At 40.1% G+C, this 72,089-nt stretch overlaps 4 protein-coding genes and 1 pseudogene across 4 annotated transcripts in view; 2 read left to right on the top strand and 3 right to left on the bottom strand.

The window, feature by feature from the left end:
* LOC109948077 overlaps positions 1-239 on the bottom strand; it is a 627-nt gene extending 388 nt beyond the window's left edge. The window contains exon 1 of the mRNA XM_020559985.1: positions 1-239. This exon is cut by the window's left edge and continues 388 nt beyond it. Within this exon, the coding sequence (XP_020415574.1) occupies positions 1-239 (239 nt within the window).
* Positions 12,683-13,312, top strand: LOC109948076. The gene has a single exon (XM_020559984.1). The coding sequence runs from the start codon at positions 12,683-12,685 to the stop codon at positions 13,310-13,312; it is 630 nt and encodes a 209-aa protein (XP_020415573.1).
* On the top strand, positions 15,093-17,483 carry LOC109948075. Its single transcript, XM_020559983.1, has 3 exons — positions 15,093-15,332; positions 15,600-16,569; positions 16,768-17,483. Exons 1-3 carry the CDS (start codon positions 15,093-15,095, stop codon positions 17,481-17,483), a joined length of 1,926 nt encoding a protein of 641 aa, XP_020415572.1.
* Positions 24,493-26,047, bottom strand: LOC109948074 (annotated as a pseudogene).
* LOC18766044 (UPF0481 protein At3g47200) lies at positions 48,289-51,391 on the bottom strand. The gene is made up of 2 exons (XM_007198747.2): positions 51,320-51,391; positions 48,289-49,952 (listed from the first exon to the last, which is right to left on the bottom strand). The coding sequence occupies exon 2, from the start codon at positions 49,938-49,940 to the stop codon at positions 48,528-48,530; it is 1,413 nt and encodes a 470-aa protein (XP_007198809.2). The 5' UTR covers positions 49,941-49,952; positions 51,320-51,391; the 3' UTR covers positions 48,289-48,527.

Raw genomic sequence — 72,089 nt, 5'->3', positions numbered from 1 at the left:
AGTGAATAGCGCTCTGCTGTCGCGAAGAGTTCTACTAGTGTTTGGCAGGGAGAGAGGGTCAGCTCGCGATACAGCTCACACTCAATTGGCAAGCCCCTCTTGAAGGTCGATGACGCAATTCGATCGTCACATCCAATGATGTTTGCTCTTTCTACTTTGAACCTCTTGATGTAATCTCGGATGGATTCATCGTCCTTCTTTTGCAGGTTGAACAGGTGGTCAGGGTTCTTCTTGATCATCCGGTAAGAAGTCTATTCTTTGGTGAAGACGTAAGCTAGCTCCTTGAAGCTGCTGATCGACCCAGATGGCAAGGTGTGGAACCAGTCTTGGGCTGCTCCTTGCAAGGTCATTGCAAACACCTTGCACATCAGCGCGTCGTTAGACTTGTAGAAGATCATGATACTTGTGAAGTGCTTTAGATGGCTCTCGAAATCGGAATATCCTTTGAAATTCTTGACTGAAGGCGTTGAGAATCTTTTCGTGTGAGCAGCCTGCTCGATATCGAGGGTGAAAGGCGTAGAGTTCACTTGGTCCATCTCCTTACGTAGCGAATCCTCGAAGTTTCATTCGGTCTTCAAGTCTCGAAGTCAGTCATTCACGAGCTTCTTGACGTCTTCTACACACATTGCTAATCGGCTACGTTGGCGACCTCCACGATATTGACTGACTTCCTCATTGTCCTCCGAGGGTCGACCTTCTCTCTTGCGCTGCCAAGGTGGCGCATTGGTGGACTATGCTTGTCAAGGATTCTCTGTAGCTTGTTGGTGAGAGTCGACTCTTCGTGGGTGAGCAACAAAGCGCCTTTCTTCATGATCCTCATTGTGAGGGTTATCCAGCTGTCCTCTCTAGGGGCCTTGCCTTTTGTGAATGCTCCTCTGCGAGCGGATAGCTGAGCGTCTTTCTTCATGATCCTCGTTGCGATGGTTGTTCGGCTGACCTCCCTAGGGACCTAGCCTTTGATGTACATTTCCTTGCGGTCCCAGGCAGGCGTGGATGTCAGGTTGTGGGCTCGGCCTCTCGAGCACGTCGTTCCTTAGGCTCAACCTGGATAGGTGACTTCGTCTGCTCTGAGTGTGGCTCACGGATGCTTGCGACATGTCGGCAAGCCGATCATGTTGTTGTCCCTCACCTTGTCTGCTTACTCTTGCTTGACCTGCTTAGTACCCTTCGTGCTGCCTGCCATCGCGTTCGTCTATCCTTCTCTCTTCGCCCGGTTGTCCAATGCCAAGGTTTTGAACCAAGCTTATTTGGTTGAGGAGCTGCCTCATCAGACTACTTTGGTCGTCCATTCTCTGAGCTAGCTGGCCAACTCTCAGACTAAGGTCTGCTTGACTTCGTGGATCGGGAGGAGAGAAGTGTGTGGAGCGTGGAAGCAATGGAGGGAATGCTTGAAGTTGCTCCAAGACCGGGGCCTAAGTCGGAGGTGGTAACGAGCCCGCCTTGATGGGAGGTTCCACCATATTCGGCGGCGATGGCCGGTGTGGTGGTCTCAGCTGGAGGTCTGGTAGGTGGCACGGTGTGAGAGGTGGTGGCGCCACCATGTCGATCGCGGGATCGTGCTTGGAATGGCTTTAGTTGATTGGAAATAGGATGCATGAATTCCTTGAGCATGCGTTGAGTATAACTCGTGCTCTCAATGAAAGCACCAATTTGTGGGAGCAAATTTCCCCACGAGAATATTCGATTGGAAAGATTCCCATTTCTTCTTCGCCGCCTTTTTCTCCCTGCAAAATAGAACAAATAAGAGGACCACACTCGGGGGGTGTTGGCCAAAGGCCCTCCGATGCCTAAATTAGTTCAATTGAATCGTATAGAAAACAATAGCTAATAGGGTACGGAGATATATTTATAATATAAACCGGGCAGCCGGAGCCTTATGTAAAAGAGAGAGAGAGAGAGAGAGAGAGAGAGAGAGAGAGAGAGAGATGAGGTAGCTAGGCTCTGTGAGGGAAGATCTCTATAGAGGTTTTAGCAATAGTTCTGACGTATCTCATCCTTGTGCGTAACCAAGTATTTATAGTGGCCTTGGAGAGGTTGGTGTGGTTGGTGTAGTTGGTGAGATTGGTGTGGTTGGTGAGGTTGGTATATTTAGGGATTAGGATTTAACTGAATTCCTAATTAAGGCGAGGATCAAGTAACCCCCAATTTAATTAGGTAATTTCCAATTAGGTTAGGTAACTCCCAATTAGGTTAGGTAACTCCGAATTAGGTTAAATAATTCCCAAATTGATTGGCCTAATTATTTGACTTAGGGTTCATGTTTAATTTGGTTCCCACACAGGTCACTCGCTTAAAAATCTCTAAGCATTGGGTACTTTTGGCCTACCATGACACACGACTCCATAGAGTACGTCATTGACAACAAGTCACTCTGTATATCTAGAAGAACATTATCTGTCGGTTCGGCTACCCATAGTCGTTGGTCACTGATAATGGGTCACAGTTCATTGGTAGGCAAATCACCGCATTCTTTGTAAAGTATGACATCAAGCAACACTTGTCAACTCCTAGATATTTGCAAGGCAATGGCCAAGTAGAAGCATCTAACATGATCGTGTTGGATTGCCTGAAGAAAGGACTGGAAGGCACTGAAGGAAAATAGGTCAATGAAATTCTTGGGGTCTTATGGGCTTATGGGCTTATTGCACCACCAAAAGAAGATCAACTGAAGCAATCATTCTCCTCATATCACTGTTCCATCCATGAGCATTGAGGTGGGCAGCATTGATTAGAATTGTGAGTAGATGAAGGCCAACCTCGACCTGCTAGAGGAAGAAAGAGAAAAGGCCATTGTTCGAGTTGCAGCTTTCCAACCTTAGTTGCATCATACTACAACAAAATAGCCGAAGTTAGATAAGTCCAACCTGGAGACCTTGTACTTAGAAAAGCCTTCGTTTCAGCACAATTGGTCCTCCAAACTAACATACCCTTTTCGAGACAACCTATCATCGTACTCGCATTTCTCCTTTCTCTGTGATTGTTCAGTATGCACAATATGCACAGCCACAAATTTTGGTGATAACCTTGAAGCTACAAAGGCATCCCAATCCAGTCTCTCTATGAGTTTATATAGTTGAGGGGATTCTTTTAACTTCTCCTTGTCATTTGTGAATGGAAGAACAAACTGCCTCGTTAAGGTAGACTTGAAATCCTTCCATTTTTTTGTGGCAGACGATAACACTAACTTCTTGCCCCCTTGCCCAACCACATAAGCCATCTGAACAACTTCCCAAATTTGCTCCTTTATATCCTTGGGCAATGCAGTCCATTTCTTGCCCAATATATGATTTCATCTCAACAGATGCCTTGCCATGTGGTCTGCCTCTTTTATTGTATTCAACTATAGGTTTAATCTTTCGAATTTTTCTCTTCACAACAAGGCTCATTGTGTCAATACCACGAGTTGACTTTGGCTCCTCATCAAATGTCGTTGAGCTATTTGGTTCTTTCTCGGTAGATGAAGCAAATCGCATGTTCTTCGAGGACTTGCTTTGAGCTACTTTGTCTTCATTAATTTGAGCCTTCGAAATTGCAAGCTCCTCACTTTGAGCTATTGAAACTTGAGCCTCCTTACTTCGAGATTTAGAAACCATGTTTAGAGAGAAATATAATATGTAAGTGAAAAAAAAGACGGTTATTTGAAAAAAACAACGTAATATTACATTTCACACGTTGGTAGATAATAACTACCGTCGTACTATTTTCTTTAGCACGCGGTAGTTAATTACCGTCTTGGTGTGATTATTAAAACGACGTAAACAAGAAAAAAACTGGCATCTTATTAAGAGTAAACACAAGAAAAACTGTCTCTCATTCTCAAGATTGTTTTTTCTGTATTTTATTCTTAATAAGACGACGATTTTTCTTTTGTACGTCATTTTAATTATCACACCACGACCGTAGTTAATTACCGTCGTGGTGTGATAATTAAAATGACGTAAACAAGAAAAAACCGTTGTCTTATTAAGAGTAAAATACAAATTAAACCAAGGTGAGAGTGAGAGACTGCTGATATCATTTAAAACAATGAAAGACTCCATTATTTTGAAAATGGAGTCTTGTTTTCAAACACTTTCTTTCATGGTATCAACCTTAGAAATGATTTTGACCACAAAAAAAAAAAAAAGAAAAAGGAAAAGGAGAGTGAAATATTTATCGGGTGCAAAAAACGTAAAATTTTAGGCCGAGTGATGCAAAAGTTAATATCGAAATGCAAAGTTTCATAACACGATGGTTTTGATAAAAACGGCCCTAGTATGGAAGTTAATACGAAGCGATGCATGTAGAAACTGATGTGGTTGATAGTAATGTCAAACGACTTTTAGTATTCTGAAACCGCCATGGTATATTAAGTCAATACAACGCTGATTATGAATAAACCACTATGGTTATTTACAATTTTACACGACAAAAGTGTATTTTTGCGGATGTGGTATTTTAAGTGAATGCGTCGCTTATTATGAATAAACCGCCCGGTTAGTTGGAACAACCCCGATGCTATATTCTACGATAACGACGTTTATGTGCACAAACTAGTGGTGTACTTACTTAATACGTCATGTAGTAGTAAAATTGCGACATGGTATATCATTTAGACGACGGTAATTAGATTCCTAGCGACTTTGTAACACTTTATTACTGCGTAAGCAAAAAACACCGAGGTTTTACAAATTAAAATTATTAGATGGGCTTTTCTTTTCCTGGGACCCATCTGGATGTAAAGATAAATTGGGGCTGTTCAGTCGGTCTTCACTTTTACTTTTCTATTAGAGTTCCAACTCTAACTCAAGTCGCATAGCCCCTTGGCTCTCTCTACCTCTCTGAAGATCTAGATCTAAACCGTCGTGTTTTTACTTCATACTTGTCATTTTATTCATCTACCTTCGTAGACTACCAAACCCCATAAAATAAAACTTAAAAAGCAATACAAATTTCAAACGACGGTGGTTACAGAACGACAGTTGTATAAAGGAAATAGAGACGACGGTATTTTTCAATTAACGACGTTGATTCCTATAATATTATACGACGCTTATTGTGAAGAAACCAATGTGGTTAGGTACAAACAACCCGACGCTATATTCTACAATAATGAAGTGGTAAATTACATTTACCACGATCGTTTATTTATACAGACCATCGTGGTGTACTAACTTAACATGTCTTAAAACAGTAAAAGAGCAACCTGGATATTTTTACATTTAGACGTCGTTATCTACACTACTAGTGCCATGGTTCGCTATAACTCTATACGATAATAATATTATAAATACCTCCACAGTACATGAGGACATCATACATCGTGAAATTTAAACGAGACTTCTACCAAAATTTCATCAAAGTCTTCCCTAGAAAACAGACTTTCCCAAAAAAAATTTAACCTGTCAAATACATTAAATAATCCCAACAACTGCATGCACAATGTAGAAACATGCAATTTACATAATAGGCCTTCGGCCTTACATCCAACACTAGCATGGGTGATAATAGAGCAATTCTACAGAATTTTAGTTTACAAACGCAATAAAGTTTGATGGAAATAAAAGCAATTAAACGTAGCCCTATAGAAGTTCCGGACTCAGCGGTGCAAGTCACGCCATAACCGCTCAGTTCAAGTCTAGCTTATGCCTGGGGGTGCAAAACAGAAAACTTGTGAGTGAACAAAAACTAAGTTTTATTATAGTTAAAAACAACACACTAACCCCACCATTTGGAAAACGATGTAGAAAACATGCAATTGAAACCCGATATATTCATATATAGTCCATTAAAACAAAGTTAAGAACCATATCTCATAATAGTATACTATTACTCAAACTCACTCAACACCCTTCCCTTTTTCTCAAACCACTCACCTAAAACTCGTGCCCATTGGCTCCGTGAGCGAGGAAGGATCCTCATCGATAAACAAGAACGAAGGTATATGTGTGTGTGTGGGTATATATATATAAGTATGACCACTACCAAACTTGTACTGGGAAAACAATCCAACCAAGGGATTGTTTGACTAGACCACATGATAGAATCCTCAATTGACCATGTGGCTAGGGATCAAGCCATCTAATCGGGGGACTGGGCTCACTAGCACGCATAGCAGAATCCTTAATACTCGTACACCTGTGACAAGTCCTACGTGGGAAGACTAACCCCACTAAGGGTCTATGAAACACCCCATCAAGGGTGCCCGAGTTTCGACATATCCAAGTATTCCATAATTCCAAGTATCCAAGCCAAGTATTCCAAAACCGGGAAGGTACATAGGGTAGTGCTAATAGCACTCCAAACTGACATAAACCACACCCAAGTCACATTCCATAATCTCTTCCCAACAATCCCATGTACCCAACATACATCCAAGTATAGATAGTAACTCTAAAAAATAGCATATAACAATTCAGAATAATCACAATATGCAAATATCCAAATATACTTCCAATACTTTCATAACAATATTATACTTCACATTTGAATATATAATAAACTCAATAATCAAATAAACCATTATGCATAGTTTTGCATATTGGAAAGTAATGATTATTATTTAAAAACAAAGTCCACTCACAGATAATCCAAAGGTGCTTGACCCTGAGAGGGTCCCGCTGGCTGAGTACGCTGAACTGGAGTACCTATTGAAGAATAAGAAGACTAGATTAATTAAAATACTTCAGACGAGAACTTCAAAACAAACTCCTAGTTTTCCCGAGATTCAATGTGTGTGTACGACGAAGGGGTAGTTTCTAAGGTCCAACTACGCGTTTCGATTGGTGAAATAACCTCGGGAAATGCTCAGTCAACCGAGTGGTCAAACTTCCCAAACTTTGTCAACTAGGCCCGCGGGAGCCACGACCTCCGATTGCCAATCTGAAAGTTTCTACAGGTTCAACAAAGTTTACCAAACACGTTCGGCAAGTTTGGTACAGATCGATCGCGATCGCACGATCAGATAGTCACCGTTTTATGTTATTTTTGAATCATTGAATCGAAGCATCAGGGATTCCGATTCTCATTCTGTGAATTCCTACACGATCCTAGATATACCTAGATCAACATATTTGGAAATGGAGTCGATCCAACTGTCCGAACATATTGAACTTGGATAACGCCTAATATGCGTAAATTTTTTTGACCGTCAAACGACAACCAAATTCAAATATAAGCATACCGTCATACTCGAGATGACATGGGGAACATTTTAGAACCAAATGGACCACCCAACCATGGCCCATGCACTGCCAGACACGTCGGCAGCGAGTGGGTGGCTTGAGAAAATTTCGGCGATCGAAAAATTCTCAAAACAGCCATCAATACCTGTACCTAAGTGATCAGGAAAACTGGTGGAGCAACTTTTGTTCTTGGGCCACGACCAAAAAGTGGCCGGAGCTTGCCAAAAACCGGCCAAAACTTAGGTTCTAAATTGAGTTTCAAAACTTTAAAATCGATCCTAATCAACCCAACCATCAGCTAGATGACATTGAAAGGATGAGAAAGCATACTTGGATCGACAAAAATGGTGGCTGGAATTTTTGAAAACGACGCCGGAAAGTTCGAGTAAAAACTGGCATGTTTTAGCGTTTTTGCCAGCCCCGGAGCATCTAGCTGCGGCATTGATGGGGCTGGACGGAGAGAGGGTGGCGGGCCAGTTCATTTGGGACCAATCCCTTATAGGGGCCGGAGGAAGAAACTGCCTGCTAAAGTGTGGCCGGCTATGGTTATCGAGCAAGAGAGAGAGGTGAGGTCGGGGAGGGAGGGATGGAGAGAGAGAGAGAGAGAGAGAGAGAGAGAGATCTGATTTTAAAATCCAACTTCAAAATATTTACGGTTGTGCCATTACATTTCCATTGATCGTAATTTCTTCATTAAAACTCCAATTTGAGCCTACTACATGTCTACGAACTTGTATCGACGCGTTCTACGCAAAGGTGTTATTCAATTTCCCAAAATTCTATTGAATTAAAAAGTGACCAAAATAACCCTACCCCGAGTTCAAAATTGTAATTTCACAATTAATTAAATAAAATAATTTAAATCAATAGTTGAAATTGGGTCGGGGTGCCATAGTATATGACATTAATTCGGCACTGATTACGTAACTACCGATGTGGATTCCTTTAAAATTATATGATGCTAATTTAGAAGAGTTTGTCGTGGTTAACTACTGGTTAACACGGCGGCAGTTTAGGCAAAACGTCGTCTTTTCTTTCTACGTCGATAGCTTTATACCTACTGTCATTGTTTCTGGGCTTAAGAGTGTACGTTTGGAGAAAACATGTTTAATAAAGACGGCGCTTTGTAAGTTTGAGGCATCATGTTTTAAAAATATCCAAGCGGGTCTCGATTTTTGAGGTGTTGAAGTTACTTATCCACAACGGTTTTCTATTACCGTTGTCTTTCTAAACACAAAGACGGTATTTATTTATTCCATCGTTGTTTTATACTTGTCTTTTTCCATTTTTGTAGTAGTGGACTAATATTTATAATCTCCATTTTTCATGTTGTCTTAAATTCACAACAAATATGTTCTAGGAATTTCTTGCACATAAATCACTTGGCTTAAAAGACACTTGGGTAAAGTTCTATCTTTTGAACTCATAGATTTATGCTTAAGCTTCCATTGCTATGATTTTATTTTCTATGTTGATGTTCAAATGAAACTTCAAGTTTTCTAAATGGTTTCCTTGATGAAATTCATCCCAAGCGTATTAGTTTAGTATAAAATTCTGATATGAAAGATTGGAGAACGATGAACTCAAGTCATGCTTTTTACTATGCTGTTTATTTTACGATATTCCAATCTATTATTTGGTTAGATATGCGTGGGGCCATGGAATAATTTCTGATACGTTTGATTCAGTGGAGGCAGCAAGATGCGAGTACATTCTTTGGTTGTCAAACTAAAAAGGAGGTTTTTGCTGCTAGATAGCAGCAAGGAAGGTTGTACCAAAATGCATGGCATAGTTCGTAGCGTTATTGCCATATCAATTGCTGCCCAAGATGTGGATGTTTTTATGGTACAAGGTCAAGCTGAATATAGAACTTGGCAAATAAAACCTATATGCAAACAGTACACTGCAGTTTCACTGAATGCTGTTCATATTGACGACCGCATTTTGAAAGATGGTTTGGAGTATCAAAAACTTGAACTTCTACAACTAGAAAATAGCGACATTTCAGAATTTGCCCTGCAAAGCATGTTGAAAGGGATGAAGCTCATGGTTTTATCTTTCATACATACAAGTTTTTCGGAACTGTCAACATCAATTAGAGTGCTAAGATACCTTCGGACGTTGTCTCTAGATGATTGTACATTGGGAGACGTATCTACTATTGGGAAATTCGAGAATCTTGAGATCCTCAGTTTTGCACGTACCGACATCAAAGTGTTAACGAGAGAAGTTGCAGATCTTCGACAATTAAGGTTGTTAGATACCACGGATTTTTTTTATCTAAAGGAAATTCCTCATAGTATCCACATTAAGTAAATTGGAAGAGCTATACATGACATGAAGCTTTAATAAATGGGAGCCTACAGAGCAAGGACTAAAATTACGGTAATATTGATGAAAAATTGACGATATTATCGTTTTTTCCAGTCTAGGATATTTTGGAACATATCCTACACACAACATATAAGTATCAATAATATAGGAAAATATCGACGTCGATAATTTTTCTCACACCCTAGCAACATTTGGCCAAAATATTGCTATAATATCGATAATATCAAGATAATGAAGACAGTTAAAAATTTGAAGAGTTATTTATACTAACATCCCTTGAGGTTTCTTGTGTTTTCAAAAAAAACCCCTCATGTCTCAAAAATTACACGAACACCCCCTGAGGTTTTTAGTTTGTTTTTACAAAACCCCTTTTCGTCGATTGTTTGTCCAAAAGTTGAAGATTTCATTGAAATTTTTTTATGCAAATGACAAAATTAACCTCAATGAAGTATATGCAATCTAATCTCAAATGTCAACTTTGTCATTTGGAGAATTTGTTTATGTACAACAAAAAATTGGAAGGAAATGCATTGCATTATGGGTTTAACTGATTTAATTTGATTATATAGTAAGCTGACAAATACTGCGAGTGTAGAAAATATGTAGTAATTAATGAAAGAAGATTAAACACACCATAATCAGTTATTTATAATAATTTACTACAATATTTTACACTTTATACATTGCAGGGTAAGGTACATGAGTGACTTAGTATCACATAGAGTTCCTAGAGTTATTTACACTAACACCTCCTGAGGTTTTAGGCTTTTTCACAAAACTCCTTGAGGTTTTAGAATTACAAGAACACCCCCTAATGTTTTAAATTTTTTTTCACAAAACTCCTTTTCATTGATTTTTCTTTTAAAGATTGATGATTTTATACCCAAAAAAAAAAAATGCTCCAAATGGCAAAGTTGGCTTTTGAGATTAGATTGCATATACTTCATTAAGGTTAATTTTGTCAATTGTATAATTTTATTTCAATTAAATTATCAATTTTTGGACAAACAATCAACGAAAAGGGTTTTTGTGAAAACAAACTGAAAACTCAGGGGGGTATTCATGTAATTTTTGAGATCTGAGGAGGTTTTGTGAAAACACAAGAAACCTCAAGGGGTGTTAGTGTAAATAACTCTTCAAATTTTTCATTATCTTCATCATCTCGATATTATTGATATTATAGCGATATTTTGGCCAAATGTTGCTGAAGTGTGAGTTATCGATGTCCATATTTTCCGATATTATCGATATTTCTACGAGATGTGTACGGATATGTTCCAAAATATTCTAGACCCAAAAAAACGATAATATTCTCGATATTTCGTTGATATTTTAGTCCTTGGTTGTGACCAAATGAGGTATTTGTTTTCACTTTCCATAGTCAAACTTCTTATCAACCTAGAGAAAATAAAAGTTATGGACTGTTGAATGATATTGGAAGAAATTGTTGCAGAGACCGAAGCAGAACATCTAGAGGAAATGGAACTTCCCTCTAGTGAAGTCCATCATGCTTTGTAATCCACCAAACTTCAAGCGTGTGTGCGCTGAAGCTTATACTTTAAAGTACCTGTGGGAACCTAATTAAATCAAACCATAGGTCAAATAATTCCTACCATTTGGGGATTATTTGACCCAATTGGGAATTAATCAACCTAATTGGGAGTTACTCAATTTAATTGGAAATTACCCAATTAAATTGAACGTTACCTAATTAGGTTGAGAATTGATTTGGTTAATTACCACGATTCCCAATTAAATGAGGAGTTACCTAATTGAATCAGGATTTGATTTGATACCTACCACAAGTAGGGATTTGATTTACCCTAATTAATCAAATTCCTAATTAATCAAATCAATTCCAAAAAGGGGAGGAATAATTCTATTCCATCTACGGAATTATTCCTCTGAAACCCTAGCCTCCGAGACTACTATAAAAGCATAGCCACACACAAGGGTTGAGGTACGCCTAAATTCTTACTAAAGCTATGCAGAAATTATTTCTCAAAAACCCTAGCCACCTCCTCTCTTTCTCTCTCTTACACAAGGCTCCGGCCACCACACACGGCTCCGGCCACTCGGTTTTCCTTGAATTACCCTACCTAACTTAGGCACCGGAGGGCCTTTGGCCAACACCCCCCGAGTGTGGTCCTCTTATTTGTTCTATTTTGCAGGGAGAAAGAGGCGGCGAAGAAGAAAAGGGGAATCTTTCGAACCGAATATTCTCGTGGGGAAATTTGCTCCCTCAAATTGGTGCTTTCATTGAGAGCACGAGGTATACTCAACGCGTGCTCAAGGAATCCGTTCATCCTATTTTCCAATCCACCGAAGCCTTCCAAACAACCTTGGTTAGAAGCATGAACACGAGAGGCAAAGCCACCGCGACCCAAAGCCACTCCACCCTCGATCCCGCGATCGACATGGTGGCACCGCCACCTCTCACCACCGCACCGGCCACCGCCGCCAAACATGGCGGAACTTCCCATCAAGGTGGACTCCTTACCACCGCCGACCTAGGGCCGGTCTTGGAGCAACTCCAAGCATTCCCTCCATTGCCTCCACGCGCGACGCACGCTCCTGCATACACCACCAATGAAAACCTAGCCCATGTGCAGTTGGGCTCCACACACTTCTCTCCTCCCGATCCACGAAGTCAAGCAGACCTTAATCTACGAGTTCACCAGCTAGCTCAGAGAATGGACGACCAAAGCAATCTAATGAGGCAGCTCATCAACCAAATAGGCTTTGCTCAGAACCTTGGCCTTGGACCACCGGGCGAGGAGAGAAGGATGGACGAACGCGCCGGTAGATGACTCGACGTCCGCGCCCGCTTGGGCCCGCAGGGAAATGTACATCAAAGGCTAGGCCCCCAAGGAGGTCAGCCAAACAACCATCGCAATGAGGATCGCGAAGAAAGGCGCTCAGCTGTCAACTCACAGAGAAGCGCTCTCGAAAGGCTAGGCCCCCAGGGAGGCTAGTTGGACAACCCTCACAATGAGGACCATGAAGAAAGACGCTCCGTTACTCACTTTCGAAGAACCAATTCTTGTTGACAATCTACAGAGAATCTTTCACAGGCGCAGTCCACCAACACTCCAACTAGGCAGCCCAGGTGAGAAGGTCGACCCTCGGAGGACAATGAGGAAGTCAATCAATATCGTGGAGGTCGCCAACGTAACCGACCAGCAATGTGCACAGAAGACGTTGAGAAGCTCGTGAATGACCGATTTCGAGACTTGAAGACCGGAGGAAACTTCGAGGATTCACTACGTAAGGAGATGGACCAGGTGAGCTCTACGCCTTTCACCCTCGATATCGAGCAGGCCACTCACCTGAAGCGATTCTCGACACCCTCGTTCATACACTTCAAAGGGGATTCCGATCCCGAGAGCCACTTAAAACACTTCAAAAGTGTTATGATCCTCCACCAGGCTGACGACGCTCTAATGTACAAGGTATTTACGATAACCTTGCGAGGAGCAGCCCAAGACTGGTTCCACACCCTACCATCCAGGTCGATCAGCAGCTTCAAGGAGCTAGCTTACGCCTTCACCAAAGAATACACCTCTTATCGGACAATCAAGAAGAACCCTGACCACCTGTACAACCTGCGCAAGAAGTCTGACGAATCCCTTCAAGATTACATCAGGAGATTCAAGGCAGAAAAGGCGAACATTGTAGGATGTGACGACCGAATCGCGTCCTCCGCTTTCAAGAAAGGCCTTCCAGCTGAGCACGACTTGTACCGCGAGCTGACTATCACTCCCAGCCAGACGCTGGCAGAGGTCTACGCGATTGCAGAACGCTACGCGCTCTAAGATGACGATCGAATCGCCGCAAAGAAGTCCACAAAGCAGGAAGATCAGCCAACTAAACGGGCAGGTCAAAGAGGCGACGGATTTAACAACCGAAACAAAGACAAGCGCAGGTCGCACCCACAAGGGGAGGCTACGGCAGGAGAGAACTACACCAAGTTCACCATCCCCATACATCAAATCTTGGCCCAAGTGAAGAACAAACCTTGGGTAAGAAGACCATCACCCTTGAAGGGAGATCCGGACAAGAGGGACACTAGCAAATACTGTGCCTTCCATGGAACGCACAGACACACTACGAACAACTGCTTCGTTTGGAAACGCATCTTGAAGGACTCGTGAGAGAAGGCCACTGAACTGAATTCGTTGTGAAGTAGGCCATCCAACGAATTGAAGATCGAGACACCGCCAAGGAGCCGCCTCAGAAGGTCATAAGGATTAACACAATCGTAGCCGACTCCGAGGAGTCTGGGCTGACCAGCAAAGAAAAGAAGAGGAAGATCAAACAGGCCACTGTGATCTCCCAAGTCTCGACCGACCCTCCACTAGCAGAAGACGATCCTGTGATCGGCTTCCAAAAGAAAGATCTGATCGGCCTCGACACGCCAGATAACGACGCCCTTGTCATCAGCATTCAAATCGCTCAGGCCATGGTCGACCGAATCCATGCAGATGAGGGCAGCGCAGCCAATATCCTACAACTGGCGGTCATCCAACAAATGGGCTTGGAGACAAAGATCAACAAGTTAGCCTGATCGCTAACTGGCTTTAATGGTGCAACAACGATTACCGTAGGCACGATAGACCTCGACGTTTACTCCCCACTTGTGATCAGCTTGCAAACATTCATGGTCATTAATGAGGTCTCACCCTACAACAGCATCCTAGGCAGACCATGGATTGGCAAGATCAATGCCATCACCTCCGCCATACATTAGAAAATTCGGTACCCAATCTCTGGGGGTGGTGTCGGCCAAATCAACAGCGATCAAGCAATGGCGAGGAAATGCTCTGCCCAAGGGCTAAAGAAAGGCAAACAAGCGCAGTTTCTCCTTGTGAGCCAGGCGGATCTGGAGGAGGTTGAGCAACTGAATCTTGCTATCTTATATCAATCAAAGCGTCAGGACCAAGCCGGGGAAATCCGTCTAGAGGTCTTTCCGAAAGAAGGATGGAAACCCGAGGAGGACGTCGAGTTAATATCCTTGGATCCTGACCAGCCAGACAGGAAAGCGAGGATCGGCTCGCGCTTAAGCCCAAAAGAAAAGGTGGAGCTTACCACATTCCTCTAGAGCAACAAAGACATGTTCGCATGGTCGCCATCAGACATGCCTGGCAAAACAAGAAAAGGGCAAATGGAGAGTTTGCATCGATTACATAGACCTCAGCTTCATGGACGCCTACTCCGGCTATAACCAAATCCTGATGCACGAGGATGACAAGGCGAAAACTTCTTTCATCATCGAGAGAGGACCTACTGCTACAAGGTCATGCCCTTTGGGATGAAGAACGCCGGAGAAACCTATCAAAGGCTTGTAAATAAATCTTCAAGGAGCAGATCGGCAAAACTATGGAGGTCTACGTGGATGACATGTTGGTCGAAGCCCCAAAACGTGCAGATCACATTGAAAATCTTGCAGAGTCATTTAGCTTGCTCCGCTAGTATCGCATGAAGTTGAATCCAAGTAAATGCATGTTTGGGGTATCTTCCGGTCGATTCTTGGGATACCTAGTCACGCAATGAGGTATCGAGGCACACTCACGTCAAATCAAAGCCGTTCTCGAGATGAAATCGCCCTCCACAGTGAAGGAAATACAAAGTCTGATGGGCAGAGCAGCGGCCCTCAACCGATTCCTCTCGAGATCAACTGACAAGTGCAGACCATTCTTCAAAGCTTTGAAGAAAGGACAAAAAGACAAATGGGACGAGGAGTGCGAAGTAGCTTTCCAGAGTCTGAAGACTTACCTCACCTCACCTCCTCTGCTCTCAAAGCCAGTCCCTGGTGAGGACTTGTTTGTATACCTGGTAGTGTCTAACTCAGCTATCAGTTCAGCTCTCATCCGAGAAGAGCTGGGGGCCCAACATCCGGTATTCTACACGTCAAAAGCTCTCCTCGATGTAGAAACTCGCTACCCGAAGTTGGAGAAACTTATTTTGGCTCTTGTAGTTTCGACGAGAAAGCTGCGACCCTACTACCAAGCTCATCGAGTCATCGTCATGACCGACTTTCCTTTGAGATCAATCCTCCACATCCCTGATGCTTCTCAACGACTCATGAAGTGGGCTATATAGCTAAGCCAATATAACCTCCTCTACCGGCCAAAAACTGCAATAAAAGCCCATGCTTTAGCAGACTTCGTCGCAGAATTCACTGTATCAGCCGAAAAAGAGAAGTTGGTCAAACAAAAGAAGGAAAGTTCAAAAGCAGGCGGGACCTCCGCAGAACCTAGCCAACCCAGAGACATGTGGCAATTGCGCGTAGACGGAGCGTCGAACCAAAAAGGAGCTGAAGCAGGGGTCGTCCTCACCACCCTGGATGGAACCCTGTTGGAGCAAGCTATTACGCTTGGCTTCCCGGCCTCGAACAACGAGGCAGAATACGAGGCATTGCTCTCCGGCCTACGCTTGGCAAAAGAGCTCATAATCAAAAAGCTAGCCATCTACTCAGACTCACAATTGATCACGAATCAAGCCTCAGGTGAATACATGGCAAAGCACCCAAGGATGATCTTGTACCTTGACAAAGTCCAAGAGCTGTTGAAGGTATTTCCCACCTTCACCATCCAACAAGTGCCCCGGGCAGAGAACGCTCATGTAGACGCACTGGCAAGCCTAGGATCAGTGCTGGATACCCAGTTTAGACGCTCCATCCCGGTCGAACACCTTGACCGACCAAGCATTAAAGAAATGGAGCTAATCGATACCATGCAGATTGACGAGGACCCCAGTTGGCAAGACCCCATCATCGACTATTTGACGAATGGAAACCTGTCAACGGACAAGTCCGAAGCTAGAAAGGTCCAGCAGAAGGCCGCGAGATACTACATGCACGGCAACAAGCTCATCCGCAGATCATACTCCGGCCCTCATCTCACCTGCATAAAGTACCCACAAACACTTGAGGTTCTCTGCAAAATTCACGACGGCGAGTGTGGCAACCACTCTGTGGGCAGGTCGCTGGCCCAGAAAGCTCTAAACATAGGATACTTCTGGCCTACCATGCGTCACGACTCCGCTGAATATGTCAAGAAGTGTGATAGCTGTCAGTGATACAAACCGATCCCTAACCTGCCTGCCGAAGTCTATCATCCGCAAAATAGTCCATGGCCGTTTATGCAATGGGCCATCGACCTAGTGAGTCCCTTGCCACCAGCGCCCGCCAAGAAAGAAATGATGATCGTCGCCACCGACTACTTTACTAAATGGATCGAGGCTGAAGATTTATCCTCTACTAAAGAAGTCGATGTGGAGCGATTCATCTGGAGAAACATCATATGCCGGTTTGGCTGCCCACAGTCGCTGGTTACCGACAATGGCTCACAGTTCATTGGCAAGCAGATCGCCGCCTTTTTTGCGAAATACAAGATCAAGCAACACTTGTCCACCCTGAGGTATCCACAAGGAAATGGACAAGCCGAGGCATCCAACAAAGTCATATTGGACTACTTGAAGAAAAGGCTGGAATGCGCCGAAGGAAAATGGGTGGATGAACTCCCCGGAGTACTATGGGCTTATCGCACCACCAAACGAAGATCGACTGGTGAAACCCCATTCTCCCTCGCCTATGGAACAGAAGCGATCATGCCACCTCACATCACTGTCCCCTCCATAAGCTTGGAAGTGGGCAGTGTTGATCAGAACTCCGAGCAGATGAGGCTCAACCTCGACTTACTTGAAGGCGAACGTGAGAAGACCATTATCCAGGTCACCTCCTATCAGCAACAGTTGAAGTCTTACCACGACAAGAGAGCTAAGGTCAGACAGTTTCAACCAGGCGACCTCGTGCTAAGAAAGGCTTTCATTACTGCACCGAGGCAAGGGTTAAAAAAGATGAATCCTAACTGGGAGGGTCCTTACATGATCAGCCAGTCTGGGGGCAGAGGAAGCTACACACTCGACACTATGGAGGGGAAGGAAATACCACGACAATGGAATGCTCACCATCTTCGAACGTAATATCCGTAGCGCCTCCTCCTGACTGCCAGAAGTTCTAAGTTTTGTACCAAGTTGTTTCTATTTTCGAATAAAGGACTATAATCTTATGAATATCAATATAAGTTCAGTTTCTCATTCCAAAATGTCTCATTTGCCCACGAAACACAACATTTGCCCATAAGCAGCGTCCTTCGGGAGACGCAGGGTACGCCAGGAATTTCCTAAGGGAGATATCCAGTTTCCTATCTGTTTCCTAAGGGAGGCAGGATAGTCACACAGTTGCCCATAAGAAGCATCCTAAGGGAGACGCAGGGCGACGACTAAAAGCGTCCGTTTGGAGATGCAGCCAGCTAAAAAAGCATCCTAAGGGAGACGCATGGTGCGCTAGGAGTTTCTTAAAAGGGGGTCGCCATGCTTCCTGCGGGAAATATCCAGGTTCCTATTCGTTTCCTAAGGGAGGCAGGATAGTCACACAGTTGCCCATAAGGAGCGTCCTAAGGGAGACGCAGGGTGACGACAAAACGCGTCCGTTTGGAGACGTAGCCCGCTAAAAAAGCGTCCTAAGGGAGACGCAGGGTGTGCCAGGAATTTCTTAAAAGAGGGTCTCCATGCTTCCTGCGGGAAATATCCAGGTTCCTATCCGTTTCCTAAGAAAGGCAGAATAATCATGTAGTTGCCCATAAGTAGCGTCCTACGGGAGACGCAGGGCGACGACCAAGGCATCCTATGAGATGTGCAGAACACACCCGGAGTCTCTCAAGGGGGACCCTGGTGCTTGCCAACTTCCTAAGGGGAATCATCCTACAGGATGTGAAGAACACACTCGGAGTCTCTCAAGGGGGACCCTGGTGCTTGCCAACTTCCTAAGGGGAATCATCTTACTGGATGTGCAGAACACACCCAGAGTCCCTCAAGGGGGACCCTGGTGCTTGCCAACTTCCTAAGGGGAATCATCCCACGGGATGTGCAGAACACACCTGGAGTCCTTCAAGGGGGACCCTGGTGCTCGCCAACTTCCTAAGGGGAATCATCCTACGGGATGTGTAGAACACGCCCAGAGTCCCTCAAAGGGGACCCTGATGCTCGCCAACTTCCTAAGGGAAATCATCCTACGGGATGTGCAGAACACACCCGGAGTCTCTCAAGGGGGACCCTGGTGCTCGCCAACTTCCTAACGGAAATCATCCTACGGGATATGCAGTGCATGCCCGGAGTCCTTCAAGGGGGACCCTGGTACTCACAAATCTCTAAACGAGGACGTGCAATCCAAACATAGGCTGGTTACTCAAGCAGTTCACAAGTCAAACACCTCCTCTACTCGGGAGCCCAAGTCCACGAAGGAAGCCCAGTTACAGCTGGACAGCCCAACGGATAATTTACATCTCCTACATGCCACCACGCGTCATGCAGAAGCTGGGGGGCATTTGTGGGAACCTAATTAAATCAAACCCTGGGTCAAATAATTCCTACCATTTGGGGATTATTTGACCCAATTGGGAATTAATCAACCTAATTGGGAGTTACTCAATTTAATTGGAAATTACCCAATTAAATTGAACGTTACCTAATTAGGTTGAGAATTGATTTGGTTAATTACCACGATTCCCAATTAAATGAGGAGTTACCTAATTGAATCAGGATTTGATTTGATACCTACCACAATTAGGGATTTGATTTACCCTAATTAATCAAATCCCTAATTAATCAAATCAATTCCAAAAAGGGGAGGAATAATTCCATTCCATCTACGGAATTATTCCTCTGAAACCCTAGCCTCCGAGACTACTATAAAAGCATAGCCACACACAAGGTTGAGGTACGCCTAAATTCTTACTAAAGCTCTATAGAAATTATTTCTCAAAAACCCTAGCCACCTCCTCTCTTTCTCTCTCTTACACAAGGCTCCGGCCACCACACACGGCTCCAGCCACCCGGTTTTCCTTGAATTACCCTACCTAACTTAGGCATCGGAGGGCCTTTGGCCAGCACCCCCCGGGTGTGGTCTTTTACTCCGATCTGTTTTGCAAGGAGAAAGAGAGGCGGAGAAGACGAAGGAATCTTGGGCGAATATTCTCCCGTGAGATTATTTGCACAAACAGTACCCATCCCTGGGGAAATTGGTTTACATTGAATGCAATCCAAAATTGAAAATAAAATTTGATCTCGGGGTTCTACGCACAGTTCCTGTAGAGAATGCATTTGTCTTGAAGGAAAGGTATGTTGTACTGTCAACACCAACTCTCACTTAAAAAAAATTTGGGGTCTATATAGAAAAGATCTGTTGAAGCTCGGCATATACCGAGCTCTTCTGCCCAATAAAAACACGACACAAGGATCTCATACTACGCATTAATCGGCCTCGACTCTCAAGCTACCTCGGGAAAGGTCGAAAGGTTGTGAGCCACCCACGTCAATGACAAGACCCTTTTCTGACCACCGATCCCTCATGCCTCTTAAAGTGTGCCCCCATCCCTTCAAAAACCAGGTGTTGGCCACCTGAGCCGCCATCCCACCAGATGGGACTACCGCCATATGTGCAGATATATTAAGAATTATATTGTAATATAATATTGTAATATATCTAGTTTCCTATAATATATTAGTAGAATCCCACAGGTAGTGGATCACGATTATTTAGCCTTAGAAGGCTAACGTGATGGAGCTTCACTCTTGTATATATACCTTGTATGAATTGCCTATTAAACATAACAAAGTATTCAGTAAAATATTCTCTTGTTTATTTTCTTAAGATGGTATCAGAGCATCTTGGTGCCTGATTCTCTAGCCCTCTCCAAACCCTAGTAGACTTTCAAACATCGCCTCCATGGCAAGTGATGAACCATCAGTCATACAACCAAAAACATAAAAATACAAACAATCATTCCAATTCCAATTCCAACTCCAACTCCAACTCCAGTATGGATTCATCAAATCCATTTTTTTTTTCGTCATTGAGATCATCCTGGTCATATGCTCATTCCAGAAAAATTAAACGGTGCCAATTATTCATCATGGAGTTAATCAATGATTCATGCCCTCATAGCCAAGGACAAGTTAGGATTTGTTGATGGATCCATTCAATGGCGGATCCAGGAATTTTTATAGGGGTAGGCTAAATAATTTTTTTATTTTATATAAAGGAGATATATTATAATGTTTTTTTCTCTTGAAACAAAAATTTAAATAAAATTTTATAAATCAAACAAAGTCACATTACAAGCAAATATAACACAAAGAAGTACAAAATATAAATAAATATCAAATCAAACACTTGTCCAACTTCAAAAATACATGTTCGAATGCAAAAAAAAAATTAAAGAGCTTGCCTTTTGAATGTCATCACGTTGATTGATTGGGTGTTCACAAATTGGAATGCATTTCCTAGGATCCCATTCTAAAGAAGCAATATCAAACTCTTTAGACTCAACTACTTGAGATTCGAGTTCAGAAAGTTCCTTAGGAATTGAAGTATCAACATTAGATGCAGAAGGTGTATCCTTGTTATTGTTACGACTTTTTTTGAAGAATGAATAAATAATTTTTCCTCACTTTGCTGGTCTATTATCATCATGTGACAGATATCATAACAAGAAATACTAGACACCAAAAATCATATATGCTAATTAATTATTCAAGTTGTGAAAATAAAACATATATCAACAATCTCCAAAAAATTTCACCCAAACCCTAAATCATAAAAACTTAACAACAGCAATTAAAATTGGAAATTGAATATATAAAAAAAGAGAAAAACTTACCAATATTGAAGAACCCACTAAAGATAGGTTGGTACAATTTTTTAGAGGAGGAGAGCTATTTCCTCTAGGCTCTCAAGTTTCAAATATGGCGTTTTGGGTGGCTAGAAGAAATCTTTCGATGTTTGCTCTCTGTGGGTGTAGCCCAATATCAGTACAATTAGAATAGCTCAAGTTGGTAGAGCCTTAGCGTGAGTTCTGCTTCTAATCAAATTTATATAGGTTTGGATTGATGTTTATTATTTCCTATATGCTTTAGGAATGGGCTTATTTTAAATAGAAGACTAAGTTATATGGTGTAGTGGGCTAATATTTATTGGAGTAGGAATAAACTTATAATATTTAAATCATATTTAATATTAAAAATCTTCCCCCCACCCCAGCCTAGGCATAAATTCACCCTTGGATCCATTCAACGTCCTTCAGAAAAAGAACAACCAAAAGAGTACGCTCTTTGGAATCAATGCAACCGTATGGTTCTGACATGGCTTTCACACTCTATGGAGCTTGGTCTCACCAAAGGAGTCATTCATGGGAAAACTGCACACCAAGTATGGAAGGATTTCAAAGATCAATTTTCACAAAAAAATGCACCAACAGTATACCAAATTCAAAAATCCATCACATCTCTTTCACAAGGCGCCATGACAGTCCAAGTTTATTTCTCAAAACTCAAAGACCTTTGGGACGAGTTGGAGGCATATCAACCTCCCCTCACATCTAACGAGGAGAAGACACACCGAGAACGAAAAGAAGAAAATCAAAGGATGCAATTTCTCATGGGCCTAAACGACACCTTTAATAATGATCGCACCAATATTCTCATGATGACACCATTGCCCAACATTCGTCAAGCCTATTCACTCTTCATTCAAGGCGAGACTCAACGACAAATTACCTCAAGTGCAACTGAATATTTCCCCTTCGCTGCTGCAATCCAAAGCCGCCCAAACAATTTTTCCAATGATTCCAAGCAAAATAGGTGTGAGCATTGCAATCTAGAAGGGCATTCAATTGCAACCTGTCGAAAACTGAAATACTATTGTAAATTTTGTGACACAAAAGGTCACACAGAGGAAAGATGCAATTACAAGAATGGAATATGGGCCCCCAAGGAAGGAAAATCCTTCAAGCAAGGACAATCCTCACAACAACAACGTGGTTCTCAAGGTCATTATTCTCAAAACTCACGTGAGGGCTTCCCTTCTTCAAATACACGCCCATCAGCCAACGCGGCTTCCCAAGCGGCCCCAGCCATCCAGCCAACTACTTCCAGCCCATGCCCAAGTCCATCTTCCACTCTACAAGCCCCACAACATAATTTTTTAAATGGATTTTCTATTGCAGAACTTCAACAACTGACCCATGTTGTATACATGATACAATCAAACAGTGGATCTGGTAATAGCAATGCTTATGCAAATGCTACAGGTCTGCCTCCTTTTGCCATTCCCTTACTTAATTATGTATTCACTCAACCTTGGATTTTGGATAGCGGAGCTACTGATCACATCACTTCTGATTCTACATTTTTCACTAAAACAGAATCCTCACCAATACCTACTGTTAACTTGCCCACTAGGTCTTCTGCCCCAATCACTTCTGTTAGCATTGTACCATTCAATTCCGACATCACTTTAGACAAAGTTTTATGTGTTCCTTCTTTTCGCTTAAATCTTATGTCTGTCAGTAAAGTCACTAATTCTCTAAATTGTTGTGCTATTTTGTTTTCCACTTTTTATGTCTTGCAGGACTTGGCTACGGGGAAGATGATTGGCTCGGGTAAACAACGTGGTGGTCTCTATTACATGTCTCTGTTGCGAAGGGCACTTGTCACCTGTCAAGTATCCCATTCCTCAAACCTGTGGCATATGCGACTTGGACATCCATCACCTTCTCGTCTTAAATTACTTTCTCCATTATTGTCTTCCGGTACTCTTTCCTTTGATAATATTTGTACTGTTTGTCCTTTGGCCAAGCCAACCAGACTTCCATTTCCTTTAAGTTCAATATCAACTCATGCGTTTGATTTATTACATTGCGATATATAGGATCCACATAAAATGCCCACACATTTAGGGGCACGTTTCTTTCTTACCATTGTGGATGATTTTACCAGATGTGCATGGATTTTTTTGATGCAGCATAAGTCTGATACACAGCACCTTTTAAAATCTTTTGTTGTTTTTGCTCGTAATCAATTTTATGCCCACATTAAAGTCATTCAAGTAGACAATGGGTTCGAATTTCTATCCATGAAAGATTTTTTTCAAACCACTGGCATCGAGTGTTGTGGAACGTAAACATCATCATATTCTCACCGTTGCACGTGCACTCCTTTTCCAATCCCAATTACCTCTTTCTTTTTGGGGTGAATGTGTCTTGACTGCTGTCTACCTTATTAATCGACTACCATCACCACTCCTATCCAACAAATCCCCTTATGAATTAATATACAAACGTCCACCATCTTTTGACCACTTCAAAGTTTTTGGTTGTCTGTGTTATGCATCTGTTGTTCATCCTACCACTAAATTTGATCCTTGTGCAAAATCTTATGTCTTTGTTGGCTACCTTACTAGTAAAAAAGGTTACAACTTTATGATATGGAGACAAATAATTTTTTCGTAAGTCATGATGTCAAATTTTATAAGAACCATTTCCCATTCTCATCTCCCACCTGTACCTCACCTTCTAGTTTTGTTTTACCCCAACTCTGCAATGACACAAATGACAGTCGGCCCCTACCTCTCACCCATCCTGACCCATGCGACCACTAGCCCATTCATACATCCACACAGCCGCACCCTGTCAACCTTACATCTCCCCGTGATGTTTTTTCACCACCTACCACATCACCAAGTTCTCTCCCTACCGCCCACATGCCCCATCCCGTTGACCCCACCCTTGACTTACCCGACACCACCACACCTCATACCCCACCCATGTCCCCCCAAACCTCTAATCTACCCTTTTATCCTACTGACCCTCCATCACCATTTCCTACCTTACAACTCCCACAACCCCTTCCTTCACCACCACCCCTCCCAATGTGTCATTCCACCCGTCCAATGCAATCTTCGGCATGGCATAAGGACTACCACATGTCCAACCCAGGTTGCTAAAACTTATGTTTTTGATACAAATCTTGTGTAGGTAGTAAGAATGCAACAGAAATGTGATCTTAATGGAAACATAGAAATGGAAATTGCTGCTTTTAGCTTGCAAAAGCTGCATCCTTGTTACATTTCCTTTGAACAGCTTCTAATTTGAGGTTAAAATGCACTTGGGACATCAGTGCGTGAAAACGAATCTGAACCGGAAGTGGTCTCCTCGTAATTAATGGCTTCTATTGGAAGTTCTGTAAGGCGCTGGAGGAACCACGACATTGGGGATATACCAACATCTGAAACTCCCTCGAGAACTTGAACAACCTGCCTCATGGTTGGCCTATCCTTCTCATCATCTTGAATGCACGAACAAGCGACTTTGCATGCTCTACCAAGTTCATCTTTGTCGGCTTGGCCTTCTAACCTGTAATCTAACAAGCTAATAGCATCTTTTCCTTGATTTATTACATTTGCAACCCGAATAGGAAGGTAGTTTTCTAACCCATCATTGAACCAGTCTCTGTTTCGCCTTCCTGATATAACCTCAATAAGCCACATTCCATAGCTAAACACATCAGCTTTTGGAGTGATGGCTTTGCCTGAAAACCATTCTGGTGAAAGAAAGCCTAGCGTTCCTTGCATGGTTGTTAAAACTCAGCTGCAGTTTCCGTCTTTCAGCTTTGCAAGACCAAAATCCCAAAGTTTCGGGTTGTATTATGCATCCAACAAAATGTTATCAGGCTTGATGTCACAGTGTATGATGCAGTCCATGCACTCCTCATGGAGGTAAGCCAATCCTTTCGCATTCCCTATTGCAATATGATATCTAGCTTTCCAATCTAAGACTAGTGGGTTCTTCGGAAGCAAGAGGGAGTGTAAAGTGTTGACATGAGTCTCCTAATTAACAAAAGGGATTTATTTCCTTAATTAACTAAGGGATTTACTTTCCCATTCTGTATAGTTGACAAATCATTATATAATTAAGAGATACTATCCTAATTGATTATTGTATCTATTTCTTTGTAAAGCACTCATGTAAACTCCTATACATACCTCCTTATGGAGAAGAATAAAACCCAACCTAATACATTCAAACCATATTCATATTTTAGCATGGTATCAGAGCAATTGATCCTAGGTTGTCTCTAAACCCTTATCTCAAATTTTTCATATTCAAATCCAAAACCCTAAATCAAATTCCTCGTCTTTTTTTTTTCAGTTCCAAATCCAACTTCCTCAAATCTAAGGTCCTCAAATCCTTTTATCAAAATCCATAAACACATACCCTCAAATCTTATACACATACCTCTCAAATCCAATTCCTACATCAAATTCATATATCAAATTCCTCAAATCATATTCCTCTCATTCTCCTATCACATCTTACTTTCGCGGCGATGTTAGGAACTCCTACGATTCTCCTCCTTATTGCATTCTTACAGAAGCATGAGGTCAATTATGCTGAACTGGCTACTCGGACTCATGCTTCTATCACCACCACCAAAGGTTCTACTTTTCATACGTCTTCTTAAAAATCAGCATGGATTATCGACTCGGGTGCTACGGATCACATGACACTTGATCCTGGCCAACTTATTAGTCGCACATCATCGAGTCTGTCGGTGGTGTCTAATGCTAATGGTACCCCCTCCCCTGTGTTGGGGAGGGCCTCTATCTCTCTCTACTTCCCTACATCTGGATTATGTATTACTTGTTCCATCTTTGGACCATAACTTGTTATCTGTTGCACAACTTACTACTACTTTGGGGTGTACTGTAACATTTTGGCCGAATCATTGTGTTTTTCAGGACATCTTCACAGGATAGACGATTGGTTGTGGTACTTAGCGGGGCAAACTCTACTACTTTGACTGGTACCGAAGAGTGAGGTCAAGGTTGGTCAAGCTTTCAGAACCAGTGGAACTCGTTTTGAGGGGGAGAGAGACAAAATTTGGTTATGGCATAAACTTCTTGGGCATGCCTCGTTCGGTTATCTTAAGAAGTTATTTCCATCATTATTTTCCAATCTTGATGTTTCCAGCTTCTAGTGTGATACGTGTGAATTGGCTAAGAGTCCTATATATAACTCCTTATGGAGAAGAATAAAACCCAACCTAATACATTCAAACCATATTCATATTTTAGCATAAAGAACCATTTGGCATGTATCATAAACTAAAATTCTTTTTGATACCTGTTGTGATGTACGAAGTTAATTAAAATTAACTTCGTACTTTTATTTTTATTTTTAGTAACACTTCGTTTTCCATTCGAGATTAGTTGGATTTCGTGCATGGATGCGTAAAGCATGACTGCGGTCCAATTAATTCTTGAATTGTCTCATTATTTGGACAGTTTGAGAATGCATAGTTATGTCACGAAATGTACGGCTACAGGATTAGGTTTCGATTGTCGAGATTTCGGTGTTATCTCTGTACGTTCTTTGGGTGATACGTAGGTACTTATACCTACGGTACACCTCAAGAACTGTATCGAGATGCTACCGAAATTCATCCATGTCGAAATCTAATCTCATGTAGCCGTACATTACGTGACATGACTATGCATTCCCGATTAGGACAGGGCCCTTACCAAAGGCATAAGGTGACATTATGACTTCGTATGAAGTTGTGATTGTGGTTCCAGGAATTATGAGCAGGAGGTGGATACATAACCCGAATAGATGCGCAAATGAATACTTGGATGGGATCGAGGATTTTATTGAGTTTGCACGTACACACAACCCAGGTGCAACTACAATCTGTTGTCCTTGTATGAGGTGTAACAACACGTTGTAGAAGACAATTGAAAATGTTGGATTTCATTTAGTAAGGAATGGAATGATTGAGACATATAGTATTTGGAACCTTCATGGGGAACAATTAGACCATGCGTCGTCTTCAAATGCCACAAGAGTGGACAATGTTGAACCTATTGTGGATCCTAATGATCAAGTCATGGATATTATACACGATGCTTTTCATTTGCATCGACCAACATCAATCAGGATGGGAAATATGACATGCCTACACCAATAGACAGTGCAGAGTTCGAACAATATGAAAAACTGTTAAAAACTGCCAACCAAGAGTTATACCCTGGGTGCGAGAGCTTTTCCGTTCTCACGGCCATTGTGGAGCTAATGCATGGAAAAATAAAGTATCGTATGTCGAACGTGTATTTCGATTACTTTTTTAGGGTTTTCAAGAGAATGATTTCGACGGACAATTGTTTGCCGAAAGACTATAAACAGGTGCAAAAGGTGTTGAATGGTCTTGGATTAGGTTATGAAAAAATGCACGCTTGAAAAAACAATTGCATGTTATTCTATAAAGAGCATGAAATGTTGGATACATGCCCTATATGCAATGAGTCGAGGTTCAAAATAACATCTCAGAATAGAACGACTAAGATCCCACAAAAAGTCATGCGTTATCTACCCCTGAAACCTAGGTTGCAACGATTATATATGTCGACGCATACTGCCACAGACATGAGATGGCATAAGAAAAAACGGGTAGATGATGATGTGATGCGGCATCCTGCAGATGGGGAGGCACGGAAAGAGTTCAATCGAACATTTCTCGAGTTTACTGCTGATCCCTGAAATGTTAGATTGGGACTTGCCACTGACAAATTCAATCCGTATGGGGTTCTAAACCAACACCACAGCACTTGGCCGATTTTCGTATTCCCATATAATTTTCCGCCTTGGAAATGCATGAAAAAAGAATACATGATGATGACTGTTTTGATAACTGAGGATCTTGGCAGGTCAATCGATGTTTACTTAAGGTTGCTGGTTGATGAGTTGAAGGATTTATGACAAACGGTGTGCGCACGTATGATAAATCAACTGGGAAGATGTTCACTTTGCGGGCAGCAGTTATGTGGACTGTGAATGATTTTCCCACATATGCAATGGTTTCTGGCTGGAGCACAAAGGGTTATATGGCATGTCCTGTATGCAATGAACATATAACTTCTGGTTGGCACGGTGGAAAAGTTTGTTACCTTGGTCATCGGAGATGGTTGCCATGAGACCAGGAGTGGCAGGAAAAAGATAAAGAGTTCGATGGGAACACAGAGCGTCGCCTCAGACCTAGAGGTTCTAAAGTTTGTATCGTTTGTACAGTTTCCCGATGGGTATGCTTCTAATATCGCACGTTGCGTGAATGTTGACTAGGGTAAATTTACTGGACTTAAGAGCCATGACTGCCATGTGTTTATGCAACGCCTACTTCATGTGGGTATTCGACACCTATTGTCGGAAGATGTAGTGAAGTCAATCATGTTGTTGTCCAAATTTTTTTCCCAACTGATGGCAAAAACATTGCGAAAGACAGACATGCTTCAGTTGCGCCATGACATTGTCCAAGTCCTATGCAAGTTTGAGATGATATTCCCTCCAGCTTTCTTCACAAGTATGATCCACGTGATGGTTCACTTGCCATAAGAGGCATTGCTTGCTGGTCCTGTCAACTATCGTTGGATGTATCCAATAGAAAGGTATATAATCCTTATCGTTTGTGTATGCATCATTATCACACGCTTGCTAATTCATATCATATTGTTTTATTTTGGCAGGATTCTCGGAGAGTTGAAAAAAGTGTATGCAACAGAACGAACCCGAAGGATCAATTATAGAGGCTAGAAATATGAGTCGCTTACTTTCTGTGGTATGCATTTAAAAGATGTGGAGACAGCTTTCAATCGTTCTCAGGTCAATAATGACGGATGTATGAGAAATGAAAAACTTTCTGTTTTTGCCCAAAGGGCATGACCCTTTGGAGATCCTAGACGAGGAGAGTTGTTTTCTAGAAATGGCATGGAGGTAGTGCATTAGTTCGTACTTAACAATTTTGACGAGATAACGGCATACTTAGATGAGCATGAAGAGATGATGAAGCGAGAACATCCATCACATTTGTATGCCAACAAACACCATGAATTGTTTCCACAATGGTTTTTGGATTCTGTAAGTTATAAGTGTTTTGTATTTGGTGTCAAGTTTTTGGGGACTGCACGAGATGACAAGTTGTGTACTCCAAACAACGTTGTCCATGTCCTAGGTGGAGGCGAAAGTACAAACATTGATCGATACCAAGTGATCATGGCAACACAAAATGTGTATCTAGATGACCCTAAAGCCGGGAGCGGTTGGAAAGTTGTTCAGAAGATGGATCACAAGAACGTGTATGCTATACCAGAACTAGAGCTAACTGACAATGACGTCGACAACGTGGCTAACCAACGTTTAGAATCTTCAATGGAAAATGATGCGGAAACACTTTGAGATACAAATGTTATATAAGAACCGTTTCAGATACAAGGAGTGTCTTCAATCGAAATACCGATTCAGCCAATTACAATTGACCTCGGTGATCTTCTGCGATACGATGTTGCAGTGGGCCCGAGCAACAATGATGATGTAGTTATAGAGGAGGAGGAGGATTGGGATACCGAAAGTGATGATAGCGACGATAACGAAAGTTATTATATTTCAAATGATGAATAATGAACTTTTTTGTAATTTTATTATGTCAGTGTATAGATTTTGTGTAATACAAATGTTTGAATATAGGTACTTGTTATATCCAAACCTTATATATGTGGAGAAATGAAACATTGTTAAATAAATTGAGTTGTACAAGAAAAAATGAGAAATGAAAATAAATTTAGTTATAAAATATTGGTAAATAAATATATCCAAACCCTTTTTATAATAATTTTGAAAATTATTTTGACAAAACATTTTTTAAAAATGAAAATGAGAAACAATCTGACCTAAATATGTATTTGGCGCCAAATACTTGTGCGACAAATCTCACCTCGTTGCGCATAGCTATATTTTGCGCGACGAACAAATTACTTGTAAAGTTGTAATTTCGTGCGACAACTGAACCTTTCGTCGCTAAAGTTCAATTTTGCACGACAATTTTATTACTCGTCGCGCCAATATATGTATATTATAATATTATATATATACACACATTTATTATAAAATATATTTATATATTATATTATAAATATACATATATATATTTTAAATTGACGATCGAATTAGTTCATTGTATTCATATAGGGTCAAGGAGTGTAGCTGTAAAAAAATCATCAAAATTTAAATTGAAATAACCGTTAAATCGTGACTTTTTGTTTATACCCGTCGAAAAGTTTTGTCCCATTACTTGATCTCTAAATGTTTATTTTTTTCGATTTTTGGCGTACATGATCTCGAAGTATAAACAAACAAGTTTGACGTTGGATCGTTGAAACTAGTTTCGTAGAATGTGTATGCCATGTTATACAATATATTCACTAACAATTAAGAGTTTATTTATAGTTTCGTTAAATATAACATAAGATTTTCTAGTATCCACTAGTGTAAATATCTTAACTTGAAGATCAAATTCAGTCATTGTATTCATATAGGGTCAAGGAGTATAGCTGTAAAAAAATCTACAAAATTGGAATTAAAATAACCATTAAATCGTGATTTTTCATTTATAACTGTCGAAAAGTTTTGTCCCGTTATTAGATCTCTGAATGTTTGTTTTTTTGAGATTTTTGGGGTAAAATATCGATTAGATACATTTATACAGATACAGAAAAAAGGTTCCTGTAAATAAACACACTTTGCGTGAAGAAAGAAGTTATTGGTGGCATAACACTTTCGGGGACACAGACTTCCGTCGCGCAAAATCTCTTTGAGCGACGCCAAGCCAGCCAGTGTCGCGCAAAGTACGTTTAAGCAGCAATTGGGCATCCTACGTCGCGCACTGTTATAATTTTCTAGGTTTAGGGTTTAGGGATTGCCCGACAGAAAGATTTTGTCGTCGCGCAAGGACGCAGATACACCACCTTGCACTACGGAAATATAACCTATTCGTCGCGCAAGATCGATCAGACCCTTCACTTGCTCTCTATCCTTATAAACCCTAAAACCCCAAATATTGGTGGAATAACAACCTTGCGCGATGGTTTGGTTTAATCGTCGCACAATGCAATGAAAATTTGGGTAGAAAACCTACATTGGGCGACGTCATCATTTTGTTTCTGTCACGTAAGGTCGATTAAACATACCTTGAGTGACGGTACGTTTTTGTCATTGCGCAAGGAGGTAAATATACCACCTTGCGTGACGGAAATATAATGTATTCGTCTTGCAAGATTGATCAAACCCTTCACTTCCTCTCTATCCTTCAAACACGAGGAACAACATATTTGAAATTGGAGCCGATCTAAAGGTCTAAACATATCGAACTAGAATTTCACCTAATAGGTGTAAATCCGTTTGACTGTCATATGACAACCAAATTCGAATCCGAGCATACCGTCGTGGTCGGGACGGCATGAGGATCAAATCAGAACGCAATGGCCTACACGTCAATAACGCATGGGTGGCTTGAGAAATTTTCGGTGACGAAATTTCTCAAATCACCTAACAATACCTACGCCAAACAATTCAGACGAACAAGGGGAGAATCTTATACAACTGGGCCGACCTCCAATTTGGCTAGGAAGTGGCCGAAAATGCTACCAGAGTCGAACAAAACCTATGTTTCTAATCGGACAATCACGGATTCAAATCGATCCAAACCAACTATCAAAACATCAAGAACACACTAAGAGGATGAAAACCCATACCTCGCTTGACAGTTTTTGTTACCGAAAACCCCAAAATTTCTCCTCGTTCCAATCGGTAAACCGTGCAAAATCAATCCTAGAAATTGGGTGGGCTGTGTAGAGAAAGAGGAGAGGAAAATTTTGCAACCGGTTTCTTCGGATTTGGTGGCTGGACAACGGCAATATCACAGTCTAAAAATCCGGCTGTGTGCAGAGGAGAGAACGGTTGTCGAGGGAGGAGAGAGAAAGGAGATAGAGAATGCGTGAGGGAGAGAGAGAACAGATCGGTTTTTAAAAAAATCCAACTTTGAAAAAATTATGGTTGTGCCACTGCACTTTCGTTGACCACGACTTCTTCGTTAATAATCCGATTTAGGCCCACTAGGTGTCTACAAACTCATATCAACGAGCTCTATGCAACGGTACCACTCAAATCCCAAAAAATCCTTATGCATCGAAAAGTAACTGACGTGACCCTTCCCCAAGGGCCAAAACGTAATTTCACAACTAATTAAGTAATTAATAATTATTTTTGACGAGGTGTTACACTGAATCATTATTTGATAGATTTGTTTTTGTACGCTAGATCAAATTGTTGATTTTGGGATTGCTGATGTTGACCTATTCTTTTTACAAATAAGAAAAATTTGGCAATACTCAATAATATGGAAAATATTAAGGATATAGCCAATGAGCTATTTCTTAGTTCAATGGGACTCTTCAAAGGCTTTACGCCCTATTTAATTTGTATTTTAAATTACATTTCTACCCTTTTGTATTTTATATTGGAGCCAGATCTAAGTCTCACCGACACAACCCTGGCCAATCACGGTATGCCATTCATGATAAGTTTTCCACGTGGTAGATGTGATTGGCCGGGGATAGCAAAACAGTGCTATCCTTGTTTCGTACATACAAGTTTTTCCACGGAGGCCACGAGTTCTGAATCGGAGGATCTACGCTGGCAGATTCTCGAAACTTAGAGGGCAACCAATGTCGACGCAGACGATCTTGCTCCGAGGAGATCAAAGCTCCGGTGAGGATGGGGAGAACAACGATGACGAATCTGTGGAGCAAAGAAGGCCGAGAAGGTGAAAAAGCAGTCGCAGAGGTGGCAGCTAAGATCGATGATGCAAGCAATCTCTCGACGATGCAAAGGCTCTTCCTGCGATTTCAGTGACTCGGCCTAATAGATCTCTATCTCATGTGGTAATTCAGAACCTATGCTAATTATTGTGCTGCTTTTTACTCTGATGTGGTCCGGTTTTGATGTGATTGAATTACTTGGAAATTGACTTTTTTTGAGAATTTTTTGTTCAATTTCGGTAGTGTTGTTTTTGAGATTTGAGTTGTGGCTACTTCGTTGTGTTTTGAGTTCATTTATGAATTTATTAGAGTGAACCAACTCAAGTTCCCATTGTTTCTATCAGTTTCTTTAGATTGGAAGTCTTGATTCTTTGAGACAGACTAAAGATTGTGGTTCACATCACAAGTACAAATCAAATGCCATTTTTTGTAAATTGCTTAATGTGGGAGCAAATATTTTCGTCTCCAATTATAGCAGGGCACGTGGAAAAGAAGAATATCCCTTAAATTAATTAATTGAACCAATTTATTTGGCCAATTAATTAATAAGGATAATATCTTAATTATGGGATATTATCTTTATTTAATAAGATAATACCATTAATTTAGATATTATCGTAATAAGGAGATATAATCATCATCAAATTAGGAGATTTGGATCCCAATCAAATCCATAATAGACTCAGTCCCTACAATTTGGGGAAAGAATAAACTCCTTCCTAATAAGAGTTTTATTCTCTACGAAACCCTAGCCTTCGAGGCTCCTATAAATAGATGGTTTCATTCATCATTCAAGGTACTTCAAAACCTAATTCTAAAACTTAGGAAAACTCTCCCTCTCTCTCTCTCTCTCTCCCTAGCTGCTAGCGACGCCACCACCGTCGCTGGCCATACTTCTCTCCTCTCTCCATATATTACATACATGGCTCTGGCCGCTTGGTTCACACCATACACGGCTCCATCTGCCCGATTCACACCACACATGACTCCGGCTACCCGGTTCACACCAAACACAGTTCCTACCTCCCGGTTCACACCACATGGCTCCGGCTGCCCAGTTCACACCACACACGGCTTTGGCAGCCCGGTTCACACCACAGACGAATTCGGCCATTCAGTTCACACCATACATACATCTCCGTACCCTGTTTTAGCTATTGTTTCTCTTAGATTCAATCGACCTAACTTTGGAATAGGAGGGCCTTTGACCAACACCTCCTAGGTGTGGTCTAATTACTCTGGTCTTTTTTATAGGAATCGAGGAAGAGAGAGAAGAAAGATCAAAGGTTGAAGAATCACAAAGCGAATATTCTCCTGAGAGGATTTTTGCACAAACATTTGGTGTAACCATGGCCGGAGTTATACTCAATGGGTGCCCTTAAATCAAAGGAATTTATTTCCTCCATCTTTTCATTCAATCAAAGCCTTTTGAACAACCATGGCCAGAGGCAAACACACGAGGAGCAAGACCGTCACAATGGCTCAATCCGCAACGGCCCAAAGCCATTCCTCCCACGATCTCGTGATTGACATGGTGGCTCTATCACCTCATGCCGCCATAAAACCGCAGTAAAACCTTGCTGCCGCATCACAGCCGCAACCCCGTGTGGCTGAAACCATCGCCCAGGCCCTAGGCGATGTTGAACCTGCCCTAGCCGCCATCGTACAACGTTACGGCCCTACGGCCAGTTCTACCTCGTAAGGCCCCACGGTCACACGGATACACTGTCGTGCCCTTACTACCACACCACCTAGTAGTTGGGTCTAGCCACCACCATGGCACCGCCGCACACGGTGAAACTTCCCATCACGGTGGACCCACTACCATCACCGATCTCTAAGAAAATCCTAGCCCATGTGCAATTAGGCTCCACACAATTCTCTCCTCCTGGTCCAGAAAGTCAAGTATACCTCAATTTGAGAGTTGACCAACTAACACAGAGAATGGACAACCAAAACGACTTGGTGAGGCAGCTTCTCAACCAAATAAACTTGGCTAAAAACCTTGGCCTTAGACAACAGGGCGAAGAGAGAAGGATGGAATGTGCCAGTAGGCAGTTCGATGGGTACCAAGCAGGTCGAGTAGGACTAAGCAAACAGGGGGAGGGACATCAGCTTGCCAACATGTCACAAGCATCTACAAGCCACACTCAGAGCGAACAAAGTTTCCCATATGGATTGAGTTCAAGGACCAACGCACACAAAAGGCTGGGCCATGACTTGATAGCCACGCCCACAGAGAAATGTTCATAAAAGGCTAGGCCCTCAGGGAGGTCAAAATGTTGACTCTCGCAATGAGGATCATGAAGAAAGGCGTTCCGCTGCCCGCTCTCAAAGAACCAATTTTTGTCGACAAGCTACAAGGAATCTCTCGCAAGCATAATCCATCAACACATCACCTAGGTAGGACAACCAAGAAAGCCTACCCTAGCGAGCCAACGAGGAAGTCAATTAGCGTCGCCCAAATTGGGAAGCTCACCTAGTCGAGAAGCTCGTGAACAATCGACTTCGAGATTTGAAGATCAGAAAAGGTTTCGAAGATCCTCTGCGCAAGAAGGTGGACTTAGTAAACTCCTTATCATTCACCTCCAAAATCGAGCAAGCTGCTCCCTCGAAGCGATTCTCAAAGTCTTCATTCACACACTTCAAAGGGAATTCCTATTGCAAGAGCCATCTGAAACTCTTGAAAAGTGTTATGATCTCCTACAAGGCCGACAACGTGCTAATGTGCAAAGTGTTCATCATGACTTTAGGAGGAGCTACTCGAGACTAGTTCCACACCCTACCAGTCGGGTCGATTAGCAGCTTCAAGGAGCTAGGTTACGACTTCACCAAAGAATACACTTCTTACCGGATGATCGAGAAGAACTGACCATTTGTTCAACCTACACAAGAAGTTCGATGAATCCCTCCGAGACTACATCAAGAGGTTCAAGGCAGAGAAACAAACATTGTAGGATGTGATGACCAAGTTGTGTCTTCTGCCTCCCAGAAAGGCCTGCCAATTTAGCACAACTTATACGGCGAGCTAACTATCGTTCCCAACCAGACTCTAGCAGAGGTCTACTTGACCGCCGAATGCTACACGTTCTAGGATGATGATCGAATCGCCGTAAAGAAGTCTACTAGGCAAGCTGACCAACCAACCAAATAGCCAGGTCAGTGAGGCGACAGATTCAACAACAAGAATAGTGCCAAAAGCAAGTCCTAAGGAGACCCCTAGGCAGATGAGAAATTCACTAAGTTTTCCATCCTCATACATCAAATCATAGTCCAAGTGAAAGACAAACCTTGGGTGAGGAGACCACCGCCTCTAAGAGAGGACTAGGATAAGAACAATGCCCACAAATATTGTGCCTTCCGTAGGGGATAGGGTCATTACACGAAGAACTGGTGAGAGAAGGTCACTGCACGAAATTCATTACAAAGCAGCCCATCCAGCAGATTGAAGAGTACGATACCGCCAAGGAGCCACCTTAGATGGTCATAAGGATTAACACAATCCTGGCCGACTCCAAGGAGTCCAGCCTGACCAACAAAGAAAAGAAGAGGAAGATCAAACAGGCCATTGTGAAGCCTTCTATTAGCAGAAGATGATCCAGTGATCGATTTCCAAAAGAAAGATCTAATCGCCCTCGATTTGCTACACAACGACGCCCTCATCATCAGCATCCAAATCGCTCAGGCCGTAGTCGATTGAGTCCATACAGACAAGAGCAGCGTAATCAACATCCTACAATTGGCCATTATCCAATAGATGGGTCTGGAGACAAAGATCAAGAAACCAGTGAGGTCACTGACTGGCTTTAATGGCTCAACAACAGTTACCACGGGCATGATAGATCTCGATGTCTACTCCCCACTTGTAATAAGCTTTATATTAGCAAGATCAATGCCATCACCTCTGCCACACATCAGAAAATTCGCTACCCAATCACTAGGGCCAGTGTCGGCTAGATTTACAGCGATCAGGCAATGACAAGAAAATGCTCAGCTCAAGGGTTGAATAGAATCAAGCAAGCACAGTTGCTCCCTGTGAATCAAGCACATCTGAAGGGAGTAAAACAAGCAGAGGAGAAAGCAGATCTCGTTTCTGAAGGCCGAGCTGACCAGAAAGGAAAGGGAATAGCTACTCCCCAATAACAATCAAAGAATCAGGACCAAGTCGAGCGAATCCATTCAGAGGTCTCTCTTGAAGAAGGATGAAAGCCCAAGGGAATCCAAGGGATAAGTAGCATAAGATGACATGACCCATGGACCAAATGGAGCCCCAAATAACCACCCAAATTTGGGCAACTAAGGGGAAGCTTTCCCCTTGCCTTTTGTGTTGTCCTATATAAGCTAAGTCTTGGAGAAAACCTTTTTGGTTTCCTACTTTGGTTTATAAGTAATCATCTTTGTATCTCATCTTCTATAAACCAAAAATTGGTCCAATCAAGAAGTAGACTAGCATCCATACCTCTTGATTGCCTTTTCTTCATCTTTAGGAGCATTTGGTGTGATGAGGTAGGAATCCAATCTTGGAGTTGGAGCCCTAAGGTGAAGGAGTCAAAATCAAGAGAAACAAAATGTCTTTCCAACAAAGGTGTTCATTCTTGAGAAATCAAGAAAAGGTCATCAAGGGTAAAGATCTATTCACTACAAGAAAAAACATTTTTTGAGACCAAAGTTTTAAAGACCAACACAACTTTGGTTGCCTAATAGAGTTATTAGCGAGGACATTTTGTATTTTCGTCGCCAAAAGTTTCTTGAGATTTAGGTATGGATTAAGACTTCAACCAACTAATTGGCGACAAAATCTTTTCGAAGGGCAACCAAAATATTTCGACGCTGTTCAATGAATTCGCGACCAAATGCAATTTTGGTCGCCCTTTTTCAATTTTGGTTACCCGCGAAATCTAAAATTAAATGCGACCAAAATATTTGGTCTCTATGTTTACTTGGTTCGTTTGCAAATGAAAGTTGCCGCCCAAACATTTGTCAGATTTAGCGACCAACAAATTGGTTGCTGATCATGGAGAGGTAGGCATCTAAATTATTAAAACTAGTTTTACTTCTTTGGCCTTTTGGGTTTTGTGGTTGATTTTTAGACTAAATTCAAAAAATAAAAATAAAAATATCCCCCAAACCCATCGATTCCCCCAATTCCTTTCCTTTCTTTGGTACCTACTCTCTTCATCTCCCACACAACACAACTGCCGCCTTCAAGTAAGGACCAGTTTGGGATTGCTGTCACTTTTAAAAAAAGTTGCTTCTACTTTGCTTTGAAAATAATTAGCTGTAAAGTAAAGCAGCTCCATGTTTGGTAAATAATATTTTTAAAGTCCTATTAGTACAAAAAGCAGTGTCAAAACCGTTTGGTAAATTTTAATATAAAATTGTTGTAACTGTGAATAATGACTAAAATAGACATGATGTTAAAAGTGTTATGTACTAATCATGTGGTGGTAGAGGTAGTGATGGATGGAGTTAGTGGTGGTGATGAAGGTGGAGTTGGTGGTTGTGGTAGTGGTGGTGGGGATGGCGGTTGTGGAGGTGGTGGTGGTGGGGATGGCGGTTGTGGAGGTGGTGGTGGTGGTGGTAGTGGCAGCATGGTGGTGGTTGTGGTGTTGGTTATGGAGGTGGTAGTAGATGTGGAGGTTTTGGAGGAGGAGGTGGTTGTGGTGGTGGTGGTGGTAGTGGTGGTGGTGGTGGAGGTGGAGGAGGTGGAGATGGAGGAGGAGGTGGTGGTGGTGATGGTGGTTGTGGAGGTAGTGAATGTGGTGGTGCAAGTGGTGGAGTTGGATGTGGAAGTGGAGGTGGTGTCATTTTTTAAAATGAATGATGGTATTTTGGAAATTAAAAAAATTCATTAAAAGTTCATCTCTGCTTCTTTTGAAAACAGCTTTGAAAAGCAACCCAGAGCTTGCTTTAAAAAGTTGCTGTCAGAAGGCCACTCATTTTAAAATAATCAGGATATTTTATTTTTACCAAACACCTTAAACTGCTTAACTTTAAAGTGAAGCAGGTTTTTGGCCAAAAAAAGCAATCCTAAACGGGGCCTAAATCCTCCATCGACGCTCCCAGCGCGATCCTTCGTCGATGACCAATCACTCATATACCCAACCTCTCTTCCTTCTCCCTTCAGATTTCTCGTGCCATGAGTTATTTCTCATTCTCTCTTCCCCTCCAGATTTCTCTACTCCACTTGCTGCTACATCAACACTCTCTGACTCACGCAAATACCAGAGATTCTCTACAATCGCTTCACTCACAGACCAACTCTGATTCAACGGTGTGTTCATTTAATTATTTTATTTATTTAACCAATTTTCTGTAATTATTTGATTTTGATTCTAGAAAAATAAATCTTGTTTGTTTTTGTCGTAATAACGAGGTCGTAGACAACCCCTCAACCACTGAGTTGGTGAATTCCTCCTTCACCACTTCTTCGTCTGCTGCTTCTAGTTAGGTATAGGTATGACAACTAGTTTCTCTGTTTTTTTTTTTTTTTTTTATTTTTTTTGAGTTGTGAGTTTTGTAACATGTTAATGTTTATGAAATTTAATCAAGGGTCATTGAATTATCAAATAGCTCGAAACTGAAACAAGTTTTTTTCTTTTCTTTTCGTTCCTCTTGCTTCTGTCATCTATCTTCATTTTAGTTTATGATTCTTTGTATGTGGATAATATCAGTGACCAACTTAATAAATAGCACTTGCCTTTTATTTTTTATTTAATATTCCTAATTTGAAATGAGGAACCTGTACCATTTACGTAGGTGTCGATTTTTCATGTTGTGTATTGTTGGGTTTATACATGTTGTTTTACCTCCTTTTAAGATTTTTTGTGCTTCCCTTGTTTTAATACCTTTACCTAAAAATAATTTATTTCTGCCTTTGGACTTGGGAGAGACCACAACCTAGTTTTGGACCATTTAGTTTTATCTTGAGGCTTTCTCTTGAATATTTGGTGCTTTTTGTGATTGGTTTTATTATGTTGTTGTTTTGGGTTAAATGAGCAAAAGAATAATGCTTTTGGCATTTGCTTGAATTATGATGATTAGTTAAATTTAGGAGGGTGGAGGCATATACTATTTTGAGTTTGAAGAGTAATTTGATCTAAAGCTCTCTCAAAATTAAGTGATTTGCTATGTTTGTATTTTCTAAAATTAGTTTTCTTGGTTTAGACTGTGCATAAACATTCCCATATAGATTCATTTCTTTTTGTTGGAGAGAGGAGATCTTATCTTTTTTTGATTGTCTTTTTGAATAGAGAGAAATAATTTGATCATACAAGGGGCTCACTTACAGCTGTTTAATAAGTTATTATTTTTGGTTTGTCAGTTTTAATCTTGTTTATTATAAGTTCAAGTAGTTCTCAAATTTTTAGGTTGGCAATATGTAGAAGGTTGAAATTACTACTTACATTAGCTGGTAAAGCATCCATGATTTTAAGACTAGAGGACTAACTTTTGCAGCAGAATAGTGAGTTTTTCCTTTTCTTTTCCTTGTTTTTAATGTACTTCTTGTTTCTTTTATCCCCTGATTTTGCTTAGAGCTGCTAGTCAATGATGATGGCACAGAAGATGCATATTGTAGTACTAAATGGAAAGGAATTTGAATTGCTATATCGGACTGGCAAAAGGAATATGATTTAAGTCTACTTATGTATGATTAGGCACCAAAACTTTCACTGCTCTTTCTATCCTTACGGTTATAACTTCCTTGTTTTTTGCCTCCCAGACAGCCCTTTTCCTCCGAAAAATAATAAGTCTGAGATCAGTGGGAGCAGCGCCAAAGATATGCAAGAGTAAGTTTTCTTTCTTCAGTTTAAGTTAAAGTGCATTAACTTATTTGAACTCCATTTTTATAAGGAAATTAGTCTGCGTTGAGTTTAAGTTTGTCTTTTCTTGATGTGTATGCAAGTTGGAGATTTTAAATTGGGCTTGTTATATATATGTGTGTGTGTGTACATATTGATGTTGCTTTATTTTATTTCTTTTGTAGAGGAAGATGATGGATGAGTTTGAGGTGAAGCAACAATTGGTAGAGATTATAACTTCCAAGAGATCATATCACGACCCCACCTATCCCACAGGCTTGGTCTCTAGTCTTCATGTGGAGAAATAATGAACGCAAAACTTGGGGTTGCAAAGGGCAAGAAAATTTGGAGCCTGGGCTTTAGACTTGAGTGGAGAGTTCTTTATTCATTTATGCTTATTTTTATGTGTACTTAAATGACTACTATGCTCATGTACCTTTGAATGTGAAAAACTTTTATGTAATTTCTATTGCTTCTAAATCTATTGTTTCCCGAAATTACAATATGTTTATTTATTGCTTGTAAGAAAAGTTCTTTCTATAACAAAAAAATTAGGAAAAAAAACGAAAAATAAAGTGTTTTTGCGACAAAATCCATTAGTCGCCAGAACCTATAGGCGACGAACAAATAAATTTGGTCGCCTGATCCCTTTTAAGTACGCACCAAAATTTGGTGTTTTAGCAGGAACTCTCCTTCATAGGCGACCAACTAAATTATGTTAGGTGACGAAAATTTGTGGTCGCTTAAAGGTTTTGGAGACGAACTTCAATTTCCGTCGCCTGGAACTTTCAGCCACGAGGTTTCAGTGACCATTATGGCGACGATAATATTTCGTCGCCAAATTGTTTTGGCGACCAAATGAGGTCTTTTAGCGACCAAACGTGGTGGTCGCCAAAAGGGTTTTTCCTTGTAGTGATTCCCTTTTTCCGTTTGCTATTTGTGTTCAAAGAGACTAGGCTAAGATACTTGGTTTAAAATGAAAAAGGTTTAGCTCAACTAGTATAAACAAAATGAATCTGCCATTTAGAATGTTTTTGTTGTATAGGTTGTGGCTAAAGTTCATTTCCTAAGCATTAGATGCATGTTTTTTCAGACGTGATGTCACACTTACTGATCGGAAGGCCGTCGACTGAAGGAATTAGTCAACCTCCAAACCATCTCCAATTGAGCGACAACGACCTTACCGACCGGTACGCAAAGCCCACTTAACGAAGCAAGCCCATCATTTTCTCTTCAGAAATCCGTGATTCAATACACTTGGTCTTATAGAAGAAGAAGCTGAAACCTTACATCCTTATTCAAGAACAAGACAAAATTCTAAAGCCCACTTAACTTTTGGCAATCGGCAACTTGCCACCAAAAAAAACAAAAAAGGCACATTTGCAATTCTTCCCTTCGGCACCTTGCCAAGTTTCTTGCATGAGTTTTATGCAAATATCTTCGGCACCCTGTGCCCTTTGGAATCTTTCCAAGTCTCATGCCCTTCGGCAATTTCCTTGCGACATGCAAGTTTCATGCACATGCCTTCAACAATTTCCTTACAACACGCAAATGCCTTCGACATCTTGTGCCCTTCTGCCAAGTTTCATGTCCTTTGGCAATTTTCCTTGCGACACACAAGTTTTATGCAAATGCTTTCGGCACCTTGCCAAGTTTCATGCCCTTTGGCAATTTTCCTTAGGACACAAAAGTTTTATACAAGTGCCATCGCCATCTTGTACCCTTCGGTATTTTATCTTGCGACATGCAAGCTTTGCGCCTTTGGCACCCTTATGCCTAGGCACATTGCATTGTGACATGCAAGCTTTGTGCCTTGGGCACCCCGTGCCGTTCAACATTTTATCTTGCAACATGAAAGCTTCGTGTCGTCACCACCCCTGTACACTTTGCCCTTTTTATCCTTCGGCACCTCACCTTGCGAAACGCAAGTATGCCATTCGGCAACCACCTTGTGACACGCAAGCATGCCCTTCAGCACCTTCTCTTGAGACATGCAAGTCTTATGCCTTGGGCACCCCAAGCCTAAGCACATTGTCTTGCGACATGCAATTCTTGGGGCTTCGCCACCTACGTGCCCTTCAGTACCTTGTCTTGTGACAGGCAAGTCTTATGCCTGCGGTATCCTCGTGCCTATACATATTGTCTTGCGACATGCAATTCTTAAGCCTTCGGCACCTATGTGCCCTTAAGTACCTTATCTTGTGACATGCAAGTCTTATGTCTTTGGCACCCTCGTGCCTACGAAAATTGTCTTGCAAAATGAAAGTCTTAAGCCTTCAGCACCTACGTGCCTTTTAGTACCTTGTCTTGTGACATGCAAGTCTTGTGCCTTCAGCACCCTCGTGCTTACGCACATTGTCTTGTGACATGCAAGTGTTAAGCCTTCGGCACCTATGTGCCCTTCAGTACCTTGTCTCGTGACATGCAAATCTTATGCTTTCGGCCTCGTGCCAACACATATTGTCTTGGGACATGCAAGTCTTAAGCCTTCGACACCTACGTGCTCTTTAGCACCTTGTCTTACGACATGCGAGTCTTGTACCTTCGGCGTACTATGATGCCCTTCGGCACCCTTGCAAAACAAACTGGGGACTTGCAAACCACTTGGGTTTTTGTTACAAATTCCCTCCCTCCAATGTCTTTCTTACCTAGAGATATGGGAGACTGTGGGTAGTGCACTATATGACTTGGAAGATGGACTATGGTGATGTTTGGCCAATGCACTTAAAATTACAAATCCCCAAGCAAGAAGTACCTTTTTACTTGCAAACTTGGGGGACTACTATTGATACCATGACTAACCAAAATAATTAGCTAAGCAAGATCAGCCAAGTGCCATGCTTTCAGAGGTCATCATCTTAGCCAAAGAAGCCTTTCCACAAGTCACAACTAGGGGCAATATCAAGAGTCCCACATTGGAAGACTACAAGAGGTGGAGACTCCCCTTCACCTAGAAAGGAAGACCACTCTTTACTTAGAAAAGGGTCTTGACCTTTGGGCCTTGGACTCTTAGGCTTTGTGCTTAGGACTCTTTCACCTTCTTCCCTTTATCTTTGGGTCTAATCCCCTTATACAAATGTAAACAAACATTATCATAATGAGAACATCTTTCCGTGGATGTAGCCCATAATTCGGGTGAACCATGTATACCTTGTTTTTTGCATGCTTATTTACTTTACTTATGCTAACCGCCACTGGCTGCCGAAGGCCTTTATTGTCCCCCAACCTGCAGAAGCCTTCACTAGTCATTAACTTGCTGAAGGTCCTCACCTTCCACTTAACCCACGGAAGGCATCAACCTGCCGAAGGCAGTCACTTGCCTTGCCTCCCGAAGGCACATACATATGCTGAAGACCCACGCCTTCACACTTCATCCACCACTCCACATCTATCTCACTTGAACCCCATTTTGGACGTCAACATGACTGTTATGTTGAAATGTATTTGGTATTTTAGGGTAATTAGTGGAGATACAAGTTGTACAATGTCGCTTGTGTATCCTCTTTTATCTAGATTAACTCTTTGTCGTTACTGTGCATCCATCTTTGTATTAACCGTTTATGGGTATTTGGTTTTTGTGCCCAATTATTTAATACAATTATCGCTAATTTTTTTATACGGTTACCAGTAAACATTAAGGACAACAATTATTGGGAATGAGCATAAAATTGTTAGCATCATTTTGTAAAAGAAGCATTTTTGTTCACCACTACTTTTTTTTGTTAGCATAGTTTCAAGACAACTACTTTGTTTAGGCATATTTTTTTAAATGCCCCTTGTGCTTTGCAATTTGTTTCAATTTGCCCCCTGAGCTTTAAAATGACCAGATGTCCCAAATGAAATTTTGTTTTGCGAGCCACATTACCCTATCCGTTAATTTGAGCTGAAAAACTGCTAACTTGTTGACATGGTATGGATATTTTAGTAATTTTAACCATTTAACATTCTAAATATCAAATTAAATAAAAAATACTGAAATAATTTAAAATTGAAACCCACTCCTCCCTCTCTTCTCTCTCTCTACCCTTTTTCTCTCCAACTATCCAAATGCGACGAACCCCGTCCTCCTCCACTACGCCTGTCCCTGCTGCCACCTCTTCCCTTCTCTGGCACTGAAATTATTGTGTTTCGATCTGCTTCAGATATTTAGAATTGTTAGAAAGGGTGGGAATTGCAGCTTCTAGTGGCTTTAATTTTTCTTTTTTGTTCAACGAGTTAATCTCTTTCTTTGAAATTTTCAATGTGCAGAGAGAACCTTGAGTGATGGGCTAAACCAACAGGGTATTGATCACTACAATAGCATCATTGATGAACTAACCAAGAATGGTAAGAACTAAGAAGCTATGCTATTATTATTATTATTAATAAATATCAAATCTAGGACTTTATCCATTGTCAATTTGCAAGTTTGATGAAAAAGTATCCATTTACTTGTCATTTCTGTTTTTGCAGGAGTGGTGCGAATGTCAAAGGATATTTCCACTGGGCTCTATTTCACGACTTTGAATGGGGGGAAGGCTATCGGGCTTTACTACGTCGACTACAAAGACAATCTCCAGCGAATTCATAAGAGCAACTCCACCCATTTACCCTTAGCCATGGCAAGGGTGGAGCTAGGGCAAGCACTATTCACGTGAATAGTGGTTGCCCTTGCAAATAGTAAATCGTTTCTCCACCCGTTGCCCTTAGCCATAGCAATTACTATTCACTTTTTTGTTTTTTCCTCCTATTTTTTAATGAAAATAATTAATTTGGGTAATATTTTCAGATAAGATTTTCGGATTCCTACGTGTCAAGACTATTCATAATCAGATAAAATTTTCGGATAAGATATTTGGATTCAAATTTCGGATTAATTTCAAAGTTCAAATTTCAGATAAATTTTTGGGTTCAAATTTCGAATGAATTTCAAAATTCAAAATTCAGATAAATTTGGGTTCAAATTTCGGATGAATTTCAAAATGCTAGATGAAAAAGAGGAAAATGTTGTGTAAAAAGAGTGAATATTAGTAGAAGTATAATGAAATGTAAGAGTATTGGTGTTGAAAGTGAAGGGTATTGATAGGTATTTATAGAAAAAAATATCAGAATTTTTTAGAATTTTTTAGAATTTTTTTTCATATTTTTTTCACCCAAAAAAGCCTCAGCCGTTGGATTAGAAAGGAGAAGCAGATCGGAAGGCACTGAGCGCGACACGTGGCAGCGTACCAGCTAGCTGACGTCAGCGTGACGCCAGCGCTGACGTCAGCGTGACGCCAGCGCTGACGTCAGCGTGACGCCAGCGCTGACGTCAGCACCCTCGTTTTGGACCTGGGGCTGGTTTGGCCTTCGGGCTGGCCCGAGTTGGTGGGTCCCACACCAAACCCGGGCCTGGGCTGCACGCTGGAGCGGAATTTTTTTTTTTTTCTGCCCTTGCCTCGGGCTGGGCTCCTTCGCTGGAGCCACTCTAAAGAGTCAGCTGGTTGCCTAAATTCCTAAACGGTGAGGCCTGATGTACTCAAAGCTTAGACATAATAAAGCACTAGATATGTAGGTTGAGTGGAAGAGAAGTATAAAAAAAGGAGTGCCCTGAATCTTCACTTAGGCTGGTAGTTTCTTGTTGTGTCTTCGGGAATGCCCTATGATGTTCAAGTTCAATAAAGATATATATAATTGGTAAAATTGTAGCAATGGTCTCTGGATTAAGCCTCAATTTTATTTTTTGTTCCTCATATTGCTAAATTGTTACCGTAGTGCTTTAATTATACTTCCAGTTTCAGAAACCATCCTTTCGGTCATTTCAGTCAACTTTTCCGTTTTATTTGATGACATGACATGGACAAATCCTACTTGGCATGAACAAAAATGTCTTTTCACATAAAAAATTTTAAAAAATAAATCTCATCTCATCTCTCTCTCTCTCCAATTTCTTCTTTCCACCACCTCTGCCCGATTTCTTCTTTCTCCCGAAGTCTCTTTTCTCTCTCTCTCTCTCTCTCTCTCTCTCTCTCTCTAATTTCTTCTTTCCCCCACCTCCACCCGATTTATTCTTCCCCTCCCCCCCACACCCATTTCCTCTTTCCCCCTCTGTCTCTCTTCTATTCTCTTCTCTTCTCTTCTCTTCTATCTCTCTCTCTCTCTCTCTCTCTCTCTCTCTCTCTCTCTCTCTCTCTCTCCCCAATTTCTTCTTTCCCCCACCTCCACCCGATTTCTTCCCTTCCCCCCAAACCCAATCTGTCCTCCCAATCTTGCCATGCAACAAGTTAGTATTATTAATAATAAAAAATAAAAAATGCATGTATTCGCCTTTTTCTCCTCTTTATTTGTTCTTTAGTGATTTTTATTGTCCAGCAGTTTAATGTATTTGGGCAGTGCGCTTGGGGTTTGGTGTGTTCCAACTTGTGTATTTTTGAGATAAATTCTGGTCTTGTTTCAATTGTAGTTCTTCAATCCCTCAATTTTTTCATCCCAAATCCCCTTATTTTACTGCTCTATTTTGGCTTCTGATAATACCAAGTCTAGTGAGAGGATTCACACGCAATTAACTTTCCTTTCTAGTCGAGATTTTGTTTTCCTATTTTGTTGTTTGGCAGAAAATTGAAATGGAAGACAGCAAACATGTAGGTGCCTGCGTGAGCACTCAAATAACAAAACTAGAAATAAAAAAACAAGCCTCAGTGGATGAATTTTTTTCTCTTTCCTGTAGTTGCTAGGGTTCTGGGTTTTGTGGATGATTTTTTTGTTCTCACTTTTCTGTAGTTGCGGGCTGGGGTGGGGGCCGCTGGGTTTTGGGTTCATGGGGATGGTGATGGCCATGGGGAATGGGGGAGAAGAAATCGGTGGGGAGAGAGAGTTTTTTTTAAAAAAAAATTTTTTAATCAATTTAAAATTAATGAAAAGACAAATATACCCTCATTTTTAACGAAAAAGTTGACTGAGGTGGCGGAAAGAATGATTTCTGAAAGTGGAAGTATAATTAAAGTACTACCGGAACAATGTAGCAAGGTGAGGGATGAAAGGTAAAGTTGAGGCTTAGTTCAGGAACCATTGCTACAATTTTATCTATATAATTTGTTGAGCTTTTCTCCCGTTGGTGAATGTTAGCACAAAACAAAGTGATAAAGAAACTTTACTTTCGAGTAAATGGATGGAGGAATGTTTGTGGTAACTAGTTACGTTAAGAGTGCGACAATTTGAAAATATATCGCACTGAAATATTGGCAATGGTTTGGAGTGGCTACAAAGTTAATACAATTCAATATGATATCCCCCGAACAGAAAATGATAAAGCTTAAAACCAGAAGCACTGCAAGCACAACTATTCCTACGTTGTTTTCCTCCAATGGATAAGCAATGTGATATTCCAGACCAACGGATAAGCAATTCCCACCAAACTTAACAATTCCCTTTCCTGATTTAGTTCTCAAACAAAAAGGCAACTCACCTGTCACACTAATATTTGATACATCAATGTAATCATGTTTGCTTCCATAGCTTAGATGGCCACACTCAACAAATTTATATTGTTTTATAGGAATTAGATTTACATTGTTTATTGCTAAACTTGGGAATAATACATACCCCCGCAAACAATACTTAATACTTAGTCATAGCTTTAATTGGGACATAAAAAACATAACTATTGCAGGAGGTGAAACAATTAACAGTGGCTAATACAGTTGGCACAGGACGCGAGAACATACATAATCATGGATAATGATAGCCTTCATCACTTGTAGGAGCCTTGTAAGCCAGGATGGCATATAAGGTTTGCATGAAGGTCAAACCCAAACCCAAGAGGGCACCAGCAAATGCCAAAGTTGACCATGGATTGTTGAAATAATCACGTGCGAGAATTGTTTTCCATCTATTGAAGCGACGGTGATAGTGCTCATTCACTTTGTCAGTGAGCTCTTTATAAGAGAAATGGCCAGGGATGGTGTTATTGTAAAGCTTATTGAAAAAGCTAGCTATATCCTCCTTGCTTAAATGGGTAAGTAAAATTCCTTTCTGTATCAGAATGTCCACATCCGAGCTGGTGTTGATCAGGTTATCCAACACCACAGCATAAGATGTAATTTTACATTCATACACGCTGGCTTCGCACTGCTCGTAAACAATGAGATTTCTGAAAAGGGACTCGCCATTTTCATTAACCACAATCGGTGGAATTTTCATAACTCCATTTTCAAAGGTTATGTTGAGCATGCTATCGTCAGTACGTCGAAATTTGACTCCAGCTTGTAGAAGCTCTGTGACACTAGGGATTGGAGCCCAATCTGAGTTAGGATGAATATTATTACTATCCTCTTTTGTTCCTCCTAGTAAACATCTTCTTATAAAGTCAAGTAAATGCTTGCTTCCCGTTTCTTCAATTTTCTTTGGATATCGCCCTAAGGTGTAAAACTCAAAGTAGTAGAGAGTAAGCTGAGATAGAGAAGTTTCTTCTGTTTCATCGTTTTCCCTTGTGAGCTTGAATAAACAGTCGAGAACTCTCCAAGGAATCTGATTTTCAAGTAGAAGCAAGTCGTATAGGAGCGCCGCGATCATCCATGCTGTGTTGAACACAGGATCATCCCTTTCTGGGAAAACCTTTATTGCACACTTTCCAGCGTCAGTAATGTACTTGCGGAAGAGTTCAATTATAAAGCAACCATCAACCACCATTATTTCCACAAAGTCATCACTACTTAAATTAACCTTTTCTCCGTAGCAATCACGACAGTATTTTTCCATGCTTCTAATGCCTTTCACAAAGGACATCACACTGGCCTCCTGATTGCCTCTACGCTCAAGGAGACAATGCAAATACCATTGTTTAATTTCTTCCATGGCTTTCAGGTCCTCATGTCCATGGTGATATGGCCCAATTGAAACTAAGTTTGGAACAAAAACATTTTCATTACCCCTGCGTAATATATGAGGGATTCGAAATATGCAGCTACATGCGAGTGAAGAAGACTGCTGAGGAAGCTTTTTTCGAATCGAGGATGCTAATAACTCGTCTTCCTTTCTATTCTCACTCAAACCCGAACTTTGATTCTTCAAATCATTTCCTGCTGCTGTTGCATTATCTGTATTTCCCATCACCGAGTCATCATCTATATTGCTCTCTGTCATCCTGATCCCCACCTTAATTAATAACCGGAAAATGAAAGTTGTTAGCGATAATCAAATAACACCAAGTGATCCTCTACTCTACTATTTTTTACTTTATTTTAATACATTTTGTATGTATTTACACAGAAATAGGTGAGAGAGAGAATTCGACCAATTTGGATTGATCCAGAACGTATTATGTATGAATTCAGAGGTCTGATTTTAAATATAAATTTATAATTGGAAAGCTGATTCTTCAAGCTTATTAAAATATTCTATGTTCAATGCTTCGGTGATTGAGTTCAGACTCGATGAGTCGTTGATACAGTAAAGCTTAAAGAAAGTTTTTGCTAGTTTAGGAAGAGGTAGGGGAATTTTCGGGATATTGCTTATCACATAAGACGTAGGACCCTTATTAAGCTTTTAGGCCTTGTTTAGTGGGGTTAGACTCGACCAGACTTCTCCAATTAAAATGGACTAAAGCCCTATATGTTGTTTGGTGGGCCTAAATGTACCCTGGGAATGGTTGGAATATATATTTCGATCTGATACCAATCCAGTGAACAGGGGTTTTTTAGTCCAAAATCAATTATTTCTGATATTAAATAATGGAATAAACACTAACTATTTAATTAAAAATTAAAAAAAATTCAAAGTCCAATGGAGTCAGTCTGGTACAGCTTATTGATCTACCAAACAACTCACAGGACTTAAAGCCGAGCCCAATCAAACATTCTAAGTTTTATCCTAACCTGTCCAATCCGGCACACCAAATGGGGCCTTAGTACTTACCCGGATTTGAAATTGAGGTTTGATATAAGACGTGCAAATAAGAGGAAGTAATTGCAGATAGCATTGTACTTTTTTTAAGTAGAAACTAGGATAAGAGAGTGTTCTTCTCTCTTCTATTTTATTTTTCCTTATAAAATTATGATGTAAATTACTTTGGTTTAAATAAAAGTTTTGGTTTAGTTTTCTTATTCATTTACCTTACACCCTAATAAGCAAATAAGACGATAAAACATAAAATTTGGGTGTGACGGGACTACTCTAGTTATATAATTTAATTTTTAAATTTCAATATATAGGCCTTCTAGTATTTATTCTTACATATTTGTAATATTCGAAACATTGAAATAAATAGTTACATATGTTAACTGAACAGCGAAGAAACATTCATCCACTCAAGACACTGTAAACAAAATCATTAATTAACCTGATGAAGCCATTAAGAAATCTATCAGATAATAACTTGCACATCCACAACATGATAGGCAATGTCAAGTGACTAATAAGGACTTCCATAGGAGCCTGTGGCCTTTAAACAATGTAGAAGTTATTTAAACAAATCTGAAAGCAGAGTGAGTAATCTGTCAAGATTTAAAGCACGGAGAACGCACCTGAAAATCGAGTCATACACGGTATACACCCAAGAAAGACTCGTCAAAAGTATTGCTAATATTATGTTCAAAGGCTATTGAAAACCTCACTAGGCATCAAATATATATATAATATACTGAAGCAGTTTGGAAATCCAACCTCCAATTTGTGTCAAAAAAGAAAAGACAAAATCAAAAGCAGTTCCATTCGTTGCTTAGATTATAATCCAACCATGCCTTTAGTCTTACTGACGGGGCATCTTTTAAAGTAAATAACTGCCCCAACATTTGAAGCTTTATAGGATTCCTGCAATACAAAGTCCTCAATGATCGTACCTAAAGGCATCCTCATGTAACACAACACAAGAACAGACGTAGGGATTGCTCTAGACATAAAAGCAAAAGGGAAGAATGGACTCTTAAGTTTGAATCAGTTGAACATTGCGGGTGACTTACGGATCACGAGCTTCTAAATGTAGAAATCCTGCATTATCCACATTTCACTACGGCCCCATTTGAGATTTTTTTTTTTTTTTTTATGGGTGAGTTATGTATGTATGCTATTATATTTATAAAACAATAATATAATAGATAATTAATTACGTATACTTAATAAGTAAATTTTTTAAAGAAATTATTAAATAAACCAATTAGGTTTTTTTTTAGAAAGAGAATTCATTCATAAAACCACAGACGTACAAAGAGTGACATGATATAGTGGCCTCGTTAAAACCTTCTAAAAGGACCCGCCCCGAATTTCCCGAAACCCGAGACGAATTCTGTGGAAATTCCCGACATCACCCCGATGTCGGGCCCACTTCTAAAGACCGAAACTTCCTGCCGAAATTTCGGCAGAGTCTCCCCTGTAAATTGAACATTGCCCAATTTTCAAGCTGCATAAAACACATTTTATATCCACAACTGGCAGCACGCACAATATAATTTCATGCAATTCACATAAACGGTCTTTGACCTTCCAATAATTCGCAATATTTACCAACAAACTCTGAACAATGCAAATATAAACTCAAAAGCATTTATGAATGTCAAATGTGATTTCCATCATCTAAATTCCCAAATATTAAACGTACAAAATTTAAAACTCTTAACAAAACAACATCTCATTTTCACCTAAATTTCAGGACCAACGACAAGGTCCGAATCAACCTCAATAGACAACAGGACTAACATCTAGTCTGTGGCTGTACCTAGTAACCTTAGGCTGCCTACGTACCCTCACTGAGGGATCAAGCCACACGTAGTTCTTTTCTTAAAACCCAATTCCACATATAGGTAATACCTTTATTCATTTCTCTGTATATCACATAATCTCCCCATACGCCGGTACTACCAACGCCACGTATGGGGTCTGTCAACACGCCAGATAACCTACGCCACATGCGACCTCACCATATTATCAAATAATCTCCCCATACGCCGGTACTACCAATGCCACGTATGGGGCCTGTCAACACGCGGATAACCTACGCCACGTGCGACCTCACCATATTATCACATATGTCCCCATACGCCGGTACAACCAACGCCACGTATGGGGTCTGTCTCAATGCCGGATAACCTACGCTATGCGAGACCTGAATATCATATCACAATATCTCCCCATACGCTGGTACAACCAACACCACGTATGGGGTCTGTCGACACGCCGAATAACCTATGCCACGTGCGACCTCAACATATTATCACATAATCTCCCTATACGCCGGTACAACCAACGCCACGTATGAGGTCTATCTCAATGTCGGATAACCTATGCCACGCGAGACCTCAACATCATAGTACAATATCTCCCCATACGACGGTACAACCAACGCCACGTATGGGGTATGTCAATACGCCGGATAACCTACGCCACGTGCGACCTCAACATACTGTCACATAATCTCAGGATACACCGGTACTACCAATGCCACGTATGGGGTCTGTCCGCACGCCGATAACCTACGCCACGTGAGACCTAACTTTCACAGGGTGGTACTTGTAGTGTAACTAAAATCCGGTGAGGTACCTAAGGTAGTGCGTATAGCACTTCAAACTGACATTCTAGACTCTTTTTATACCTTTACAACCATATATAAATATATATATTGATTTCTAATATTGTGTAAACCTCAACAACAGTCTAGCATCCGATAATTCCCCAATTTAAAATAATAAATTAATATCCTATCCCACATCATCAATAAAACTCAACAATGCTTAAGACCTGTTACTAGGGACATTATAATCCTCCTAGGAAGGTAAAACTACCTCGGAAGACTCACAGTCAACCAAGGGTCAAACTACCCAATCTTGGTCAAACGGGCCCATAGGGCCCACGACCTCGAAATTCCGATCCGAAAGTTCCTATGGGTTCTACAAGGTATAGGACACTCGTCCTGCAAGTTTGGTCCAGATCGGACGGTCGAATCGCTCACGATCGCATGATCTGATGGTTATTATAAAACATAAACTTTAAATTATTAAATCGGAAGATCCGGAGCTCCGATTCACGATCCATGAATTTCTAAACGATCCTAGAAATACTTAGATTAACATATATTAAATTTGAGACCATCCGAATTGGCGGTATCTGTTTGATAGTCAAACGACGTCTGAATTGAGATCCGCAAAATTCTATGCACTCGTGACAACCTAAGGATCTCATCAAGACATAGTGTAACTTCACTACCCTTCCCCACGCGCCGCCACACGCGCCGGCAGTGCTGGGTGCCCAAAGCAATTAAGCATTGCCTGAAAATCTCAAAATCGCAGCTCCAAACTCCTACCCTAGGTATAACACCCTATTTGGAGCCACTTTTGTTCTTGGACCTACCCCAAAAACGGACCGTAGGTGGCCGGAATCGCCATCCCAAAACCAGCTGAATTTCAATTCGTAAATCGAATTACCTACGCTAAGAATTGACCCAATCCTACCCAACAGGCAGCTAGAGCATGAAAAGTAGGTGAGAAAACATACCTCACACGTCGGAATCGGTGGCCGGAGGAGGGAGATCGATGGCGGAGAAGTTCGGACGACACCAGCCGCTTCTTCTCCAGTTTTCAACGAAACTGCAGCGGTTGGTGGTGGGACCTAGCTGAGTTTGGAAGAGGACGATGACCCGGCCATTTTGGTACCGGTCCTGTCGTCATCGGTGGTCGGATGAGAGAACGGCAGGCCAAAATGTGGCCGGCTGCCGCTGCGAGCGCGAGAGAGAGGAGAGAGAGAGAGACCACTAGGGGGGAGAAGGGAGAGAGAGAGAGGGTGAAAAATCTGATTTTTATAAAAATCTCATTTCGAAATAATTATGATTGTGCTATTGAGTTTCTTTTGACCATATCTCTCTCGTTACAACTCCGATTTGAGCCCACCGCGTGTCTACGAACTCATCTCAATACGACCTTCCCAAAAATACCCGTCACTACCCCAAACTCTTTTCGGATGAGAAAATGACCAAAATACCCCTACCTCAGGGGTAAATTTGTAATTTCACTTAAATAATTTAAACAAGGGAGAAATTTGGAGTCGGGGTGTTACAACTTCCTAGGACAACCTCATGAGACAAATTCTAGGAGAGGAAAGAGTACCACACACGTCATGGACTAACAGGAGAGTCCAATTCAAGTCACTTTGAACCATTACAATAAAAGAACAAGTCAAAAATAAAACCTAACACAAAGACCTCCGACGAGAACCACAACTAGAGACCAACACAGTAGACCAACACGAGAGGACCGTAGAAATTCCAAATAGTAAACCCACAAGAGAGGATCACAGAACATCCCAATTGTCACTACTACAAAAAGTGAAAAAGACGACCAGAAAACAACGACGGTCTAAGTGAAAACCGTCGTGGTTTATAAAAAGACGACGGTTCTAAAAACACCGTCGTGTAATACAACCTTAGACAACTAAAAAATGGAGATTCAAATGGCTGTTCAAAAACAACGACGTACATAATTAAACAACCGACGTCTATTTGAAACAGATTTCCGCAGTGTAAAATCAATGCCAACAAAGAACGGCAGAAGTTATGAATCGACCGACGTAGAAAGTAAAGACGACGATTTCAATAAAAACTGCCGTTTTTACTCATAAAATAACACGACGAGGTTTTCGTATAAGACGCCGTATAATTACAAACAAATCCACGGCTTTAAAATACAAAATATCGCCGTATTAAATTAATTTACAACGACGGAAAATATAAATATATCGACGTCATTATCGTATAGTTCTACGACGTTATCTTTAAATCGTCCAATAAAATTTAACGTCGTATTTATTCATTTTATACGTCGTACCTTTAATTTTAACGGTCGTCTTAATAAGAATTTTTGTTAACAATTTTTTTCTTTGATTTTCTTATCCTACGTCGGTAGATCTACTTAATGACAAGAATTGAAATAACCACGACGGTTTATATAGAACACCGCCGACATAATCAGATTTGTCTGAGATCCCAAGGGTTACGAAATCTTACCAGATGGAACTCTGTTCCACATCATAATCTTAACAGATGACACAGATTTGCAAATATTGCGTCGTGTTAGTTTACAAATTCTAGAACATTAATTTCCCTCATTTTAAATTTCCTCGGGAAAGAAAAATCTAGTTATCACGCTTTGTAATTGAAAACTAAAACTGAAAGAATACGGGAAAAAAAACTCTATTTATAATTTAAAAATAAAATCCATGTCGGTTGTAGTACACTTAACGACGTTTAACAAAATAATCTACGTCGGTAATTATAAATCTACCGCCATCTTACCTTAATATAGACGACGAGAAAAGACGACGGTAGAACAGAAAACCGCCGTTGTTTCAGTTTCTTTAACAGTTTGGTCCTTTATCTTTCTGCAGGACTTGTATAGTTCAAAGCATTGACAATGTCTTCATCATATCTCCCAGCAACTACTGATTCAATTGCTCATGCTTTAGAGGCCATCTGAAGCCATTTCTATTCTTTATCGCATTCTTGAAACCCATCTTCTTCTTCTGAAGCTCTACGGATAAAGGAAGAGGCTATCACAAATCCGACGGATCTTCTTAGGCAAGAAAATCAAGCAGAGGATCAGGCACATCTGATCTCCAGATTTCCCTGAGAAGCGAACTTTCCTTCGACAGCGAGTGGAGGCCAGGCTTGCATCTCTTTTGATGGAAAGCAAGGAGTATTCAGAAGCACTAAGTGTCCTATCAGGCTTGATCAAGGAAGTGAGAAGGCTAGTTGACAAGCTTCTTCTTGTGGACATTTATTTGATGCGAGTAAGCTCAATTTCTCTTTGAGAAAGACATCCAAATTATTGTCTTTGAGACGTGAGAGACTGAGAGAGGAAGAACTTGGAACCTTAAATGTAAACCGAAAATGAATGAAAGCGACAAATTTATAGAATAAATTTTTAAAACCAACGGCGGTCCTTACAAAAAAACCGCCGTTTAAATTGTAAAATCAACGTCGGTATGATCGACGTATATTACAGAAATCCACGTCGGTAAATTAATAAAAACGACGTGTTAAATAATCTACCATGACGAGAGTTATTACTTATGTACTTTAATTTTTGAGTTTACTACGACGGTACCTACAACACTACTGTCGTATTCATTTACCACGTCCGAAGTTAAATGTACCGTCGTATTTTGTAATTTATACGTCGTAGTTATATGTAACCGCCGTATTATTTTTTTGAAATGGTTTTATATGTAAGCAACTTTTCGTCTACCTGACATACACATGCGCTGTTTCCAAACCCGATTAAAAAGTTCAATCTCCCAGAGAAAACTTTTAGACTTTTTTCCTTGTCAGAGCACTGTCAGAGTATCTCATCGTCTTCCTCTCGTCTTCTTCGTCGTCTCTGAACTTAAACATAATCTTCCTCTTGCTTTCATTGCACGCAAAAGGTAAGCTTTCATTTTCACTATTTTGGTTGCTGTTTTGCATGCTCATACGTTTTTTGTTTGAAAAATCTTTTTACCTTTTTTCTGGCCAAAATCATTTTACTTCTTTCCAAGTTCGATAAAATATACAGACAAAGAGGGAAAGTTTCCAACTTTGAAGACAACTACCTCAACTAAATAAGACGACGGTAGCTTCTTATGTACGTGGTTAAATATGTAGACCACGACGGTTCGTCAGCCGTTCTAGCGTCGTCTGAAAATTGACAAAGTTGTTTTTAAAATTATAGTCTTTTTTTTATTTGCTTGTTTAATTGCAGGTTTGATTTCTCTGAACAATGGTTTTTGTTTTTCCCTAATTTGATAAAATATAAAGAAAAAGAAAGTAGGGTTGGTATCTAATATAGACGACAGTATCTTATTGTTTTACGTCGTGTGAATGTTAATACCACGACGTCATATTAAAATACCGTCGTCTATATAAGATTCCAAAACTTTCTTTCTTGGCCTTGTATTTTATCAAATTAGAAAACAAAAACCATGGTTCAGAAAAATCAAATCTGCAATCAAACATTCACAGAGAAAGAAAGAAGGGTTTTGGATCCTTATATAGACGACGGTATATTACGACTGACGTCGTGTGAACATCAATACCACGACATTATATAAATATTTCGTCGTGTATAGTTAATTATCACGTCGTTTATAGTTAATTATTTCGTCGTTGTTTAATTACCTTGGTTTTAAACATTTATTACGTCTGAGATTATTTCATTGCGTCGTTTAAAATCATATCATACGTCGTATTTTATTAATAACTGTCGTTTGTGTTCTTAATCTTTTCCTGAAATATTTTCACTTGCAGTTTTGTCTGTAAAAATGGTTTCTCACCAAGACCAAAGTAAGGATTCTGGCTCCAAGAAAAATGGAGGTAAGGACCTTGGAATGGTACCTCCTCAAGTGAAGCCTTCGAAGAAGATGAAGTTTGCTTAATCATCTGCTGAGACAGAACGAACCAGCACGACAACAATCTCTGATGATTCAAAGTCTGGTCGAGGTATGAGCACAATGCCTCGTGTTGTGAAGAGGGCAAGAGCTCTGTGTTAGCTTCTGCTGCCAAGAAATGGAAGGATTTCAAGTCTACACTAACGAGGCAATATATCCTTCCATACACCAATGACAGGGAGAGATTAAGCCAACCCCTTGAAACATATAAATTCATAGAGAAAGCACAATGGGATGCCTTTGTAGCTTTAAGGTTATCCAAAGATTTTGAGTCTGTGCATTCTCAACATGCACAGATTAGGGAGAAACTCGAGTACAATCATCGATTGTCTCGAAAAGGATATGCTGGTTTGGAGGATCAATTGGAGGAAACCATGCCTGTGGTAGAAATTGATCGATCTACCTTATGGAAGAGAGCTTGACAGGACAAACATGGTAACATCCCTGATCCAAAGGTGGCAGAGAAAGCAAAATTAATTGTAAGCCTACTCACTCTGTTTTAAATTTTTATTAAACTGTGAATAATTCTTATTACGTCTTATGTTATATTTTGCGTCGTGTGAATGATATTACCACGTCGACATATTTTAAAAAACGTCGTTAAAGGTCTAAATCAGGAATCACAACTCTATTTTCTGTAATTATAGCATAAGATGTCGGTGGTTCATTTTCGCGTCGTCTGTAGTAAATTACTACGTCGAAATGTTTTAAACAACGTCGTTAAAGGTGTGACTATTGAATCATCCCTCTGTTATCTGTAAATAAAGCATAAGACGTCGGTGGTTTATTAATTTCGTCGTTTTAAAAAGATAACCACGTCGGTATAACTACCGTCGTGATAAATTATAATAACGTCGATTTATATGTTATTGCGTCGTGTGAAATTATATAATACGTCGTTTGTATATAAATAACCGTCGTGTGTTTTTGTTCTTACTTTTTTATATATCTTTGTTTTAGGATGAATTGCAAAAACAAGTCTCGGAAGGCAAAGTCACTGTTTCTGGCAGCAATGATGTGCTGACCATGGCTTTGGGCCCCGAGCATCCAGGCAGAGTCAGAGGAGTAGGTGCTGGGATCTCACCAAGGCAATATTTCAATTTACCCAAACCACAGAGAGTGAGCTTTGACGACCATTTGAAGGACAGTTTAAGAGTTCTCCTTCAAGAAGAGACTAAAAAGATGGAGGCTAAGGCAAGGGAAGAGGCTTTAAGGATGGAGGCCAGAACGAAACAATTGGTAGAGGCTGAGAGGGAGCATTTCCTGAGTCAGCTTTCCCAATTAATTCCCAATTTTGATCCAAGCATGCTTAAACCCAGAATTAGCCAAAGTCCCAAAAATCCAATGTCTGACAAAGCAAGCTGCTCTGGAGGTGATGTGAGATCCCAGCATTTTGAGGATGATACTGCCAAAAATGGGAAACATCAGGAAGGAAAGGTAACATATCTGAACTTTGAATTCTCTGTTTCTTTAAAAACCATTAGACGTCGTTATTATTAATAAAACCGTCGTTTGAAATACATACCACGACGATTTTAAACATAAACCGTCGTTTGTATTTCAATACCACGTCGTATTTAGTTTACTTGTTTAACACGCCATTAAACGTCGTTATTTTAAAACTTTGTGGTTTTTAGACGACGGAGTTAGTCATTCCCGACGTAATAGATGAAGGGAAGACAGAAGAAAAACATGATGAAAAGGAGAAAGAAGATGACGACCAGGTATGTTCACATAACTTTGCCTTTTTTATTTGTTTTTCAAAATTCCAGACGTCGATATTTTTCTTTGAACCGTCGTTTGTTTACAACTTAGACGGCGGAATTTTGTTTAAGACGTAATAAATTATTCACCACGACGGTTTCTTCAGACGACGTTTAAATTGTTTTCAGACGACGTTTTATTCCTTAAACCGTCGTTTTTATTGAATTACCACGTCATTTTTTTTATTTCTTTAAACAGGTTATTAAAGTTGTTGATTATTCAAATATGGAGGCGCCATCTTCTTTAAACTCCCTTTGTCGTTATGTGAAAACGACACTCGTGCCTCAGGATAAGACCCTGCACTTTACAATTGATAAGGAGGTGTTTGGTCTAGAGCGCGATACCTTCCTCCTGCCTGAAGATATTACACAATTTGCAGGCATGGAAGAAATAGGAGCCACTGTCATTGCTGTATATATGAGGTTTGTCATTCTAAAATAATATGTCGTTGGTGTATTTATTGCGTCGTCTTAACCAACTAACCACGTCGTTAGTATATCATAACGTCGTTGTCTATTTCAGTACGTCGTGTGAAATTTTATAATACGTCGTTTTGTTATACATAACCGTCGTGTTTTTTTGTATATATGAGGTTTGTCATTCTAAAATAATACGTCGTTGGTTTATTTATTGCATCGTCTTAACTAACTAACCACGTCGTTAGTATTTACCGTCGTGATAAATATATTATAACGTCGTTGTCTATTTCAGTACGTCGTGTGAAATTTTATAATACGTCGTTTTGTTATATATAACCGTCGTGTGTTTTTTTGTGCTGACTTGTTTATATTATTTTATATATTTAGGCACTTGCACGATGTTTTGAAAAGAGCAAATATGTGCAATATGGTTGGCTTTATCGACCCTGCTACAGTTAGTGCCAGCTCTGGCACAATAGCTGACAGATCACGCCTACTGGCAGCTCGACTTCAGAAGACTGACGGTGAACAGATTTTCCTGATGCCTTACAATCCAGGGTTAGTTTCCTTAACAGGATTTTGTTTTTATGATTTTCAATAAATTACAGCGTATAAACTAACCACGTCGGTGTTTTATTTTATTGAGTTGTTTGAAACTACTAACCACGTCGGTAGTTATTTATCGTCGTGATAAATGTAAAATGTTGTCGACTGCTACTTTATTTCGTCGTGTGAAATATTATAATACGTCGTTATTGTAAATAACCGTCGTTTTTATATTAATTTTGTGCAGCCGTCATTGGATCTTGCTGATTGTAAGAGCTAAGAGAGAAACCGTCTATTTTCTGGATCCTCTGCCAGGAAATCGTGTGGTCGATGAAGAGGCCAAAAACATTGTGAACAGTGCTATAAAAATTTATAATTCTCACATAGCCAGACCAGGCCGTAAGGCAGTCATTTGGAAAACTCTGTCAGGCACACCAAAGCAACCCAGCAATGTCGAATGCGGGTATTATGTGATGCGCTTCATGAGGGACATCATCATGGATCCTTCCTTGGGGTTTGAGAAGAAGGTAAGAAGAAATTACCTTCATACATTTTACGTCGTTTTTTGTATTATCAACGACGGCCATGTAAAATTACCGTCGTTGAATAGATATAGTACGTCGGTTATGAAAAATATCGTCGTCTGTGATTGAATTTCTTTTTATTTATAAACCCTAATAGTCATTGTTTATGCAGTATGCCAAGGGAAAACAGGAAGCGCCATACCCCCAAGAAGCAATTGATGAAGTCCGGAATGAATGGTCAGAGTTTGTTTGCCTTCACCTGGAATAGGGGAATTATTGAACACTTGATATTTATGTATAATGTACAAATTTTGTCTATAATATATAATGTAAAAATTTGTTGAGGTTTTCTTAAATTAAAAAAAAAAACAAACATACAAATTGCGTAACCGACGTGTAATACTTTTCCAACGACGTAATAAAGTCAAAAGCCGTCGTTTTTTGTTGTTTCGTTTTAACCAAATCCGACGTAAAAGGATATTTAGACGACGTTCTTTGAACAATTGAGTCGTTTATGGTTTACAACGTCTTCAATTTCTTAAGGGTTCAGGGTAGTACTTTGTAACGACAGCAGTTAAGTCGTGGAATATATATTTTACGTCGGATAGTTAAATATCCGCCATGGTTTCTCATTTAAACGACGTCATTTTAGCAACTTAGTCGTCTATTACAATTTACAACGTCTAAAATTTATTAACACCGACGTGGCTTGTTGTTGTGATAAGAATATTTTATTATTTTTATATCAAAATATTCAAAATAAATCTAAAATAAATCAGAAAAATGCAAAGTCAACTCCTATGAAGTCATTGATATATTTTCTTCCCCCTAAACCTTGAAAAAATTCATTTTGAATAACAAAAATTTAAAATGACCATCCAAAACAAAATTATTTTGATGAGTCATAAAATCACTTCTAGTTTTATGGTTTAGGGTTTAGAGTCTAGGGTTTAGAGATTAGGGTTGTTATTTATTGGGGTTTATTTTTAAAGTATAATTTTTGGGTAGTATAGGGTATATATTAGGCTGTAAAATCATAAACCCTTTTATAAACTTAATTTTTAAAATTATATAATTTAGTTTTAAGGGTTTAGGGTATTAATTGTTAACGACGGTGGTTGAGTCGTGGAATACATATGTTACATCGTGCAGTAAAATATCCGACATGGTTTCCACTTTAAACGACGTCATTTTAATATGTAAATCGTCTATTATAATTTACAACGTTTTCAATTTCTTAACTTCGACGTGGTTTTTTAGTCGTCTTTATATCAAAATATTCAAAATAAATTTAAAATTAATCCGAAAAATGAACGTCAAAATAAACGGCGTTACGTTCAGTGTTTTCGTCGTGGAATATTACATTTACGTCGGTTCTTGTAGAACTTTCGCCATGGTTTTTCTTTCGACGTTTTAAAGAGCGCGCGCTCTAAAAATTTTCGCGCGCCCTAAATTTTTTTACATTTGGCTCTTATTCTTATACTTCTAACCCTGAACCCTAAAATTTTCCGATTTCGCCCAACATAACATTCGCTCTCTCACTTCTGCTCTAATTAAAAGTTGCACTCTCCAGGCTCCGTCGAATCTGTGAGCTCGTCCAACCTGTAAGTACAAACCCTATCTTCCCCTTGTAAATTCATTGAATGATATTAGGTTGTTTTGTTAAAGGGTTTTAGGTATATGCTTTGTGATCTGTTAATAATGTGCTTATAGGTATGGGTTCATGGATTTTCTCTTTAATGGGTTCATGGATTTTCTGTTTAATGGGTTCATGGATTACATTATCTGTTATGTTGAATTGGGAATGGTTTTAATTTTGTCGGATCTTTTAATCACCCTATGTTATGTTGAATTGGGAATGGATTTATTGTTTTCATGCTTGGTTTCATGTATATGTTGGTTTCTTTTTGGGTTCTGAAAATAAACTAGGTATATGCTTTGCGATCGGCATACGACGACGATTACACGACGGTTTATGAAAAAACCGTCGTTGTATTACTTATACACGACGGTTTAATACAACGACGGTTTTTTCATAAACCGTCGTTTGTATTACTTATATTAGACGACGTCTGTTGAAAATCCGTCGTCTATATATGCCAAATACGTCTGTTTTTGTTTAAAACCCGTCGTCTCTGTTGTGTATTACTTGCTATTAGATCTTTGTATAATCTGCTATAGTGATGGTCATTGCCTGTATTTTCACTTTATTATAGATAATAGGTTATAGTGTCGGAGATGGATAAGTCATGGATGCACTCGGATAGAAGATCGAAGGCATATGAGTTTGGGGTGGAAGCATTTTTGAACTTTGCTGTAGAAAATCTTCTAACTACAACACATATCCGTTGTCCATGTGTTAAATGTGTTAATTTGAAGTTGTTTGGGGTTGGAATTATAAGGGATCACTTATACTTTAATGGAATTGACCAAAGCTATAAGAATTGGACATTTCACGGAGAACCTTGGGAAGCAACTACTAATGCTAGTAGAAATGTTGAAGAAGATGATGGCCATAGTAGGTACAGTTTTGTGTCTGAAGAAATTGATATGGATGATAATGATTTTGGTGATTTTGGTTCCGATCCGTATGAGTTTGCCAATGTGATTGGGGATGGAGATCAACCAGTGTACCCTGGTTGTAGAAAGTACACGAAGTTATCGGCATTAGTGAAGTTGTATAATTTGAAGGCAAAACATGGGATGAGTGATGTTTGTTTTACAGAATTATTGATACTTCAAGGCGATTTGCTTCCAGAAGGAAATACAATACCAACCTCTATGTATGAGGCTAAAAAGACTTTGTGTGCATTGGGGCTGAGTTATGAGAAAATGCACGCATGCCCCAATGATTGCATCTTGTATAGGAAGGAGTATGAGGATTCAACTAATTGTCCTACTTGTGGTATCTCAAGGTGGAAGGAAGGCAAAGATTCAATCTTGAAAGAGGGTGTGCCAGCGAAGGTGGTGTGGTATTTTCCTCCAATTCCAAGGTTTAAAAGGATGTTTCAATCACATGAGACAGCTAAGAGTTTGACTTGGCATGCTGCTAGAAAATCAATTGACGGTCAGATGTCTCATCCGGCGGATTCCCCGTCTTGGAAACTTCTTGATGATAAATGGCCTGAGTTTGGTAATGAGCCGAGAAACTTGAGATTGGCTCTTTCATCTGATGGATTCAATCCCCACAGTTCTCTAAGTAGCAGATATAGTTGTTGGCCGGTTATCTTAGTTACATATAATCTCCCTCCATGGCTGTGCATGAAACGAAAGTTCATGATGTTAACCTTATTGATTTCCGGTCCTAAACAACCCGGAAATGATATAGACGTCTACTTGGAGCCTTTGATTGATGATTTAAAATCTTTGTGGGATGGGATTAGAGGAGTGTATGATGCACATAATGGAGAATACTTTACACTCAGAGCTGCATTAATGTGGACAATTAATGATTTCCCCGCCTATGGAAACTTATCTGGTTGTGTTGTTAAAGGATATAAAGCTTGTCCAATATGCGGCGATGATACACCTAGTCACAGGTTGAAAAATGGCCACAAAATTTGTTACATTGGGCATAGAAAATGGTTACCAATCAATCATCCATATAGGAGGCAACGTGCAGCTTTTAATGGGAAACCTGAATATGGCATACCTCCCGAGCCATTAACCGAAGAAGAAGTGCTGCATATGGTTGAAAATGGTGACAGAGATTGTTGGAAGAAGAAATCAATATTCTTTGATCTCGAGTATTGGAAATACCTTCCTGTGAGGCATGCCCTAGATGTTATGCACATTGAGAAGAATGTTTGCGATAGTATTATTGGTACATTGCTGGAGATCCCTGGAAAAAATAAAGATGGGATTGCTGCTCGATTAGATTTATTGAACATGGGGGTCAAAACTGATTTGCAACCCGAGTATGGAGAAAGACGTACTCGTTTGCCTCCTGGGCCTTGGAATTTGTCAAGAGCAGAGAAGAGAGAGGTTTGCAATTCTTTCTATGGTATGAAGGTCCCTGAAGGTTATTCTTCAAATATTAAAAATCTTGTATCTTTACAAGATTCAAGACTTCTTGGCCTTAAATCACATGATTGTCATACCTTAATGCAACAATTGCTCCCTGTGGCAATTCGTTCTGTTTTGGAGAAGCCTGCAAGGTATGCAATAACTCGTTTGTGCTTCTTCTTCAATGCTATATGTGCAAAGACTGTTGATGTTTCCAAGCTAGATAAGTTGGAAGAAGATGTAGTAGTTACTCTGTGTTTGCTTGAGAAGTACTTTCCCCCTTCATTCTTTGATATCATGGTTCATCTAGTAGTACATCTTGTCAGAGAAGTTCGTCTATGTGGGCCAGTATATTTTAGGTGGATGTATCCGTTTGAAAGATATATGAAAGTGCTGAAGGGGTATGTTCAGAATCGTACTCGTCCCGAAGGTTGCATTGTTGAGCGGTATATAGCTGAAGAAGCGGTAGAGTTTTGTACTCAGCATTTATCTGATGTTAGTACAGTTGGAGTGCCTTCAAGCCAAAAGATGGGACTTTCAAAGCCATTATCAGGTTGCACAGTGAGCGTAGTTGATCAGGACCTGTTGAATCAAGCACATCTATATGTCTTGGAGAATACGGAGGAAGTCCTACCTTATATCGAGTACGTATGAGTTTTATTCTTTAACTTATTGATTTTAAATTATTTCTTATGTTTATCTTCTATATTTGGGACCGTAATGCTTGAATTTTTCGTGTCATGTAGGCAACATATGATCCACATCAAGACTGCTTATCCAAAATTTGGAAAGAGAACAAAGTGGCTGCAGGATAAGCACAATAGCACTTTCATTCAATGGCTACGCTTCAAGGTATATGTTGTTGAATAACATATTTCTCTTTTAATTTTCGTCTTATTTCTATGTTAGATTGAATTAAGATATATGATCAATTTGCAGGTTCAAAGTGAACTTGAGGAAGACAATCATGGCGTATCAGAAAATTTAAGGTGGCTAGCAGCTGGTCCAAACATGGCAGTGCCATTATATAGGAGCTATCTTATTAAAGGTATTAAATTCAATATCAAGGCACAAGATGATGTGCGGACAACTCAAAATAGTGGAGTTTATTTACTTGCACATACCATGCAAGTTGCTAGTGCCAAGGATAAAAACCCAATTCTCTCAAATATGGGTTTCTATGGTGTCATTCAAGAAATTTGGGACCTTGACTACCAAAAGTTTACAATCCCAGTCTTTAGGTGTGATTGGATAGATAGTTCTGGTCTTGTAGTCGACGAACTTGGATTTACCCTTGTAGATTTGAGTAAAATTGGACATAGGAATGACCAATTTGTTTTGGCTTCTCAAGTCAAACAAATATTTTTTGTTGACGACCCGATGCATCGTGGTTGGTCGGTAGTGTTATCAATGCCTAATAGAGAATATAATGATGTTATTGGTGATGAAGTCTTAGGTGATGTGATAATTGAGTGTGAGCCATTTACTAGAGGGATGCCAAATGTTGACACATTTGATGAACTGGTGGGTGAGTTAGGCGGTCAAAATATTCGAGATGGGTGTGAAGATATATGGATTGAATGATGCTTATGTAATTGGCAGTGTATGACATTAATTTTGTAATATATTGTAATGTGATTTCTTTACTTTCTACGTTCAAATAAAACACGACGTTATTGTGAACCAGTTATTCAGCATATTTACCGACGTCTTAAAGCAACGTAACAATGAAGAACCACGACGCTATTGTGAAGCAATTATTCAGGATATCACGTCGGGGAAGGATTAAGAACCGCCATGTAATTCAAAATAACACGACTCCAATCCCATAATACCGACGTCTAAAAAACGAGATATATAATCTGAACGTTAAAAAATACGACGTCATCATACATTTTTCACGTCGCAAGTTCTTTTATAAACGAAGAGGAACAAAATGAATTCCGACGGTAATTCATTATAACCGCCGTCTAATATCAATTAAACGACGTTATTTGTAATACGGCTCTCTCATCGCATTTCAACTTCAACTATATAAATACATACGTCGTAAATAATGACACTGACAACTATTTCCACGTCATCTTTTTTAGAAAAATCGAAGTGGAAAATTTATTTCACGACGGTTGTTTGTAAATAAGAGACGTAGTATATTTCAATAACGTCGTCTTCTCATGTATTTAAAGACGTCATATTTTTTCTTGTCGTGAAAATTATATTTGACGGCGTAGTGTTTTAGTTGTCGTCGTTGTATGTCTATCTTGCGGCCTTGTTCTTTTAATATGTGTCATATTTTTCCTTTTTAACGACGGTGATTTGTTTGAGTTGGTCGTCTATTCTCATCCTCGACTATTTTTTAGAACTTTAGCAGACTAAACACGTCTGTTTTTATTTGTTTTCGACGTTGTTTTATTTAACAACGTCTAATATTTATCGTCGTTGTTTGTTCAGAAAATAGGACGTATAAATTTTGTAATACGACTCTCATATATTTGTAACCAACGTTGTTTCGTTGTTCAACGTCTACTCTATAAATACATACGTCGTAAATAATGACACTGACAACTATTTCCACGTCATCTTTTATAGGAAAATCGAAGTGGAAAATATATTTTACGACGGTTATTTTTATATAGGCGACGTAGTAGGTATCAATAACGTCGTCTTCTAATGTATTTAAAGACGACATATTTTTTATTGTCGTGAAAATGATATTTAACGGCGTCATATTTTAATTTTCGTCGTTGTATGTGCCATGTTCTGTTAATATGTGTCATATTTTTCCTTTTTAACGACGGTTTGTTTAGAGAGTTGGTCGTCTATTCTCATCCTCGACTGCTTTTTTAGATCTTTTTGCAGTACACAGACGTTGTTTTGTATTTGTTGATGACGTTGTATATTGTAACAACGACGGTGATTTAGCGTCGTGGTTTATGAGGGAAAAGATGACGGTGGATTCCACGACCATTGAAAAACCGAATACACGACGGTGATTTACCGTCGTCTTTTTGCTTTTTTGTAGTAGTATGTCAAAAGAAGCCTTCTATGAGCAAAATCATAGTCCTTTGACACCCACACAAATTGTAAGTCATACCATAGCAGAAACTAGGAGAGAACACGGAGGACGAACACAGAAACAACAATAAAAAGACCCATGAGAAGTACTCCACTTCAACTCAGAACCTGACAAAGAAAACCTCCTATGACCAAGCATAGTTCTTCGATCGGTGCAGAGTAAAGAAGAGCACCACATCCCAACAACTACCACAAGCGTCACTGTTGCCACCGCTGTTAAAACAGAGACAAAACAGCAGCCACCAGGTATCATAACTCTCCCAAGGAGAGACACAATCCAGCGTCACTACTGTCGTCGCCGCCGAGACAAAGACAACACCAGTCACCTGGAACACTGCAAAAACAACCAAACAAAACAAACAGACAAATAGATCTAGACTATCTGGGAATGGGAAGGAGAGGAGAAGAGGGGCTAAGAGGAAAGGAAAATATGGGAGAAAAAAAAAAGGGAGATGAGGAGAGGAATGGGAAGATGGGCGGAGGGGAGGAGGGGCAGTGGCCACCTCCCCCCTTAGCTTTCTCACGGTTGGTTTTTAGCAAGGAGAAAGGGGATCAGAGTGCGGCTAGGGTTCCTTAGAGTTGGACCATCATTTTCAACGAGTCGTTTTACCGATTAGGTATGTTAAATATGAATTTATTGTTCAATTTTTAAGAAGTTTAAAAATTAATTCCTACATCCATGTGTAGAATTAGTTACAATCCAATTAAATTTTTTTTCTATATTGGTAACTACATTAATATACAAAATACAATAATGACTTAGTTGGGGGTATTTTAGGAATTGGAAAAGTACAATAAATTCGATTTTGTGCTTGATTAGGTAACTTGCCGAGTTGGATCTTAGTCATCGGGTTTTATTTAGAAAAATGGGATTTTATTCAAAGAAAAATAAAAGATGGGTTGTAGTTGAGGAAAAATGACTTTGAAGGGGTTAAGCTCAATTTACTAATTTTTCCCCTCAAAAAAGTAGCTTCGTTGTAAAGTTAAGTAGTTTAAGGTGTTTGGTAAAAATAAAATATCTTGATTATTTTAAAAGAAATGATATTTTCACATCAGCTTTTAAAAGTATGTTGCTTTTGAAAGCTCATTTCACAAGAAGCGGAGAAGATCCCTTCATGAAAATTTTCAATTGCCAGAATACCATCATTAATTTTTAAAAATGACATCGTCAGACATCACCACCTCACCTCCATCACCAACCCAACCTGTGTTTAAGGATTTGAAAGGCTAAGGCTTGGGTTTCTAGGTTTCTGGGTTTTTTGGGCAAGTTGAAGATGAGCTTGTCTCAGCTTGATTTGGGGCGTCTAAGCTTGATTTGGGGCAAGTTGAAGATGAGCTTGCTTGGGCTTTAATACTAGTAGGTTAAGTGTTGGAGGAACACACGTGGGTAGCTCTAGCTTTTATGCTCGTAGAAGAGGCTGCTGGTTGGGTCAGTGATTTAATGCATGTTCTCTCTACTTACCCATTCAACGGGCTCAAGAAAATGGGCTTGGGTTTTGGGGCTTTCAAGCAGCCCCAAATCTCTATTCTTTTGAACTTTTGATGGGCCTCATGAATCCTTGTACCCATCCACACCACAAACCACTCAGCATGCCCTAGGCATGTATGTGGTTTAGGCCCACTTAAGCTTGTTAGGTGGTTTAGCATAGAAAAATGTATTATTTGCTTGACATGACATGTACATTATTTCTATATTTATTTAATGAATTAATTCCCAAAATATAATTTAGATTAGCATTGGCAAATATTGTATGTTATACTGGGCTTTAGATGCTTTTGGGCTTCTATTGACATTTTGGGCCTAAACATTAGCCCCCTCGATTATTGGGGCCATGAAGTGGTAGCGAGATGGGCCAAATAATCGATTTCAGCTCAAAATAATTGGCAGTGGCACGATTGGAATTGCATATTGCATGTTGCTTGCAGACCAGAATTGCATGGTATGGTTTGGCATGAGAGTAGGCATGTGTCCAAATAGCTTGCAATGATTTATTATGGCTTGGACCTATTTGAATAATCTTGACTGCTTGGATTGCTTTCTCGACATATTATAATTCGCTTGGCACATGTGAATTGTGTCGGTGAATCCTCTTGGCATGTTGTAATTGGCTTGGCACGTGGGTTAGAGAATTTGCTTGGCAAGCTGTAATTGATTGGTAAATTTCCTTTTGCCTTGCTTGGTACTTGGATTAAATTGCTTGGCATGTTGTGAAATGTTTTGCTTGACTAAGCGTGTTTAGTGTGTTAGAATTTGAATTTATGATGTTTCTTGCTTGGCATGATGCATAGATTATGCTTGGATAATTGCATTGTTGAGGGGCTTGTTGCATTATTCTTCTTCCAACCTCACTATGCTTGTGAATACTGTAAAGATTTTGGGATGGCACTTGTCCTTCAAAGCTGCAAAGGGAGTAGGGACTTGATCATACATATTTAAATGTAACAATAAACAACTCAAGGATGACCATTTGAGGGTCTCCAAAAATCACAGTTAGGTATTTTCAGGGAAGGTTGGAGGGGTCGCAAAGGTCCCGCTTAAAACCCAATCTAAGAACCTTTCCTAGACACTGTAATATTGGAGGTTACTCACTAGAGTTACCAAAAGTTGGTCGCTTGATTGAGTTTGTTGCTTAGCCCAAAATAGTTTAGCTGGCCTGGTTGATTTTCTTGAGTGATGAAGGAGGCTTGATTTTGAATGGTTATGGCTTGTGTTTTTTGTATTGCCTTGCATCCTTGACAATGGCTTATATGCCTGATATAGGCTTATATGCTTAGTATTAATACGTATGTTTGGTATTGGCTTGTATGCTTGATGTTGTCATGTATTCTTAGTATTCAGCTTGGATGCTTGGTGTTGGCGTGCACACTTGATTTTGGCTTATATGCTTGGTATTGGCTTGTATGTTTGGAATTGGCTTGTACGCTTGGTTTAGCTTGTATACTTAGTATGGGCTTGTATGCTTGGTATTGGTGTGTACACTTGATTTTGGCTTGTATGCTTGGATACTTGATTTTGACAGTGAAGGTGATGACGTGCCGTCATGATGGGTAGATGCTGGAAGGATGTTTGATAGCTTTCTTGGAATATATGCTGGAAGTGCTTTGTTTGACATTTCTTGATGCGGGATAGGTATTGGAATTGAAAATCTGAGGAGATTTCTTTGGTCTCGCAATGGTGGTTTTGGTAATAATGGCTCTTTAAGCTTGTGTTGGGTTTTGTTTGGTGCGGTGGTAGATGTAAAGAATTCGTTTCTCTGCCACCAAGTGCATCCTAATCATCAGGAAAAGATTTGATTTGCATGAGCTCGTAGCATGAATTTCTTGGTATGTGACTGAATTATTGCATGGCATGATGAACTTGGGGTATCCAATTGTTACAATGGTAGCATGACTTTTCTTCATGAATTTACGATCCTACTACCAGTCTTGCTTGGTTTAACGATTCTGCCACCACTTTTGCCCGGATTTACGATTACGCCATTAATTTTGCTTGAATTCACCATAGCGCCACTAAGTTTGCTTGAATTCACAACAACGCCACTGAGTTTGGTTGGCAT

This window comes from Prunus persica, chromosome G3, assembly GCF_000346465.2.
Source record: "Prunus persica cultivar Lovell chromosome G3, Prunus_persica_NCBIv2, whole genome shotgun sequence".
Taxonomy (NCBI): domain Eukaryota; kingdom Viridiplantae; phylum Streptophyta; class Magnoliopsida; order Rosales; family Rosaceae; genus Prunus; species Prunus persica.
This window is presented reverse-complemented; position numbering and strand designations above follow the sequence as displayed.

Excerpts from the sequence above, each read along its gene's own strand:
- LOC109948076 (XM_020559984.1), top strand. The coding sequence starts at position 12,683 with ATGTGCACAGAAGACGTTGAGAAGCTCGTGAATGACCGATTTCGAGAC.
- LOC109948075 (XM_020559983.1), top strand. The coding sequence starts at position 15,093 with ATGAAATCGCCCTCCACAGTGAAGGAAATACAAAGTCTGATGGGCAGA. Across the intron at positions 15,333-15,599 it reads AGGACTTGTTTGTATACCTG|CTAAGCCAATATAACCTCCT; the intron begins GTAGTGTCTAAC and ends TGGGCTATATAG. Across the intron at positions 16,570-16,767 it reads TGTCAAGAAGTGTGATAGCT|TCGATGTGGAGCGATTCATC; the intron begins GTCAGTGATACA and ends CTACTAAAGAAG.
- LOC18766044 (XM_007198747.2), bottom strand. The coding sequence starts at position 49,940 with ATGACAGAGAGCAATATAGATGATGACTCGGTGATGGGAAATACAGAT.